The sequence below is a fragment of the Anthonomus grandis genome, chromosome 4 (assembly GCF_022605725.1).
Source record: "Anthonomus grandis grandis chromosome 4, icAntGran1.3, whole genome shotgun sequence".
NCBI classification, from domain to species: domain Eukaryota; kingdom Metazoa; phylum Arthropoda; class Insecta; order Coleoptera; family Curculionidae; genus Anthonomus; species Anthonomus grandis.
Genome location: NC_065549.1, coordinates 21571608 through 21643696, shown reverse-complemented (window position 1 = coordinate 21643696; position 72089 = coordinate 21571608). Strand labels below are relative to the sequence as shown.

At 31.4% G+C, this 72089-nt stretch overlaps 2 protein-coding genes and 1 pseudogene across 4 annotated transcripts in view; 2 read left to right on the top strand and 1 right to left on the bottom strand.

Annotated features, from left to right (window-relative positions):
• Positions 1 to 9908: 9908 nt before the first annotated feature.
• LOC126735252 (uncharacterized) lies at positions 9909 to 11313 on the top strand (annotated as a pseudogene).
• Positions 11314 to 39704: 28391 nt separating this feature from the next.
• On the top strand, positions 39705 to 57395 carry LOC126735491 (putative inorganic phosphate cotransporter). Of its 3 annotated transcripts, none has more exons than XM_050439496.1 (9): positions 39705 to 39851; positions 39910 to 40049; positions 48316 to 48410; positions 48543 to 48710; positions 48914 to 49128; positions 49183 to 49332; positions 49392 to 49524; positions 49585 to 49829; positions 57072 to 57395. In XM_050439496.1, exons 4-9 carry the CDS (start codon positions 48704 to 48706, stop codon positions 57225 to 57227), a joined length of 906 nt encoding a protein of 301 aa, XP_050295453.1. In that variant the 5' UTR covers positions 39705 to 39851; positions 39910 to 40049; positions 48316 to 48410; positions 48543 to 48703; the 3' UTR covers positions 57228 to 57395. The 3 variants fall into 3 exon arrangements, with proteins under 3 accessions (XP_050295453.1, XP_050295450.1, XP_050295452.1); XM_050439493.1 differs by having other exon boundaries at positions 48316 to 48463; XM_050439495.1 differs by having other exon boundaries at positions 39899 to 40049; positions 48316 to 48463.
• A 12372-nt stretch (positions 57396 to 69767) lies between these two features.
• Positions 69768 to 72089, bottom strand: part of LOC126735462 (putative inorganic phosphate cotransporter) — a 7839-nt gene continuing 5517 nt past the window's right edge. The window contains exons 5-9 of the mRNA XM_050439454.1: positions 71209 to 71429; positions 71003 to 71152; positions 70814 to 70946; positions 70488 to 70732; positions 69768 to 69924 (exon numbers count right to left, since the gene is read on the bottom strand). Coding sequence (XP_050295411.1) covers positions 69781 to 69924; positions 70488 to 70732; positions 70814 to 70946; positions 71003 to 71152; positions 71209 to 71429 — 893 coding nt within the window. The 3' untranslated portion in view covers positions 69768 to 69780. The remainder of the gene's footprint in view (positions 69925 to 70487; positions 70733 to 70813; positions 70947 to 71002; positions 71153 to 71208; positions 71430 to 72089) is intronic.

The window sequence follows — 72089 nt, the reverse complement described above, 5'->3', positions numbered from 1 at the left end:
AATTTAGAAGGTGTGAAATCTCTTTGTTCAAATTTTATATTTAATTTTTTTTACTTTCAAAATTCTCTCCTTTTAATAAATAGTTAGTAGTTTTATCAGAAATCAAATTTTAAAAGGTATATCCTACATATCCTCACTGCATACGCATGACTAGTTAAAATTTCAAAATATAATTTTTCAACCTAATTGCATCTTTTAAACTCATCTTCCAAATGTATACTTAAAAAGGTTTTTACTATTAAATACACTTTTGGAACTATTTCTTTTGCTTGGCGTTCAAATCTATCAAAACTAAATTACTGTAAGACCCTTATACTGTTACCACCCAGGAAGTGGACCTTAGGACCGCCAGGTCTTTATTTAAAATGGATCCCGCAAAAAGAGATATTTTAATATTTCATATGTCGTTTCCGTAAACATCTCTTTCTTTATGCCCACAGTTTTGTAAATTTCGACCATAAATACTGTTTGTGAGACAGGTAAAACTCCCACGCTGCGGGTTAGGTTTATATTACTCCGACCATAGGGTGACACTACTAACCCTTTTATTTTTTATGGTAAAAGGGTTGACAGTGTTCCGGTTTTGAATCTTCTATCATATAGAGATAAACCTTTAAAATAAGATTTAAAAAGAAAGTGAAAGTAAATTTTTTATTCCTCTTAAAAATAATGTATTCATAAAATAATAGTTGGAATCATTTACAACGGCTTGATAATTAATTTAAATCTACCGTGAGTGAGTACTTTCATTAATTTTTAAATGGGTGTATCAAATCGGTAAACGCGAACAGTGCTTTATGGCGATTTTCGAGTCGGACTTACTGAAGGTGCCGCTAAGATAATAGCGGCGAAAATTTGCCTCCGGACTGTTTTCTTGAGATTAACACCCACCCATGCTAATTCCCAGAAGGTTGTGGGAATTAAAATGCTGAAGCTAAGGTGTAGTTTTTGCATGAATGTGTTATACTTTATGTTATATATTATTTTATTAATCGCGTGATATGGAATTTGCAACTCTAGCATTTTTACATTTTTATATATTTGTATCTGAACAAAGGTTATTCCTTTCAAGTTTTTATCACTTTTCTTTCGGATTTTGCGAAAATAAATGCATCGAAATAGGAAAGAAATTGAATCTTAACTGATCATGACAGCTCTTGGTATAAACTTATAAAATAGAAAATAAAATGCATTGCATCAGTTGTGGCAATAATTTAATATTAGCATTTTGCAGCAAAATAATAAGACATCAAGATGCTGCCATTCCTAGAGATTTCATGACAAAAACTAAAAAAATTATTATCCGGACCAATAGGGTATACTATTAAACAATTTTTTTTTGTATTAATAAAAAATAATAAAAACTTTTTTATATGTTTACCCTTATAAGTCAAAAAAAAATTAAAATTATCTGCTTTGGACATTGCAATTTTAGTATCGGGAGAATTATTAATATAAATTAAAAGTTGGCTGAATATAAATAAAAATTCAAGTAACTATCAGTTATAAGTTTGGGTCAATGTAATTTACTACCTTCAAATCAAACAAACGTGTATGACTTTGTCGTCTAAGAAAATATTTTAACATAGAACAAAAATGTTTGTAAATATATCGATAAAAAAATGTATATTTGTGTGTAAATTTGTTTTCCTATATTTATAAAACAAGTACTTTTGTATAGTATAAAGGCGGAAATTTTTTTCTCAACTGATGATTTTAAAAAGCAAATGGTTGATATATGTATTTCTAAATCTTATATTTTTTTGCATACAAAACATTGATTAATATTATATGGTGCCTTTAACTATACATTTTAGTATTACATGCAATTAAGCCGGCCCCAGACGATGTGTGTATGTGGCGAACGTTCGGCATTCGCGGTATTTCGCGAAGCGTGTGGGAGGTCAAGTGCGTGTATCATTCGGCATTCGGCCGCTATCCGAACTGCTGTCGGTTTTAGGGCACGCATCAAAGGAGGTCGCGCTTATTCGCGTTAGCTCCCAGACGGTGTGCTTAGCTACGCACACTTATTTGCCTAATTTGTCTTCATTCAGAGGCTTTGTGGCGAACGTTTGCCAACAAAGATGCGATGTGGAATATATCCCGAATGCCGCAGCGTGTGGGAGGGTAGCCGAAGCCGCAGTACGAAGGTACATTCGCCGAATACACACATTGTCTGGGGCCGGCTTTAGATTGAACGCGAAAAATAACATTGACAGAGTTGCAGTTATGAGCCAATACAATAATATCTTTTGCATTTCAATATACAGTGTGTCAGCCAAAGGAATAAATTAGCTAATAAATAGATGGGAGCGTGTTGGAAAAAACGCTCGAACATGTCGATTGGTTTTTATAGTTGCGCATTTTTTTTCATAAAAACTTTTTATACAGGGTGTATCAGATAACGGTGGTCAATACCAACTTGCTTAGTTCAAACATAACACCCTGTATGTTAATTAATTTTTAGATTCCTCAGATCATTTTAGACATATTTTGTATACAATGTCCTATACCTATCTTTGACGGTTTCGGAAATATTAAGTAAAATTCAAAAAATGACATTTAGAAAAGAAAATTGTTTATTTTTCAAGATTTTCTACAACTCACTTAATACTTCTTGCCCATTTAGGTCTTGATAATGATAAAGCAAGCAAAAACTATTTCAGCTAAATGCCAGACTTAATGTTAACTCATGTTGCATGACAGAAGTAGTCGTCACTGCTATAGTCGTTTGAATTTCATTAACTACAAGCCAGGAAAATGGTTCATTTAACAGAAATGCACAAAATAACAATTCTACAGATGATTGGCTATGGAGTTAATACACGGACGCAAATAGAAGTAGCACGCTTATTTCACGAAAAATTTCCAAATTTGCCGCCTTTAACCCAAGGGACAATTAGTAAAATAGAAAAGCAATTCCGCGAGCTAGGCCATGTTGGCAGGTAAAAAAAGCAGCTGCCAATGCAATAACTGAGGATGCCAAATTGGCTGTTATGCTTGAGTTTAAGGAACACCCACATACATCTACTCGGAAGCAGCTCCAGTACTCGATATTAGCTATTCATAAGTTATTAGAATATTAAAAGAAAACAAAATACATCCCTATAAAATTATACCCACCCAGGAGCTCACGGAAGACGATTTTGACAGGAGATTGTATTTTTGTGACCAAATGATGGCAGTGTTAGACAGCAATGTGATCCAATTAGAACATGTTATGTTTTCTGATGAGTGCGCCTTTACTCTTCACGGTCATGCCAATCGTCAAAATTGCCGCTATTGGTCCAGGGAACATCCTCGCTGGACGAGAAAAGACAATACTCAATACCCTGAAAAGGTTAACGTGTGGGCAGGAATTATTGAAGATCAGATCATAGGTCCCTTTTTTATTGAGGGCAATTTGAATGGCGATAATTATTTAGAATTGCTTCAAAATAATGTAGTGCCAACGTTGGCCAACTTGTATCCTGATCCAGGAAACCCACAAGTTCCAGCGAATATGATATGGGTTCAACAAGGTGGAGCACCACCGCACTACCAAATAAATGTCCGGCAGTACTTCAACCAAATATTTCCAGATCGATGAATGGCCAGCAGAGTCTTCCGATCTGACGCCATTAGACTTTTTCTTCTGGAGATATGTGAAAACTATTGTATACAAAACTAAACCCACTGACTTAGCTGACTTACGAAGACGAATAACCCTGGCAATTAGATCGATCACACCTAAGATGTTGAGTAACGTTAGAAGAAATTTCTATTTACGGGTAGGGTGTTGCCAAGACGTTCGTGGCGAGCATTTTGAACATCTCCTACATCAACATTATTGTTTAGATTTGTATTATGTATAAGTTTTTAATTATGTTGTACCAATTTTCGGCAAATAAATAATTTTCTTTTTTAAATGTTATTTTTTGAATTTTACTTAATATTTCCGAAATATTCAAAGATAGGTATAGGATATTGTATACAAAATATGTCTAAAATGATCTGAGGAATCATAAAAAAAAATAAAAATTAATTAACATACAGGGTGTTATGTTTAAATTAAGCAAGTTGGTATTGGCCACCGTTATCTGATACTCCCTGTGTAAAAAATTTTCATGAAAAAAAATGCGCAACTATAAAAACCAACCGACGTGTTCGAGCGTTTTTTCCAAGACGCTCCCGTCTATTTATTAGCTAATTTATTCCATTTGGCTGACACACACTGTATACATCATATAGGCAATTTTATTCCTACCTAATAGTTCTATAGTTAGAACCTTTGGTCTCACACTCAAATTACAAAACAGTTTTACCAGTAACCAAAATTCTTTATTTTACTCTCGACACGTGTTTCGCTTACTATATTAGCATCTTCGGTTACAGTTAAAACTGGTTAAAAATGGTTAAGCTGCGAGCATCGTTAGCGAAACACGGTCGAAAGTAAAATAAAGAGTTTTGGTTAGTAGTAAAACATCTCGTAATTTATTCCTACCTATTGAATTTTACTAATTCGAATGTCGAAATCATTTGTTTATAGAGAGCCTAAGGCTTAATTAGTAACATTTCACTCAACCTCATTCAAATATATTTAAAAACCATATTCAGTTTAATATAAAGAAGTTTTATTTATAGTACTCAAATGCGTATTGCAGATGCCATTTATGATCTAGTTTATCTCAATTATAAAATGCAAGAAGAAATTTGTACAACGTATATATATTATTCTCCACTAATATTCCGACAAAGATACAAAAATTTTAGTCAATTTTAAGAGTAAAAGTTGTATGTGTTTGGATTTCTTGGATGACATAGAAATCAATAAAGAAATGTCCTCTGATGACAAGTGCTTAAATACACAAGCTGAGCTAAGAAGAAGTTTTGTCCCTCTATACAGGAGATTAAATACATTCACTTAAATCATGAAATTTGCACACCCACGGTGGCTCACCTCATATATTACTTTGTTTATTTACCATCAATTCCTATAGGTTAAGAAAAACAACAATTCCAAATAATGAAAATCTTTCATCAGACTGTCGTTTAAGATACATACACGACTCATCCTTATTACATTTTAAATACATAATTTTAATAACCGTTCCGCCTCTGTATATATAGTATTTTTAATGATGGTTATTGTCTTCTATCTACTGTATTGTCCTTATCTACTAATCCTTAACTTATCAACATAACATTGAATCATAAAAATTAAATAAATAAACGCTCGGAAGAATAAAAACATTTGTTTCTTGGCTTATTGTTGATTCTAGTTTGCCCACAATAACACCTACAATTTAACCCATGTCAAAAATAATTCTACGCTCCTATTATAAATGTGTTTTAATTATAACTTAAGAAACCTAGACTTAGGTAAGAGGTGTAATGTATAAAAAAAAAATTAAATTAATTTTATACTGTTTTTTTTTATAAAAATTTTTTTTAACGGATTGTACTTGAATGTAATTTGAACTGCGTCGTGGTTTTTGTTGTTTTAATTTTTGTAACTTAAACAACATTTTTTTAATAGTATTTTTTATGTACTTGAAATTACTTTGTTTTATCTCTGTAATTACTTGAATCCATTTCAGTGTCCTGAGGATGACTTAATATAAGTCGAAACATCGACATTTAGGTAAACAGGTTTCTGTTTTATTTCTGACCCCACCCAACAACCCTCCGCAATATTGAAGATATTGGGTCACAAACACGAAATTGAAAATTGTCTTCTATGTTTGAATTTGTATAAATTTTGTTAATTTTAAATTGCGACGTACATTTGTCTAAATTTGTTTGTAAAAAAGTTTTGTCATGATATTTTATGTTTTGACCCCTTTAGGGAAAGAGCTTTTTGGTAAATTTTGACCCGTGTGATTGAATGTAACGTGTGATTGAAAATGACGATGTGAAGTGTGATAATTCTAGTGAAGTTTTGAAGTTATATCCTTTACATCTTTTAGGTAGCACTGATAATGGCTATTTGTTAGCCGAAAGCGCTTTGCTATTAGTGGAGAAAAATATATATACGTTGTACAAATCGCTTCTTTTATTTTATTATTGTCTACTATTTATCTACGTGTACACAGTCACTGTTGCAAGTTATAATCTTATCCAAATCTCTATTCTTTTTTTTTCTTAGGAATAAAAATATTAGTTAAAATATACGGATAATTTTATATTTTTCTAACCCTATATCTTCCTTTATCTAGATTAGTTTTATATAAATAATTCTATACTTCTTGTCAGGCCTTATCAATTTTTGAATTTTGCTAGCTTACTAGCACTTTATATAATTTTGTAACCTGTACTTTAATTTTATTTGGATATTTTTATTTCAAATACCCTGATATTTAGTAAAATTGAGAGACAATCTCTTTTTGAAAAGCCTTTCTCTTTTGAGTTTATTTAATAGAAATTTTGAACCCTTTCTAAGGGTTACTTGCTATTACTATGTTTAAGAGCTAATATCCTCACAGTTAAAATTGTACCAGTTTTTTCAGGGTATCCATGAAAAAGGTTATCAACAGAACATAGGTACATGGAGATCGGATTAAATTTTTCTATTTACTTGTATGGTATATTTATTTGTCTTCAGTTTACTTATCTTGTATTAGCAAATATTTCTGCTTGTGATACCAATTTAAAAGAAGTATTGAGATATATAATGGGATTGAATATGCAATCATAAAAACTATCTATAGATTATATTTGAATTTATAAATAGTCTAAGGTAGTACTAGATAGAAAAATTAGGTATTAAATTAAACATAAAAATATAAACAGTTACCAAGTTTGCTTTGTTTTAAGTTGTCCTATAGAAATAGTTAGATAAGTAAAGTGTAGGTTCCTAGTAAGCTATGTAAGTGATACAATGAGGGAGAGGAGATATCAAAACCATACTTAACCGACGCAAAAAATGCCTGGAACATCTTATACTTTAAGCTAACAAAAGAAGTAGATGTGAAAATCTGGATTATTACCTGAAGTTAGGACGGGGATATAGTGTGGTATATAATGGTGAAAATTAGGTCTACGTGTAGCCAGGCTAGTCCCTGATAAAAGTGACGTGTGCTGCATTTAAAAGCCATTCAACACATATTGGATAATTATTTTTACAGTTAAGCTTACTAATGCAAACCAGTTTAAGTCCGAAACTTTATGCTTATGGAGAGCAAGACGATAGCAAGAGTGCCAGAAAGTGCAGACCAAAAAGTGCAGCTTATTATGGTAAATAGTATATTGAATCAATATCTACCACTATCCTAAAACCTTAAAGCCGCAGAGAGTCTGCCTTAGGGAGATATAAACTTCCACATCACAGTGTTCTGTCTCTAAGTAATAGGTTTTACAAAGTCTAGTAAATAAATTTTATCTTTTTTATGTGCTTTTCTTTTCATAGCAACCTAATTATTGTTACAAAAAAAAAGTTAAATAATCATTGTTAAACAATTGTAATTTGTTATTTTTCTATTAATATAGAAAATTAAAGAGGCTTTTAATTGTCTCCCCCCTTTTATCTTTTTAATGAGTTTATATAAAACTTTGAAATTTGGCACACATCATTAGCAACCTCAGTAATACTTTTTGGTGCCTAGCTTATTTTGAAAATTTTCACAAGGGCGGCCAGGTGCTATTTTTAAAAATTAAATATAATAGAAAGGCGGCCATGCGACATACTGTTTGAAAGCTTCACTAAATGCTTTATGGTCCTAGAATATTAAGTCACTACTTCTACTCATAGCAAGATGGCAGCCTTCCAGAATCTTATTTTAGCATTTTTATTTTCAGTTAAAATATTATAAAAGTGACACAGAAATGTAACTATTTCACTACGAAAGATTTTTGCATTTTGGACAATGGCAACATCGATATTGCGACACGCATTAATTATTCTTTGACGTAGCTCAAAGAGAGATTCTGGTTAGGTGACGTAGACTGTTTGTTTCAAGTAGCCCTATAAAAAAAAGTTTAGAGGTGTAAGATCTGGCGACCTAGCTGGCCACTTGGTAGGCCCTCGATAACCAATCCACCAATTAGGGTAAATATTAGACAAATATTGTCTTACATTTCTGCTAAAGTGAGGCGGTGCACTATCTTGTTGAAAAACTATTTCCAATTGGCTTCCCGCTGCCATTTTGAAGTTTTGTAAAATGAGGTAGGGACCAAAAAGTAGCATATAGGTTGCTTATGATGTGTGCCAAATTTCGAATTTTTGTATAAACGCATTTTAAGGATAAGAGGGAGAGGGGGCAATTAAAAGCTGCACTTTATAAAATCAAATATAGAGAACAAAACACTGCAGAGTCTTTTATCTTTTTGCGCAAACTATACTGTAGTATTGTACGCAGGTATATTTTATCAAATCTGCGTTTTGTAGCCGCTCTTAAGGAATAAATAAAAAAGATAATTTTTTATGATGAATTTATTTTTTATACATATTTAGCTCCATTGACGTTTTTATAACTGGCTAATAACTTAAGACACAATGATTTAAATATTAATAGGAAATTCAACGAGACTGGTAACCACTACTGAAATTCACCTGTCGTAGCCAATCGGTTAATGAACGCAAACGATATAGAAGTTAAAGATGCATTCATCCGCGGGTCGCCAAGGCCGCATTTGCTCACAGGATCATAAATCTAGGTATCTGGGTGTCCGTCGCGCGTCAGCACGAGCCATCACTATTAGCATCTTCGCGGGTATTCTTAGATGATGCGGGCGCCCTCACATACAAAACATATACGTTGGTGTTTACGTCCTATGCATTTTTAAATAGCTGGATTCAATTTTATTCTTTTTTTGATGATGTTGCTTGCTAATTTTATTGATGCCTTAAGTTGAGCGCCGGTTGGAATTTACACATGATTAATTTCACATCTATAAGTGGTGCAATTTAAATAATAATAAGGATTTCACCTTATGTAAAAAAAATTGTTAGCAACCGAGCAAACGGTAAATGGTGAAATAACTTTTTTGTTTAATATCAACAGGGCCATTGTTATCCTAAACCCTTTTCTGCTAAACTCATTTTAAGTCCTTTATTTCTAAAATGTCAAAACAATGATTAGTACCGGTACAAAACAAAAGTTCTTTTCTTAAGCCGATTTTCGCTCGTAACAAGAACTCGAAAACGTACTTAACTTGAAGTACCTACCGTTTAGTTTCGGCAGATTTCAAAGGCGCGACGGTACAAAGGAGTACTAAAGAACTTTGGCAAATTTCGTCTGGTAGATCTTATCAACCCAATTGAGCAAAATTAAGTGGACTTTAAGAAGGTTTTCGTTACAATTGTATCGAGTATTGATATAGGGATTTTTTCAGGAGGGTATTTATTTTGTTAATTTGTATCAAGTACCACACAAGAACATTTAAAGTAGATACAGTCTTAGAATAGGGATCAAGAATAGCTACTTGCAGATATTTACCATTTTTTATTAGAATTTTTTTTTCAAAATGTTTGTAGCCTTATTAGTTGTAAGTTAATTTGCTATTTTCACTGATGCATAAAAGACTTTTTACTGTAAAACAGATTATCAGCTAGTTATTTAATAGATCCTGTAATGTTTGTTCATTCAGTTAAGTATATAACTTAGACACATTTTTTCGATAATGAACTATCATTTTTAAAAAAACTTATTTTGTATCTTATATATTTCTTATTTAATTACATGTTTTAAATACTTTCAATATTTTATCGGTAAATTCATTAAATTTAGTTCATTTTTAACATTTAAATAATTTAAATTTTAAGCTTTTTTCAGATAATAGAAAGTTCTCGTGCTATTCAAATTTTGCACCCGGTAACGCTATTTGACAAGTATGACAGTTTTTACGGTACTAGGGTTAACGGAGTCCGTTATCTAAGGAAGGATAGCGGGATACTTACCGTAACGCTATTTAACGTCAAAGATGTCAAAAGTAGTTCTGTTACTTAAGTTTGTTTTGATCTGTGGTTTAGATTTTTGTTCAATAAGTAAATTGTTTGTTCGAGAATATATTTATCTAATAATTAATACAAATTCTAAAAAATATGAGTATTCCGAAGAAGAGGTTGAGATTTACTCAGGTTTATAAAACTATTTTACTAAGAGAAGTGCTCTGCATTTATCCTTTTGAGGACCCTAAACGATGGATCTTAATTCAGGAAATAATAAAAGAAAAAACTGGAAAACTTTTTAGTCTTAGAGCTCTCAAGGAACATCTAGAACTGCTGATGAAACAATTTATTGTTTGGGATGACCAAAATAAAAACAAGTATATATTACAATTAAGATATATTATGTAGTAATACATTTTTACAATAAATACCTATTTCTATACTATTTTCAGTTATAAGGTATATTGTAATTATTGTATTGTGGATTCTAGAACTGGGATTGAGGAACCTTATAATGAATATAATCATGTGCTACAGCAAATTAAAGATTTGGCAAGAGATTTTAAAACAGATAAAGTATTAACAGAACAAGGATCGTCAAAGTTATACATAAAAGACTCCATGGAAAAGGGAAAGCAACACAGATTGAATTGCTTGAATGAATTTAAAAAAACCCACACAGGTAGACTCCTCATTCTTTTTTTTAGGTTAGTTCGTTGAGATAAAATTACTCTATCACAATTTTTTTTCAATATTTAATTTTGTAGTTAATAAATTAAATAGATTTCTAGGTACACCTGAAACTGAACCCCTATTTCAACAAAAATAGGATATTCTTACAGAAGAATCTGAAGTAGTGACCATGGTACTAGAAGAGCAATAACAACCGCATCAATCCAAAGTTGTAATACCCCGAGCCGTAGCAACACAAAATGTATTAAGTAAGTAACTATATTATCAAGGTACTTTTTGAAAACAGAGTGATATACCTAAACTTACAATAAAATAGCACTTTTCGTGAAAAAAAAACGCTTTTGCCTATTACAGATAGAGAAATAAAATTTGACTTGTATTTTTTGCAGCACCAAGTCGTCAGAGGATGTCAAAAAGGCTAAAAAACTCTTTACTGAAATTTTTTAAGGTAAGGCAGGAAAAGGAACATGATATAAAATAAAGGAACTGAATCTGGAAGCGAGGAGATTAGATTTAAAAGAAAGAAAAATGACATTGTAGGAAAAAAAATTATCACATCAAATAGATATGGTTAAAAGAAGACTTGAATTAGAAGTCATAAAAGTTAAAATGAAACAAGAAGACAAAAGAAAATTGTATGAAATTACTGGAAATTAGCATAAATCTTTGATATTGTTTTATTATATTTAAATTTACAATGAAATTAAAATTAACAAAAAAATTAAAAAATATATTATATTAAGAATTTACAATACATTTTTTATACAAACATGTCAAACAATTTGACAGAAGCACACCAGTTTTGTATATTACACCAAGGTCTTGCAAAAGTAATTTTTGATTTTTCTTGAAATCCAAAAAGGCAGAGTCCTTATGACTTTAGCAAAACCCCACTCTACACACTGTCTGACAATGCTCATTCGATAGTTAAATCCTTGCTGCATCGTGCGCTCTTCCTCATCTTGTACATGATGGGTATTGGGAAATGGTGACAGCGACAATTCCCTTATACCATATGCAGAATCCCCATATATTACGTACGAATTTGCCTTAGGAAATCTTGCGCGCTGTTCCAGCTACTCGTAAAATTCAGATTCTCTCAGGATGGCAGCATCATGACGTCTCCCCTGATATGGCCCTTGCAGGTTTATGATAAGCCCATCAGGATAAAGTACAGACTGATACTTTAAAGCGTAGAATCTTTTATGGCCTGAATAGTAATCTTCTTGGTCAACACTGGGGCGACACATTGCTCTTGCCGTTACATCTATAAAGGTCCAACAGTTGTGGATAGGACCTCCTTTCTCAACAACAGCCTAAAAATTTATTTGCATGAAGTTATAAATCTATTCATGTACTCAGTACTCAGTTATTAGTTTGTAACTATTATAACATAATGGGATCCAGAGCAATAATTTATTATAGGAGATGATTGAATAATAATTAAACAAAACCAACCTGTGCATAAGAGATTCTATTCTCATCAAGCCATGTATTAGGGTAAGTCCGGGATAGATGCCTTACTTTTTTTGTTAAGTTAATACCTCAAAACTTTTTTTTTATTAAAGAAAAGTTATCTAATGTGTGAAGACTGTTATACTAATTAGATACCTTTTCCGAAATATAAAACTGAAGGAAACTTAAGATTTTTGACCGAAAATAACTAAAATATAAATACGGAATGCTGGCCATCTCTCCCGAGTATCCGGTGATTTTCAGCAGGCATACCGTCATGCTGACGGTTCTCTGCATTTTCATCAATCATGTACGCATAATCCGGTATGATATCGGGATCGTATGGGCATATGCCTGTACTTTTAAATGCGGATATTGCATTTGAGGTTGTTGCTGCTTTTGCCCAAGCCTCTGATATTAATGTACCAAATTGTAGCCTGCTAATTTTTCGTGAAGGATTTGATCTCATCCATTTATTGCACACGTTGTTCCACGGGAATTATGACTGGGTAAGCTTAGAATTATAACGTTATTCTCATCAGCATACTCAAGCGTTTCTCCAGAACTGTGTGTGATACGAGGCATGCCCATCTACTAAAAGAAGAACTTTTCCTGGAGGTTTTCTAGGTAAAAACTGCTCTGTTAGCCAGTCACGAAAAATGTCAGAGTTTATATAGGCTGATTTTGCAGACATGTAAATATAAGATCCTGGTGGCATACCATCTTCATATTCAGCTTTTTAATTTTTTCCTTTCATAATAAAAACTGGCGGTAAAAATGTTCCTTCGGCATTACAACATGCAATCACTGTAATAGTCTCACCCTTTTCACCCGAGGTTATAGAAGAGACCTGTTTGGATCCTTTAGTAGCAATAACTTGTGTTGCTTTATTGCAGAGCTGCAAACCAGATTCATCCATATTGTATATGTGTCCAGGTTTAGGCATGATATCATTTTCCTGTAAAATGGAAACCAAAAATTCAAAGTAATCCGTTACACGTGGTCTTGACATTCCCACTGCTCGAGCAACAGACACGCCTTCAGATTTTCGTACCAATAATAAACTATTTTGCCTCAAAAACGAATTGACCCAGTCATAACCCGCTCTCTCACTGTCTACGTTAAACCTTCAGATTTTCGTACCGATAATGAACTATTTCGCCTCAGAAACGAATTAAGCCAGTTATAACCCGCTCTCTCACTGTCTACGTTAAATCTATGGTCTATACCAAGGGCTGTGGCAAATTTGTAAGCAATATGTCTTACATCATCACGTGTAGGTGCAAAACCCCTTCACTGCATATTTTTAATATGCAATACCAACTTTTCCTCATTGTGCTTGCCTAGTATTGAAGATGGTCCTAGGCCTGTTTTTTCGGTATTATTATTTGCCCGTCGGCGGCGCAATGTTCTTGAGGGAATTCCAAAGTTTCGGGAGGCTTGATTGATACCCATTTCACCACTTTCAATAGCCTGTAAAGCCGCAACCAACTCCTCTTTGGTCCAACGAGCCGTTTCTGGGCATTTGCGCTTGTATCCGGTAGGCATTCTGCAAAAAAGGCATACAATGTTTAAAACATACTCTTTAAAAATTTCAATGGGGCATCTATCCCAAATGCATGGGAGAGATGCCCCACCCTATAGTTTGCGACTAAAGTATATTTAGTAAAACCTTAATAAGTTTAAATAGTCTCTTTGACATGCTATTATACAAATACCTTCTAAAATTTTGAAAACGCTTACAAAAAATAAATATTCACAAAATATTATACACTACAAAATAAATAATAACATACCTTAAAAAAATAAACGTAAACAATTTCGGCGATGTTATTACCGGCACTGACTTTCGACATCAACTACACGTGGAACCACGAGCCGTGGCCATCTCTCCCGATGGGGCGTCTCTCCCGGACTTACCATATATTCCAAATGACTTAAAAGGTCTCCTTTGTTATTAAAAATCATCTGCATTATCTGGTTTCCAATGGCAGACAAACTTTTACTTGACAGTCCAAACATTACTTCTAAGTCTGTCCATCTATTAGGGTATGCTAATCTTCGCAATAAAATGCAAAGGGCTTCTGTAGCTAAAACCCAAAAAACCTCTCTCTAAAGTACCTTCCTACATTATACAAATATTTACATTAAATAAACTGGATAATTTTTGAGACATCAAGTGTGTTGACAAATATTACAGAAAAAAATATTATGATGAATAGAGGTTATATCAAGCAGAAATAGCTGAAAATTATGAAATAATTATCAATATTTTCAGGTATGTTTAAACCTTCTATCAGTCTGGGTGCACCTTCTTTACTACATCTAAAATTAAGCAAACAATCTTCCTCGGACATCCTATTCAAATCAAAACGACCATGGTGTTCAGCTCGATTTCCCATGGTATCCACTCCAAAATATTTAATATTATGTAATATAGCATCTTCTAATTATGCGTCATTTAACCCATTAAAAACCGCAATTTCTAATAATTCTTCCATATTGAAATGGAAAACATAGGCTGCATGGAAATTAAATAAACAATGGAAAAAAAGCCAGGTTATATTACTGAAAAGTAAACAAAAATAACGGATAATGGATTTCACCTCGAGAACCCTAAATTAAATTTAAAATACCGTATTCATAGTGGTACCATATTAGCGTAGCGTAAAATGGCATGAGAATTTTCTGATGTAATAGCAACATTTCTATTTAACAGATCTACCTCGATCTCTCTTCTCTATGATCTTAAGGTCTATTTCGTTTGCTTCAATAAAAACATTTGTAAAAATACATATAACATTAAAAAAATATAAAAAAGCCGTCCTTTCTACTTAACCTAGATTTTGCTTAAGTTTAAATAATTCATAGTTCATCTTTGAGATTATAAAAGATGCATGAATAAGGTGCATATTTGGGTGTAAATGTTTCTATTTTTTTCATAAAATTTGGAAATTAACCTGAAAATGGCCTTGAATGTTAGAGTGGAAAGTTGACCATTGAACTCTTATGGTCACAGTTGCATTACATGCATAAAGATTTTCTTTAAAAACCGCCTTTTTTAGAAACACTTTAATCGAGAATATATTTAGCCGTCTCCTTTTTCACGTCTAGTATGTTCTTTAGTTAGCGATTGGCAATATTATATTTGGAATAATATTAAATTTATGACTTTAATTCTTGAGTCTAAGAAGATAATTCCTTTAAACGAAAACAAAAATATAAATTGAGAGTCGCAAAATCTTAACAACAGAACTGTACCTATTTTAACTTTAAAACATTTAGAAATTACCTTACAGAAATATCTTTCTCGACTTAATTACTTTCCACTATATTACATTGATGATGCTCCTAATTAAGCGAAACACGTGTAATCACGCAATTGAATTTTGCTTTCTCCAAAAATATTTGTTTGACCAAATCTAATGGATGAAATGTATTAAGTATTGTTTTAAAAAATTAAATGGGTAACTAATTCCATTTATCTATTTTAGACCCATTCTTATTAACTTAATAAAACGATTATTAATAGACAACAAATAAATAATAATCTAACCGAAATTTTGTGATACTACTTATTGTACTTTTCCAGTTTTTAAGTCTATTTTAGGTAATCAGCTAGTATATCTACTAATATTTGAAATAGCTCAATATCCTTTACACCAACATTTACACCCAAATAACTATCAAAACTGAATTCTAATTAATGTTTGTATTTTTTTATTTTTTTATACCTTCCTCGATATTTTCTGCTAATGTATACACTCCAGACTTTAGTACCTAATGTCTTAACAAATTGAATCTTTTAATTTAATTATTCATATTGAACAGTTAGATAAGATTTGAGTATAAAAATCACTGTACAAATTGTATTTACTTCTAATATTATATTTACTCTTTTATATAACTAAATATATACTTGCTTTAGTTTAGAGTAAAATAATCATGACACAATAATAAACATAATATAACAAGTAAATTTAACCTCCGACTTTTAAACCGACCATGTGCCCAAACCTAACCGACTTCACTTTTATTTATATCGTTTGTTTTTGTTCGTTTTGGGGTTACGAAGTATCAGAAGTGAAACTTACTGGTTGATGGCCTGGAGCTGATCCACCCTCGCTTTTCACCTGTTGGTGCTCATTTGAATTGCAAATGGCGCCGCTGTGCAGCAGCGGTGCAATGTGTTTTGCCGACGTGATCACGTTTGTTATTTTTATTTTTGAGTTCATTCTTGGCTTCTGGGCCTATTAAACTTATTCGGGGAACAATGTCTTTTGTACCAATAAAGTAAATATATAGAAAATTAGTGAGACATAGTAATTAGTATAATTATTTGTAGTATGTATGTCTTCTAGCTAAACATTATACTTAAATACATTTCCTAGAAAATGTATTCAAAATACCTTATGATGCAGAAATATAACTAAGAAAAGTAATTTAGAAAAACGGAAAACATATATCGATTGCCTGCTTCCTTCTGTTTAGTATACTTGTTTTTATGATTTTATGTTTTTTTTATTTTGCTGCACTTACTGGATCTACTTGACAATGTAATTTTCTGTATGTTTCATTAAAATAAAGAAATAAGCTATGTATACCTAATAATATAAAGTTGAAGTAGTCCATTCTTGCAGTGGAGTTAATAGGTCAATGGGTAACTAAATATACTTCGGTCATCCTCCACTAAATTTATTTAAAAAATAATAATCCGACATGTTTCGGACATATAACATGTCCATCATCTGGGATAAGAAATCATCATCAGGGGGTTTCGTCAATATATCTTATAGTTCTAGTGCCTTAGACATAGTTAAAAGGTTAAAAAAATTAGTTGACTGGAGTAAATTTGTAGAGTGGATAGATTTTTTTTAAAATCACCATTTTTTTTATGTTAAAGACAAATAAAGTATCAACCAGTTTAGTTTTTCAATGAAGTAAAAAATTTGGGTGTATTTTGTAGGTATATTTTATCTTACATTAAAAAACGTATGATAAGCGCTAATATTCAGTACAGTTTAAAAGATACTATGTATGGAACTTGTTTGACTTCTTTTAAGACTTTAAGAAAAATCCAAAGAATTCAAAACAATCGTTAAATATCAATGAAATAAGAATAGACACGGTGTCAGACAAATGTCTTCGGTTACAGAATGGATTAAAATGGAAAAAAGAGAAAACCTTCATATTTATACAACATACCACAAAATGAAAAGCCTACATACCCGTATGATAAAATCACATTTCAAACAGATGTTCATAACCTCAATATTAGATTAATTATAAAACAAACCGATGCCCTTTATTGAACAGGACTACCCAAATTAGATGTTTATTCTTATAATATTACGCGAAGTATGAAGTCACTCCTCTCATCTACATTAGGGTAAAGTACTAAAATGAGCATATTACATAACGTAGAAATCAGTTTATACAATAAAAGGTTTTTCAGATGCTACTTATTCTTATTATTATTAATTACATAAGATAAAATTAACTTTTATCTTTTATTGAGTAAAGTTGTTTAATATTATTATATATCAATCATATGCTTTATTGTCAAAAAATTACAAAATTTTGTAGACAAAGCTAATAAAAAAAACATATAAAAACAAAACACACAAAATAAAAATAAATATACAAACAAAATAAATACATGCAAAACTGTATAAAAACAATGTACCTGGTTAATATACATCATGATGTATAAAATGTCAATAAAAATAAACACAATAGTCAATGACAGTAAATTAATTAAATACAGAATTAAAGTGCAATTTATTTACTAAAAAAAACTAATTTATTCTCTATTTAAAGATATAAAAAGAACCAGTATATGTGTGATACCCAAAAAATTATCCTAGAAAAAAATCCTCCACTGCGTACAAGGCATTTTCCAGAAAGTACGCCTTCAAAGCATTATGAAATCGAGGAAAAGAAGTAATTGATTTCCAAAGACAAATGATTATGCATCTTTTTGGCTCTGTATAGAATAGAGCTTTTTACTAACTCGGACCGAGGGGTTTGCAGATAAAGATCATGCACTGCGTTGCGAAGTGAATAATTATTGTGAGACGGTCTACTTGGCATTTCTGACTTATATTTGCGTACTAAGCAAATAGATTCCAATATGAATAAAGAGGGAAGAGTAAGTATCTTATACTTTTTAAAGATTTCTTGACAGTGAGCTCTGCTATACTCCAAGCAGATACCGAACTGCTCTCTTTTGGACTTTAAAGATGCGCTCAAATTGAGTCACACCGCATGTGCCCCAGAATGAAAGGGCGTAACGTAGATATGACCGAAAAAGGGCATAATAAACTGTTTTTGATGTTTGAAAACTTAATTTTCTGGAAACTGTTCTTATGGCAAAACATGCTGAACTTAATTTTTTATATAAGGCATCAATATGCAAGTCAAATTTTAGGGAGTAGTCAATATTAAGTCCCAAGAACTTCACAGATTCAACGACGTCCAAACTGGTGTTGTTAAGTACAAAGGGTTGAATAGTAGTTTTATATGATAAGACTTTAGTTTTTGAGACATTTAGGCACAGAAGATTAGAATCGCACCACGGTTTAATGGTAATTAAGTCATTAGAAATAGTAGCATGTAGTGCCCTAGCATCCTGATTGCTTAATGTAAAGCTAGTATCGTTAGCAAAAAGACAGATTTTGCCACTGATGTTAAGATTGGCCATGTCATTTATAAAAATCAGAAACAAAATAGGGCCCAGGACTGAACCTTGAGGTACCCCACATTTTATTGGTTTGCAAGAAGACTTCGTCGTATCAACCTTTACAAGCTGATTTCTGTAACTGAGATACGATTTAAACCACTCAAGGAGCGTTCCTCTGAACCCATAGTGATTCAATTTGTTAATTAAAATGTTATGGTTTACACAATCAAAAACCTTGGAGAAATCACAAAAAATTGTTGCTGTTGAATGATTATTATTTATACTGATGCAAACACTATTAAAAAGAGAAAACATAGCATCATTTGTGCACTTGTTACTCAAGAATCCAAATTGGTGAGGAGTTATAATTTTATATTTAAACAGAAACGATAGAAGCCTTTTTTTAAACAATCGTTCAATGATCTTTGATAAAGTGGAAAGGAGTGCGATTGGGCGATAGTTTGAAGCTTGTTGTTCATCTTCTCCCTTATGCAAAGGAATAATTATTGCAGTCTTAAGGCAGGTAGGAAAGACTTCATTTTGGAATGACTTGTTAATTAAGTTTGTTAGATGGATAAAGGTGCAATTTGGCAGATTGGAAAACATTTTGAGAGTGAGCTCATCTGTACGAGATGATGATTTGTTTTTTATTTCATTTATTGTAGTTTGAAGCTCTGTTGATACAATGGGGGTAAAAAAGAAGCTGTGTAAATTTTCATTTGGGAGATATGAACGAGGATCGTGAGAAGGTGTTATGGTAGCCATTAGATTTTTAGCTGCATTAACAAAGTAGTGATTAAGGTCCTCAGGTGAAGTAGGGATAGTGCTAGATGAAGAAGTCTTATTTCTTAATTCATTTACAATAGACCATGTTTCTTTGTCAACATTACTTGATTCGATCATCCTTTTATTATAATAAATATCTTTTGCAGCTTTTATAGTCTTTTGGTACATTTTTCTATAAATTTGTAATTCTGTAAATTTTTTCAGGTGTGATAATGAGCGCATGTTTTTTGCAGAAACACGTAAGCCTTTAGTGGTTCATGCCTTACGATCTTTAATTTTGATAGGTCTAAGAGGAAACGACTAGACAGATTACATACCAAGCCTCATTACAATTCTACTTGAATTGGAGGGGCATTTGGAGGAGCACTGGTCCAGATATCCAAGATAAGAAAATATCCGTAATAAGAAAAGGCATTGACAAACCATGTTCCTAAGTTACCACAATCTGAATATGGAATTAAAGTTAAAAAAAAACTCAGAAAATCTGATCACATAATATTCTGGTGGCTACAATGACTAAGGCCCAATTAGGATTTAGAGCATAAGAAATATGGACTTATCAACAAGGACTCATCACCTCTTATTTGCCACTTAAGATAAAGTACCATTAAGTTCTTCTTAACGCCTTATATTAACTTTCCTAACTAGATAATTTTTATTTGTTCACCTTACTAAGAAAAGTATTTCAAATATATTGCCAGTACCAAACCTGGTGATGATGCTGTCTTATTACGCACAGGAGAAGAAACTCCACAGGTATTCTTGTAACAATTAACTTTTTAAATACTTACTGTGCATAATGTGCATATGTACTGTAGCTTAATATATTGTTTTGGTAATAATATGATATAAGCATAGTAATTTTTTTTTTAATTTGTTATCGTAGTTTGGCTTCAAGTATAAAATAAATATAATTTTTTTTATTTAATAAATTTTTTTACTCGTTTCTTTTTTAATGCACATAATTATCTGCCTATCTCGGATAATAGTGCGGAGTAAGATTATTTTAAATACAAAATGTGCAATTTTGTTTGAAATAAACTAAAAAATATTACATCCTAACCCTTAAAAGATGTTAACATTAAACATAGAAAGCAATATGTCAAAAATATTAAAAGTTTGGCCAAAGTCTCCCAATACCAATACCCGACTCTCTAAATCTTTCTAGCCGTAAATATTTAAATGCTAGTTAAAAATAATCTCTAAGCTTCTATAAATTATCATAAAAAACTAACCTAATTATCATATTATTATTGGAACCCTTAGGATGACTTCTATGTGACAAGTCACCCGAGCCGCTATCCCGCTGACAGGACAAAGACACCCTGCTTCTGTTTTTTAAGAAGATTAATTGTCTTAAAGGGTAGATCTTCTGTTATATAAATGTCAACGTGACGGCAGACAATTTAATTTAAAAAATTTAGATATTATAAAAGTAGCTAAAAATCTAAAGCCAGACAAGTTCAAAATGTAAAAAATCACTATAAAAATCCAATTTTACAATACAATGTTTATTCTTTTTTGAGTAATTCAGTTTACCATATTTAAAGCCCGCTAAACATTTTAGCACGTAAGGCGCCACAACTGTAAATGACTATAAAGAAGACAGAACAATAAAATACAAAAGCAAACAAAGTAGAACATCAAAAAGTTCTTAAACGCGTGCTTGGATGTTAAATGCAAAAATAAATATGCTAAAAAACGACCACACACCAATTTTATCTGGTAAATTAATTAGTGTTATTAGCACCTTGAAGTTTCAAGTGGTTTCCTTAGTCTTTATATAGATGTAAATTTGGCATTTTGCACCTTTGTATACTTTGTATATTTTATGGATGGAATGAACGGTCGATTCTAATTAAAACAAGAATTTTTGCTATTTTTACTTTTTTTTGTTAGGCAAATAATTTTTAATACCAAAAGGATACTTTTTAATGTATGCAATATTTCCAATAATGCAGACTGTCCACTTATTATTCTTTAACTTTGATGGACAAAATTAAATAATTCTGATCTTTAATTTTGCATTTAATATAATCCATATAACATCTATATATAAGAGGTATTAATATTACTATGAAAATGTAAATACCTTAAATTATTTTTATTATTTTTGCACTGTTTTGCTTGTATTATTTGATTCTCTTCGTTTTAATTTTTTAGATTTTGTATATTTGCTTGCTTTGACAGTCACTATTCCCTTTAAATTATTGGTCTCTATCTGTAAAAATAATATAGAAACTTCTAAGCATTTCTAAAATGTTTCATGGAATCTTTAAAAGAGACCGCATTTCATGATATTTTAATCAGTTTTGTTGTTTACCTTGGAAACAATTTAATAACAGTCAACGCAAATCAGGTAGAAGTTTTGACGTTGTCAGTAAAAAGAATGTGTTCCTGATATAAAAGTGCATTCTTGGAGTAAGTGTGTTGTTAAATTACGTTACAATATTAATACGTTATTTGCTTTGTCTAGTGTTTTCCTGTGTTCTAATAGAACAATATACAAATACTACTTAAGTAATGTGAACTCATATAATAACACACAGAACTTGATACACACTCTTAAATTCTCTTGAAATATCTCTGAATATTTGTGATTAATAAATATTAATAATTACTAAAAAAACTATTATCTAAAAAATACATATATTTTAATTTAAGGTGCTCTTAAACTTTTGTTTTACATTACATTTATTCCTTTAAAATAAGGAGCTACTATTAAGATCTATAGACCTGGCCACAAAATATTCTAAAATTATGCCTCATTTAATATCTACTCCCATAAGGGATGTTCATGTATAGCTATTTTTCGTTGGTTTAACCCGGCTCCTTAGCTTTTAGATATTAAATCAAAAAGCATCAGAATATTAGCATGGAAAATGTAATTAAGCAAAATTAATTGCAAAAAGTATTTAAAAAATATTTGAAATAAAATGCTTGTTTTTTTTCCAGCAATTAATTAATTAGAAAGGGGCAAAGCAATTTTGGTTTTTAGCCTACCTTTATTACCAATTTCACAGCCACATTTTGCTTGCAGAGGAACTATAATAAACAAAGATAGAAATTATGAAAATAAAGTAAAAATAAATTTTTATATAAGGTCATCACAAACATGACAATATTAAAGTGAGTTCTGTCACAAACATAAAAATATATTGAGTTAATATTCAAAAAAAAAATATTTGATTAAGTTAAGAAAAAGCAAGAATCCCTTTCTTAATTGACTCTGACTTATAGTGTCTACAAAGAATACTTATTCATGCAAAAAAAGCCTAGCAGTATATGAAATATTAACCAGGATGTAACAATAACTGTTTTCGTCTGATTATAATAACAGATAAAAAGTATATTTTTGTAACGAATGTATTCGTTTTTCAAGATTTATTTATTTATAAATACTTTAATCTAGATTCTAGACTTTCCGTAAACTTTAATACAAAGATTTTCTCAAAATTTAAAAAACATGCTTGTTTTTGATGAATCGAGTAATGAAATACTTACATAAGATATATATTAACTAATCAACATATAGTAAGTAAAATCACAACTACATCAATATAAGTGAGTGGCCTTAGGCAAGCTTCATTAAATCAAGCAAGTAGACGTCAACCTTGTTAGTATTTTTTTATACTAACAAGGTGTCTTTAATACGTAAAAGCTGCACAAAGGATTACCAGTATTGGCATTAATTTTAATTTTAATTATTGGTATAAATTTAATTTTATACCAATAGGTACATGATCATGTTAATTACAGATTATTTTTCTGTCCCTCGTGTAGTGTTGCTTGTTAGACTAATAACAATTTACTTAATAAATGTTTTACATCTTAAATTGGCTTAGATGCTTTGGTTGCTACGGGTAAAATTCACATGAATCGACAGGAAATATTATTGATATCCCTTTACTTACCCAAATCATTATAGGATACTTTTTTCTAAACCTACTATTAGTGCCAGCTAACAAAAGCTTAAACCACGACGAATTCTCAAAAGTGTCACTCCAACTTTTCAGTATTTCATCAAAAAATATGAAAGGGTTATTCAAAGCGCACATATTCTATTCAGTTACACTAGAGGTATTGTATATGTTCAGCCCGCTATAGATAGGCAAACAATATGTGAACTGATTTATTTTTACTAAAATCGGATAAAGTATAATCTTGGTATTAAGGTATTGAATTTTGGAGTGGTAAATATTTGCAGATAGAAATCTTTTGGCTTTTCAAAATATTTTCGTAAGAAATTTCGATTTTAGGGCTAGATATTGCTTGCTAAAACTTATAGGATGACATGCTAATAAACAATTTTCTCAAAAATTAATTGCCTTTCTTAGATTAGCTATGCATTTAAAATCATATCTAACCATTTAGTTCTTGTCCTTTATCAATTTCCAAAAAATTAGAAAAAGATTATTAAAACAAACATAATGATTTGGCATATTTTATAAGATTAATAGATTCTTGAGGGTCGACTTAGAATTTGGGAAGATTGAAAAACTTTTTGTTTTTATGTAGGATTAAAAAGCGCAAAATTGAAATATAGTAACAAGGTGGTTCTAATATTTCATGGATTAATGTAGCGTGTGATTAAAACTTTAAAAATATTTTAAATAAGATGACTATAATTTTTTTTTCATTATAAGAATTGCAATTTATTTATGCGATCTGTATTTAGATGGTATTTGATTTTGTGAGCTTCTTAAAAGGCAATAAAAGGCTTATATTCAGAAGTGGGTCAACGTTTTGACTTTATATTAAGACTTTCTTAAGGCTAAGAATATTGCAGATGTCTATATTATTTTAGTTAAGTTACGTCAAGTTTTTTTTCTTCTTTTGGCTTTGTCTTTGGCATATTAGTGATTTGTTTTAGAATAGGTTAGTATAGGCTAGAGAATATCAATAAAATATCTTTTATTAAGCCATTGTTTTTAAATTAAAGAGCATATACAGGGTGTCCGCTAATTAATGGTACATGGAAAAACCACAGACTCCTGATGTAAAAATATTACGATTTAACTATATTTACCTATATTCAAAAGTTAATATTAACTGAGATACAGGGTGTTAAACTTAAAACTTCTTTTTTTGTTTTTCCCCAATAACTTTAACAAAAGTTAACTTTTTTTCACAAAAATTTGTAGTTAGGGGTTTTTTAGGTCGAGAAATTAATTTTTTTAACAAATTGCGTGTATAATGTAGGGGGCGCTGTCTGCGACATCTTTTTCTCTTTCATAAGGTCAAAACTTTTTTGTGCTTAACTGTATTTAAGTTTTCAGTGAAAATAATACTTTTTTAATATTTTTTACGTAAAAAAGGTATACTACTTTTGGGTCGCTCAGAGTCGCCGTTTTCGAGATATCTGACTTCAAATTATTTAGTACAGCAGCTCAAGCAAGCAATAATGTCTTGTTACTCTTTACCAATCATTTTTTACATCATAAATAATGTTTTAGTATAAGTCATTGAGAATAATGTAGACAAAAATTGGATTATCATTTAATTACCTTTATTTAAAATAACTATGACACTAGAAAATCTATTAAAAAGAAAATAATATTAACGAAAACAAATTTAACTATGCGACTGATAACTTTTTCATTTTGAAACTGTGATGAGATTTAGTAAAAAAATAGATCTGCTTTTGACAAAAACTGTTCAAAATGTCTACCATTCACTTCAATACATTTAACAGTTCTTTTGCTGAAAGATCTCCTAATTTTAAAAAAATAATTGTTCGTTTCGTAGCTTTTGTGCAGCATATAAAATTCTCTGCCGTAGTTCTTCTCTGGAATTCACTATTTCTTTGTAAACGAGCGACTTCATATAGCCCCATACACAAAAATCCAGCGGGTTAGAATCGGGACTTCGCGCCGGCCATGGCCTCTGGCTCCCACGGACCTATCCAGCGATTAGGAAAACGGTTGTTCAGGTACTCTCTGACAGCTCTAGAGAAATGTGCTGGCGCTCCGTCTTGCATGAAATACATATGTTGCCTTATGTCTAGCGGAATATCATCGAGAAAATCTGGTAAATGTGTTTCTAGGAACTCAAGATAGAGTTCCCCGTTTAAATTGGGCAGTAATTTAAAAGGGCCCAATAAATGATTATCGATTATACCACACTATACATTAATTTTGAATTCATGTTGGAAATGACGTTCGTGTACTGAATGTGGATTTTGTAATGCCCATGTGTGTTTATTTCTAAAATTGAAAATGCCTCTACGTGTAAACATTGCTTCATCAGTAAATAGTATCTTATTCAGAAACATGGGGTCGGCATTTATTTGGGCACGGCAAAAATGGGCAAATTCTATCCTGGGCGCAAAATCATTTTCTAATAAATTTTGCACAGGAGTGAAATGATACGGATAAAGACCCTCTTCGTGAAATATTTTACAAATGGATGACTTGCCTACTCCAGTTGCCGCAGCAGCATGTCTTGCACTTATTTCCGGATTTTCAGCCACGCGGACCAGAATTTCTTCTTCTTGTTCTGGAGTTATAACCTTCGGGCGCCCTGCGGAATTTCGTTTAGGACGAAATGTACCTGTTTCTCCTAACGATCGTAAAGATTTTTAAAGATCTTGAAATCAGGTTGTCTTCGATTTGGATAGAGTTCTGAATATCGTCTATAGGCTTCGCGTCCATTAAAATTTGCCTGCGCATACACACAACATATCCCTCATTTCGGCATTTGAAAAAAGATTGTGCCTCGGCAATTTTTCTCAACTTACGAAAAATTTAAAAATTCAACAAAACAGTAAACTGGATGCAAAATCACAGAAAACACTAATTAGATATTTTCTGACAACTTTAAACTAATCAACAAACAACAACAACATGGCGGTTTCCTAACAACTGCTTCTCTAAAGTTCATTTGCTTTCTCATAGCCTACTTTAAAAAAGCGAATTATTTCCCGATTATATTAATTATTCAGCCGGGGTCGAGTGCATGGTGCACTAAATAATTTAAATACAAATATCTCCAAAACGGTAACTCTGAGCGACTTCAACTTAGTATACCTTTTTTACGTAAAAAATGTAAAAAAAGTATTATTTTTAATAAAAACTTAAATACAGTTAAGCACAAGTACATTGTACACTCAATTTGTTGTAAAAATGAATTTCTCGACCTAAAAAACCCCTAACTACAAATTTTTGTGAAAAAAAGTTAACTTTTGTTAAAGTTATTTGGGAAAAACAAAAAAAAAGTTTTAAGTTTAACACCCTGTATCTCAGTGAATATCAACTTTTAGATATAGGTAAATATAGTTAAATCGTAATATTTTTACATCAGGAGTCTGTGGTTTTTCCATGTACCATTAATTAGCGGACATCCTGTATATCATAAGAGGACTTATTAGGTATTTTCTTTTTTTTTCTCTAAGAATTTCGAAATTTTCTAATTAGATGGAGAATCAAACTAATCTTATATTAAAAATTAAATATATACTAATATTTTTAGGTTTTTTTATTAACCACTTTTTTAACAATACTCAGAAAACCTTACGTATGTAGATATTATGGTCTCCTTTGCACAATTTAATATAATTTTTTTTTCGTTTTTTGGCCTTGTGCTTGGCACATTTAGCCACGTGTTCCAATATAGGAACTCATTCATAATAGAACAGGTTGCTAATATAGTATTTAAAAAATTTATAATATTGGGTAGTATGACATTGTATTTAATTAAGAGTACAAAAAAAGGAATAGTGCAAGAAAGATTAATACTAGGGATCTTAGACAGGGTCACACGCTTCTCGTCCTGGAGCCAATGCAGGACATTTTTTAAAACAGAACATAGGGAGGCTCGGATAGGTAGGTAAACAATAGTGAAAAAACAAAGGGATCTCTAAGTAACTAAAATTATTAACTAGTGCAGATACGTTCAAGTTATATTTTCCTTCTGGACAATTTCAAAAATTTTATGAAAATAGACTCTATTCTATCGTCGGCAATTACGTTTGCCATAAGTGAAGTATGACGCATAGGAAGCAAGCCAAGCTCTTTCAATTTATTATGCAGAAACATCACTGCGTCCATATTATTTTTACATTCAAATAAAATATGATTCAAATCGTCAATTGACTGGTTGTCACAGTTACATATATATGAGTAATTTTTTCCTAATTTATGTAAATATTTATTAAAATTACCATGACCCACTAGAAATCTGAAGGAAGATGTCAAATATCTTTGAAAGTTACATTTGGTTACCATACTATAACAGCTAAGGGATGCTTTTTTAAAGTGTATGTATTTGAAGTATTTGCTAAATATGCAAGATATTTTCTTTTCCAAGTTTCTGAAGACCTCTTTCGGATAATTGGAACTATATCACTAAAGTGTACTTTGGAAAGAATCCCATCTGTCTTAATTGCTTCATTGGCCTCTTTATCTGCCAATTCATTTCCTAGCAATCCTGTGTGTCCTTTTAACCAAATGAATGCTACCTTAGTATTATGTTTATCAATTTATTTATTACTAATAGCCTCTCGAATCTTAAAAATAACTGGGTGTTTAAAATTATGTCCATTTTTTAGTGATTGCAAAACTGATTTTGAATCAGAAAGTATTAAAAAGTTTAAAATTATATTAGCATCACTAATAAATTCCAGGGCCTTTAATATTGCTAATGCCTCAGTAAAAATAGAAGCATAATCCTCACACTTGTATTTTCTTTTAATATTAATTTTCGGAATAATAAAGACACAACCTGTACTATCAGCAGTTTTTGATCCATCTGTGTATATTTCTAAGTAATTTTGAAATTTATTCAAAGTATCCTTAAGAATAGTTTAATTGGCTTTATGACAGTTCGTAAATGTATGAAATATTATTGTGGGGTCAAAAAAATAAAAATAAAACTCCAAAAGCTAATTCGTACATCCATGGTATATTTGTTTCATTAATGAATTGATGGAGGTATTTTGTTTCAGTATAAGCTTCAGCCAACGGAGGACTGTTTTTATTCAACCAATATTTATTAGTTAAATTAGACATACCTAGTTTGTGAATTTTAGCTATTAGTGGGTTATTCCGATATTGCACATTTTTAATCAAAAGTTTTTCTGCTAAAGTTTTTCGTCTTATCTCTAATGGTAGCTCATTAGTCTCTGCCAGTTATGCTTCAATCGGCGTGGATCTTAAGGCACCTGTGACTAATCTCAAAGCTCTATATTGTATACGATCAACCTTTAGTAGTCTCGTTTTAGTAGCAGAACCATAAAAAAATTGAGCCGTTATCCAGCAACGATCTAGTAAATGCTCGATAGAACATTAAAGATCTCTTAAGATCAGAGCCCCATTTTCGGGCAGTGACTGATTTTAAAATATTCAAGCTCTTTTCAGCTTTTTGTAAGATATAATTTATATGGGTATTTCATGTGAATTTTTGGTCTAAATATAAACCAAGGTATCTTAGTTCTTTTATCCATGGAAGAGTAGTATTACTTAAAATTATTTCATTTTTTATTTGTAGATTGTGTCGTGTGAGAATTACTAAGGCTGATGTTTTGCTAGAAATACTAAATCCATTTCTTGGAAAATATTTATTGCAAATATACATACCATTGTTAAGATTCTTTTTACAAGCTGGCATATCGTATGCTGTACAATAAATACAAAAATCGTCTGCAAATTTCAATATTTTAGATCTTATTTGCAGCTTGTGAAAATCAGCTGTATAAAGATTAAAAAGTAAGGGGCTCAAGACCGAACCTTGAGGTAGGCCTGCAGATGTTGTCCTATAATCTGTTGTATTATAACTAGTTTTTATGGTAATATTTCTGTTTGTAAATAAATTAATAAGATTATGAGCAAACCCTTCAGGAACACCTAAACCAATAAGCTTTTCTAAAAGGATATAAAGATTAACATTTTCATAAGCACTTTGAATATCAATGCTCCCAAATAACAATTTTCTGAGTATGTTGTATGTCTGAAATAAGATGTGCTAAGCAATCGCTAACACTCTTACCCCTACGAAAGCCAAACTGATAGGTCGGAAAGATGCATTTGGACTCACACCACCACTTCAGACGACTTTTTAAAATTCGCTCAAGCGTTTTATTAATACATGAGGACAAAGTTATTGGTCTGAATTCATCAGGTTTACCCGGCTTATTAATTAAAACTATTGCTGACTTGGAATTAATACTTTCTCCATCAATAATAACACTATTTAAGGCTTTAATTAACAATTGTTTGGCAGAATTAGGAAGATTTAACAACATGCTGTAAATTTAATATCATAAAATGTAAAGAGTAAATGTGCAAATAGTAAGCCAGCATTAAATAATTTAAAAAAAAAATCACTTTTCAAAATTATTAAGGGGTCCTTTATAACTTTATCCTTTGTAATTTTCCATGTAAGTAAAAAATAGTTTTTTGGAAAATTGTATAAGAATATTTGTTACTAATTAAAAAAATATAATAAGTAGGAAAATATAATTAAAAAAATTATTTTAAAAATATCTATTTTAGATTTCTGCAATAATTCTGCTATCATGAAATTAAAAAAAAACTACTTAGTTTATAGTTTTTATATATTTCATCTTATTCCCGGAGGATTATCTTATATATAACTTTATGATAACTTTTAGCTTTGAGTTAAATTATACTATAAATACACACAACTATACAATTTATACTATAAATTGTGTGTTTGCAAAAAAAAAATATTAAACTTAGTAAAGCATATCTAAAATTTAAGAATGAAAGCTAGCATAATAATAGGAAAGTTAAATAGCAAAAGAATAGGTTTGTCGGGATACTCCATAAGACGGGAATCAAAACCAGTAAAGATGGTACCTGCCGACACGAGTTTTTGCTTTTTGGCATACGACCTTAACCTGAGTCGATATAGTTTTAAAAAATAAAAGCTAGATGGCTTGTATAATTAACGTGTACAAACAAAGATTTTAGACGATAATTAATAAATTTAAATATTATTTGAATCTTAACTAAAGGTTACTACTCATTTTTCTACCTATCCAAATAAGGGAAAATTATACTGCTTCATAGAGGATATGCCCCTAGTAATTTAGGTACTAACTTACTGCTTACTTTAAAATCTCAGAATCCAAGTTTCTTAGTTTGTTTTTATGTCTTACCATAATCCTTGTACAGATATGTATATAGAATTTAATAAAAAGTTAGTATTAGAAAGTAGTTTCTTCTAAAAAAAGGTCGTAAATAAACGTTGCAGATTATAATTAAGTTAAGCTTAAATAAACCAAGGATATAATAATAATAATAATAATAATAATAATAATAATAATAATAATAATAAAAATAATAATAATAATAATAATAATAATAATAATAATAATAATAATAGATTTATGCAGTTTTTCTTATATTATATTATATGAAGACAGTTGTTTAAACAAAAACAAAAAAAAAATCTTAACTAGGCCACATTAGGCGGTTACAAAAATACATTATCAGTTTGTAATAACTTCAGAACAGGGCGCTTTAATTTTTTTAACTCACAGAGTATTCTATTGTATAACCTAAAGACATTAGAAGAAGTACAAGAATAGCAGAGTCTGAAAAGCTTAAATAGTGTAATTTGGAAAAAAAAGCAACTTGTGGTTAATTTTAAAGGCCTTTGAATATTCGAGCAAAATCAGGCATAATCAGGCCCCACTCACGTCAATATCCCTTAGAATATCATCCATCATATTAAGTATTGTCGTAGTACAACTGTATCCAGGACGAAATTCAGATTGCCATTATGGCAATATACCAAACTTATCCATATGATTCCTAATTCGCAAACACATACTTTTTTCTTATACCTTGAATAACGGAGGCGAAATAGCAATAGTGTCAGAATATGAACTACAGTTTTTTTTCTTTGGTAGAGGTAACATCTTAACATATTTTCATTTTTCATGAAAAACAGAGTTTAGTCAGCAAGTGTTTATGATATTTGCTAGATAGGGTAATATAAAAGGACAGCATAAGGCAAGCATTTCAACATTTAAATAATTTGGATCTATACCATTTGAGTTAATCTCTAAAAGATACCTAAATTTAGTTCTTTCATCAGTAAGTGAGAAGCTAAATAGTTAATTAAAATTTCTAAGAAAATTTGATGAATAAAAACGACTAAATCATCAGGTTTATTTAAGTTATCTGGTAATTGACAGTTATTTTCATTACATAATAGATTATTTCGCTTTTGCGACAGCTGTTTGTTATTTTGCTCATTGCGAATGGAATATTTTAAAAATCTCTGCTTTTCTGATTTAATAATTGTACTCGTATAGTATAATTTTCCCGGGGCATTATATACATATAGTAGGACACTTCAAGTGCCCCATACTGTTAAACTGCAGGTATCAAATACCTATGAGAAAAGTTCATGAATAAAATCCAAATTTGTTACGTGTTAAAGTTTTTTTAAGCGGCCTCACGTTGGTGTACAACTTTATTATTGCCATTAATAAATCCGTGTACGGTATGGTCGCGGATGATGAATGGTACTGGATCATGCTGAGTGCTACCAGTAAAACACTTTTATTATAGAGAAACCGGGTGACACCGTGTGAAACAATGTGTTTAACATGAGAACTCTTTTTGTGACAACTGTCGGAGAATAATATAACTTATTTTTCTTAAATGAGTTACTATTCATTTTAAAGCGCCAGGACTAATTTATTATATTTCGTAGAAAAATTACGCATAGTAATTATTAAATCTAATGCGTTAATAAATTGTTTGGGATAATTTATAGTAAAAATAAAATTATGAATATCACTATTTAAAAAAGACTAGATTTTGTGATGTCTCTATCAGCGATGAAATTAAAATTGAAAAGATGAAACAATTTAAATATCAAGTTAAGTTATCTTAACAGCATTTAAAAAATCTGCCAAAAAACTATTAGATATACAGTGCGAACGTAAAGGTTGGAATAAATTCATTTAAAATTCAGGGGTATGTTCAAAAAAAAAACGCTCGGACATGTCGATTTTTATTTTTAACTGCGGGTTTTCTTACTATAATTTTATGTATACAGGGTGGCCCAAAAATAAGTTACGGTCATCAACGTAATTTTTTTAAATGTAAACACCTATTTTTTATTTTAGATTTAGATTCTACATCAAATTCTAAGTACATTTCATGTACCATGTCTCATACCTAAACTCGACCGTTGACGATTGAACACAATAAAAGGCTATTTTTGGAAGAGTTATTTATATCAAGCAACCTATCAGTTATTGTTTGGTTATTTACATTTGTGGTTGGTGTTTTTGATTGTTAACTTGTCACAATTTGTTGACATCAAATAATTTTGAGTGAATTTAGTTTGATTTAGATGCCTAGGCAAAGTTTTGCTTGTGTTAAGTTTATCAAAAGATAAAATTAAAATTTCAAAAAATGGTACGTCTTAGTGAGCGAGAGCGAATAGAGATTTTGATGATGATTGGTTATGGAAACAGGATGCGCACTCAGATGGAAGTCTGTGAAATTTATCATGCCAAGTATCTTGATAGGCCACGTATATCTCAAAGTACTGTCAGTAAAATAGAACAGAAATATCGTGATTTGGGTCATGTCAGGGATAATTATACGAAAGGTCGGTCAAGTATATCAGAAGAGAAGCAACTAAATGTTTTGCTGGCAGTTGAAGAAGATTGCCATAAAACGACTCGCAATATTGCGTTAGAAAATTAGATATCTTAGACATCCGTCGTTAAGTATTTAGGTATAAATAAATGGCACCCTTACAAAGTTCAATTGGTTCATGAACTAAATGAAGATGACCCAGATAGGCGTTTAGAATTTTGTGAGAGACTTATAGACTTGTGCCATGCTAATCCACAATTTTAAAAAAAAATTGTATTTTCTGATGAGGCAACGTTTTGTCTTCATGGTAGTGTAAACCGGCAAAACTGCCGATATTGGGCTACTGAAAATCCGCACTGGATGGTGGAGTGCCACAGCCAAGTCCCTCAAAAAGTAAATGTTTGGGCGGGGGTGATTGAAAACAGGGTTATAGGGCCCTTTTTCTTTGAAGGATACTTGAATGGTGAGAGGTATTTAGAGTTTTTAGAAAATGACTTGGTTCCATGCCTTGCCACTTTATACCCCGATCCAGAGGACCCGGATATATTAGATAATTCCTTATGGTATCAGCAAGATGGAGCTCCAGTCCATTACACTCGTCCCGTGCGCCAGTACCTGGATACCGTTTTCCCTGGACGTTGGATTGGTCGGAGGGGTGCAATTGAATGGCCGGCCAGATCGCCGGATCTGACTCCTTTAGATTTCTTTTTGTGGGGGTATCCTAAGTCCAAAGTTTATGTTAATCGGCCAAACAATATTGAAGACTTAAAAATTAGAATAACGGAAGAAATAAGATTGATAGAACCTTCTGTTATCGATAACGTTTTACAAGAATTTCAGCATCGACTGGGATATTGCCAAGAGGTTCGTGGCAGCCATTTTCAACACTTAATAAATTAATTAAAATATTTTTATGTATTCTTGCTTGATATAAATAACTCTTCCAAAAATAGCCTTTTATTGTGTTCAATCGTCAACGGTCGAGTTTAGGTATAGGACATGGTACATGAAATGTACTTAGAATTTGATGTAGAACCTAAATCTAAAATAAAAAATAGGTGTTTACATTTAAAAAAATTACGTTGATGACCGTAACTTATTTTTAGGCTACCCTGTATACATAAAATTATAGTAAGAAAACCCGCAGTTAAAAATAAAAATCGACATGTCCGAGCGTTTTTTTTTTTGAACATACCCCTGAATTTTAAATGAATTTATTCCAACCTTTACGTTCGCACTGTATATACATTGACAGTGTAAATTTAAACAAAAATTTAATATAAAAATTGTAAATAAGTTTTTAATTATTATATATAATAAGCTTTTAATGTTTCTACATTTTAACGTTGATTTTTTAGTAACAGCTGCCAAAGATATAACGAATTTACTTTGCAGTAATAAATCATTTGAAATTATTCAATTCTCAGCAGTCAGATTGTTTTACCACAATTTATAAAAATGCAATTAAAGTGCGTCAATAAGTAGGAAAACAAAAAGTTTAATTGACGTATATAAATGTTTTACTCACTTACTATATAATGTTTTTTTTTTAACAAGAGCATTTATATGCATTAAAGTTTAAAGGATTCATTGATGTAAAATGAATTGTGTAGGTAATAAAATCTCTTATTGAAACATTTTTTATCAATTTTTTTATAATAAAAGTAAAATTAATATACTAAAAAATTAAGTCAATGTGATGTATCACTAATTCATAAATACTTACTTTATAAATTACAACTTAATAAATAGTAAAATAAATTAAGCAATAAACCTAAAAAAACCCGTTGGCCCAAAGGTAAATATACCTTTGGGCTTTGAAATTCGTTAATTATTTTTGCCACCTAGTACAATACTGAAGTGTCTAGTAATATGTACAGTGTGGCCCAAATTGGGTGTACATGTATGGGTATCTTGGAAACTATAAGAGATAGAGAATTAGTTAAATGGGGAAGGTTATGCGGCATTAAGTTACCAATTTAGTGACGCTTTCAGAACGATTTTATCTTTTTCCGATTTTGAAATATTTGGAAAAAATCGTCAAAAAATTAAATAGTTTTTTTGACTTTTATTGGCGTTTTGTTGTACACACAATTATTATTAACTTACTAACTTGCCAACTTACTTTTACATATTTTCTAAATAAAACAATTAACTACTTGTAACAATAATATTAAATTAAACTATTCAAAATGACGGCTATTTTTGTTAAAATTGTTCACATTTCTTTACAACACTTCTAGTTACCTTGCGCAGGGTGTTTCTATTTATATTATTTAAGACATTCCGAATCCTGTCCTCTAGTTATTTGAGAGTTGCAGGAGGTTCAAGTAAACTTCATTTTTAAGATAAAAATCCAGAGGTATAATACGTGGAGACCTAGCTGGCTAATTTACAGCAACGCGGTTCGTGATAGTTAGATGCTTGCGTTAACAAGTTTTGAACGTCCCAAGTATCATTTGCGGGACACCCGTCCTGTTGAAACCATACATCACTACGTATTTGTTCTTCAGTTAATATAGCTCTCATGGTTGGTAATATCTGCTCTTCCAAAGATTTAAATATATTCACATTCATAGGTCACTTATCAATGACCTGCAATGGGTAATTATTTTCCGTAGACACCACACTATACATTCAATTATTAAATCCAAATATTACTTGTAGCCTACGTTCAGCCACTTGACGATTATGCCTGTTGAATACTCTAAAAAACGTCTCGTTGGTCCAAATATTTTTCCTACTGAAACTAAGTATTTCTTGACATTGCCTTACAAACCAGTTTAAAAATTCTAATCATCTTGGATAGTCTGTATCCCTTAAATCTTGAACAATAGTAGGCTTATATGGACGCTATTTTTTTAAGGACTCTTTGAATGGTAGTGCTTGGTATATTAATATCAGTTGCAGCTTTTCGGGTCAATGTTTTTGGGTTCGCATTAAAATCATCTAAAATGTTTTCATCGAGCACTTCATTGTTCCTTTGATAGTTTCTGGCGTTGGTATTTCAAAACTTCCATGAGTTCTAAGATTCATGAGAAGCCTAGCGAATAGTCTTGGACCTGGCTGTTGTCTCTCAGGATACAGTTCTAAATATCTGGCAATTGCAAGATTTGGATTCCTATTACATGTAATATAACATTCCAATATGCCAAATTTTTCTGGTATATCGCAAAGACATTTTCGAAAATTTAAACAAAAAATACAAACGAAAACAACTAGATACGAAAAACTATTTAACACTAACAAGAACAAGAACAAGAATAAAAAATTAACAAGTTAAGAACATTTTAAAGGGAAAAAAGATCTTTTTAATTTAGCAAAAAAACAAAATAGCCGCCATAAGAAAAAAAGAAGTTGAGAATGGAATATCAGAACCAAAACGTCAGAAGCAAAAACTGAATTCAGGTATGCGTTGTCCTTAAAAAGTTATCCTAATAATGTTTTTACAGATTTTAAAAATACTATATGCCCTACAACTTTCCCTATTCAACCACTTTTCTATCTCGCATAGTTTCAAAGATACCCATACATGTACACCCAATTTAGGCCACACTGTATATAATTGGCTTAACACATTGAGCTCCGCGTGCCTACCGGTGGGCATTTGGAGTTTGCTTTCTGGGACCACATGCCCACCGGTGGGTATACCGCATCGCTTATTCAGGGACCGCGTGCTCACCCGTGAGCATGGATTACATTGATTCTGCCTATACCAAACGACGGTCTGGTCCCAAGATGAGCCAAAATATATATTGGGTTGGGCAGTTTGGATAGTTTAGGTATTTAGTTTATAAGAGTAGAAAAAAACAACAACTTTTTCTTAATTACTTCCTGAGGATTACCTTTGCGGTTTGCTCTAATTGTATCAACTAAGTGCGTTTTTCGGTCAATCAGTCTTTTGGATATCGATACGCTCGTGTACCAGTTGTCAGTGTAAAGTGTGCGGCCACTGTCCAAAAGACCTTCCATCAATTCCATGACTTAAGAAATTGCATTTTCAGAAACTGCAAATTCACTTGATTTTTCTCTGCCGGTATATACTTTGAAATCCCAGGTGTATCCTCCAGATACACACAACTTGAGAAGCTTTATACCGTAGCGGTGTCGCTTATTGGGTATATATTGTCTAAAATAAATGCGTCCTCGAAACGGGACGTTACTTTCGTCGATACAAATGTCTTTTTCGGGCATGCAGGAGGACTTAAATTTCTTTTGCAGCATGTCAAGAAATTCGGATATTTTGTAAAGTCGGTCATCAGAGGGTCTGTCCTTCTCATTATCACTTACATGGAACATGCCCAAAATACCTTCAAATCAGTTTTTTCTCATAATTGTGGGTATGCGATTTTGGTACAACGATTTGGTTGACCAACATTTCCATAACTGAGGCATTGGAAAAAGGCCCATCCATAATATAATGCCAAAAAATTTTCGCATTTCCACGGGATTGATATCCACCCATCGACACCTTGGCCTTCCGGTTTGGATCTGTTATTGTCGCAGCAATTCTCTGTGAAGCAAACCCATTGGTTTCAGTCACAAATAGATTAATCATCTCATCGTCGATAAAATAGTTAAAGAATTCAGTTGGTTCTTTCCCTGCAAAGTCTGCACTAACAGCTGGAACAACACCAACATTCTGAGGGCTTTCACAGAAAGACAATCGGTCTCCTTGAACGTGATCCCATTTTTGCTTAGTAGTTAAAGTCGCTAGGGGTACGTTATCATCTAAATCTTCGTCTTCGGATAATAATATGGCAGAATTATCTGAATTATTACCGGATGAATCATTATCGGATGACAGATCCCTTTCAACAGAAATAAAATCTTTATCTACGAGCGTCTTCTGTTATATCTCTTGACTCGTCGTCGGACAGATTCTCCAGCTCCTTTGCCAACTCCTGATCCGATAGATATTTCTTAGCCATATTTGCTTAACTCTGAAACAAAAAAGGCTAGTGTCTACGGGTGACCATTCGGTCCCAAAATGTAAAATAGCATTCTGGGACCACGTGCCCACCCGCGGGTCACCGCAAAAAAAATACAAAAACAGCCAAAAGTCGATAGAGTATTGATCCACAAACAACATAAACTGCACAAAAATAACTATTAACAAAAAATATCCAGAATGAAAATTTGGTCCCTGGAAGTTTGAATAAAATCCAAATGCCCACCGGTGGGCACGCGGGGCTCAACGTGTTAAAAATAATTCTTATAAGTAATAAAACGACTAGTAGTCTCCTTAAGCATATTAAAGTACAGATCACCTGCTAAATTTCCTTGAATAAGACCCAATGCAATAGTTTTATTTAAATACTAATCTAAAAACCAAAATCTCAATGCTGGTAAGTTTAATTACTTCACGAACTTTAAAAAGCATCTAATCTAAGTCTACTTTCTGGAGATCAAAGAAGTATACCTTTTTTGACCAGAAAATAATTCTGTTTTATTATATTCACTCGCAAATGTGCGTACAGGTAGGTCAAAAAAGTTATGACCATTTTTCTTTTTTCTCGCAAATAACGGTACACATTCTTTACTCAAAAAAATAAATAATTTGCTTGAACTAAATGTACTGTTTGTTACCACACATTTTAATTCTAAATTGCTTTTTTTTTTTGATAATCTATTATAAAAAATGTAAGAATTTTAAAATGATGTAGGTACCACACTAAAAGTATTCATTTAAAATACCAAAGTTTGGCGTAAATAAAATATTCATTATTTCTAGACATTTTCGCTAACTATTTGCTTACACATTTGCCGATTTCATTTTTTTTGCTTACTATGATGTATCACACGATGGGGGTTCCCATTTGACATATTAAAGTGAGGTTCTGGAGGTGAGGAGGTGATTGACAGAACTTCAGTAAATGCATAATTAAACGTCCCCCTGTATATCTAATTTGACGTGTTTTTTTTTTTTTTTTTTTTTTTTTTTTTTTTAAGAAAGTTTGTAAGGGTGGATCGTTTTGAAATGAAAGCACTGTATAAAAAAAAACTATTAAAAATAAAGTAAGACATTTAAGCCAAATTAGCTATTTACTCTCGAATTTAATGAATCCAGAAGGGAAATGTCATAATATTCATCAAGTGCCATTCCATCTTTTGAGCAGTAGTCGCTTTAACAAAAACATTGAATTGTTAAATAAATGTTCAAAACGAGAAATTTGAACTTAAAATAGATGATTGCTGTAAATAGAAAGTAAACTATTAATTTACCAAAGCTCTTATCATTTACTAAGGCGCAATATACTTAAATAAAAATTTAGTTATTATCAAACTCATATACACTTTTAAATTTATTCAGTCAGTTGCCTAAAATACTCCTTAATACCACGATTATATTATTTTAACCAAAAAATTGTATATTTTATAAATCGTAAAATCTTCTAGCTGATCCATTCCTCTATATATATTTGTTAATGATTAAGATGTCTACGTAACCGTCTAAGCAATATCTCGTAATATGATAAAGGTATTTAATATTTGTTTCAGTAAACCTTTGTTTATAAAAGCATATTACGAGTTTCATTTACTTTATGAAATAAAACAATTAAATTAGAGATTAACACTTTTAAGATAATAAAAGACCACATTCAATTAATTCATTAACCATTTTCCTGCTAAACATACAGTTGCTAAGACTTTAAGAAAAAAGTTAAAATTATTATTAATATAATGGCTAAAGAAAATTCTGCTGGCTTAGAATACGCGTATTCTAGTGTTAATCAAAAAATAGAAAGCAAAGATTTTCAAAATGATATTAAAGGCACAGGTACAATGAAAAAACCTTTTTGAACCTGTATTTACTTAAAAGTACAGTTGATTTTTAGGACCGACAATTGGAATTCGTCACTTGCAATGCTTACTATTATTCGCGCTTTCCTTTATCGCATTTGGTTTTCGAGTAAGTCTTTCTGTGGGAATAGTTGCCATGACTGATCCTTCGGTAAACAAAAACCCAGATATACCAGTAAGTGTACTATTTGTAATCTTACACATTTAAACTTTTGAAGATAATTGTCACCATAAAAAACTTCAAATATTAAAACTATCATATGACAAGATAGCACATTAAGCGTATATTGCAACTAACCTTTTTTGAAAAAAAAACGTAAAATTAAAGTGGCCAAAAGAAAATATATTTAATATCTGTAAATAATCATTAAGTTCCTTACCTGTCTCCGAGGAGGCATAATTCATATAAACAAGATATATTTTTTTTTAAAACATCTACATAAAAGTTACAAAAAAAATATCATAATTTCACTACAATTTTAATTTAACACTATTTTCTAAAAAATCTTAAATTGAGGTAGAACAAGAGAATTTATTAAAGATGGGGAAAGTCTGTTGATAAAAGAAAAGAAGGTTTTGTGAAAGTGTGAACATACTTTTCTCAGGCTTCTGAAATTTGATTTTAGTAAAAGTTTTTATTATAATTAAAAAATTTTTGAATTAAGATAAATTTTTTTAAATCATTGTATATATATATCATATAAAAGATTTATAAAGATATCAAGGTCATATAATGTATTAGTTTTCGGACATGATGTAAATAAATTATAATTTCCAGTTTAAAATATTATTTATTTATTTAGAGTTTGTTTCAAAAATTAATATTAGATTGTAATAACCACATTTACAATAAATTCTCAGGTTATCGATTAATACTGATTAATCTGATGTAATATTTTCTTATTTTGGGTAATTTTTATTTCTCTATTGATGATCATATTAGTGCATCTACATATATGTTATCACTCTAAAACTCGATTTCGCTTTTTAAAAAAGGTTTATTTAATAAGATAATTATTATTTAATTAAAATAATTATTAAAACTTCAAAATTCAAATGGACATAGATTAAATATACAACTTAAAATAAATCTTACAGAACTAACTTAAAATTATTATGTGTGCTATATTTATACAAAATAGTACAGCGGTGTCAGCGGTTCCCATGGTAGGTGCACCGGGCGTAGACAATGGTAGAGCTGCGTCGAAGGTTCCCATGGTAAAGGAATCAGGCCACCGGTTTGCTAATCGACGGAAACGGTAATGTTGCCAATTCCTAGAACTGCTGACTCTGGTTCGTTGCGAAATAACACACGTGTGTGGTTTTGTATTTCAACATATAACAGCTTCCTCATTTAGTTAAAAGCTGATGCCTTGCAGCAACTTTGTAGGGCGAGGTCAACTCTGTGGAGTCTTCGGGGGAGTCATCAGGATGAACGGCAGGTCTTCTTCTGGGGAGGATGCCGCTGAGTCTAAAGCTTTGGAGTTTGGCGTTGTGAATTCTCGAGGTTGATGGGAAGTCATTTTTGGCTAGGAGAACGCTAACTAGGCAGATTTATGGTAGTAGTTGACGTTCTGCTTCACAAATTGCATCTCTATCGATTGGATGAGGTAGTCTGTCCAGGAAGATTTTCTGGCTTCGTCCTAAGCTTTTACAGTGTTCCAAATTTTGCAAAAATACGTAAAGCATCGAATCATCATCTCGCGCAATATATTTCTGTGTTGTTGAAATGATGTGATGAAATCCAGTTCTATTATCTGATAGGTATAAGGTAAACATGATATAAGGTATAAGTTTCTAATTCTACAAGAGGAATTTCAAGAATGAAAACTGTTTTCAAGTCAGATTGATATGCTTCTAATTCAATTATGGTGAGATATTGAGCAATATTAGATGAATAGACTGATGAAGTATAGATTGTTTTTATTTATTGCTTGAGAGATTTCTGTGAGAGAGCTGCAAATCAATTGGTGTGATAATGGAACTATGTAGAATTTTTTAGTCGTGCAAAGGTGATGGCATCTAGAATATTATTTAAGGAGTCTTCAATAAAGGCATAGCTCTCAATAAGAGATTCACAGGTGTCAAGAACTCCTATTTTCGCAGCATAATAACACGTAGTATCAGTAAGATTCGCGATAGAATCTTTGATGGTTTTAGAATTTTTGTTGTTTATGGGGGGTAAGGAATGTTTGGGATAAGGACATTGCGAACAGGCCGCAGAATTTGAAAAGAAGAAAATTTATTTTTGAAGGTGGTAGACAATGGTACAGTGAAAACATCTTGTCGGACTTGCATTGTCTTATTTATTTATTGTAACACGACGTTTCGGTTGGTAAGTATCTCCAACCGTTATCGTGAAACGTCGTGTTACAATAAATAAATAAGACAATGCAAGTCCGACAAGATGTTTTCAAGAAAATTTATTCATAGTATGGCTTTAATTTGGCGAAATTAATTTTTGAAAATTGGTTTGTGTCGAGGTTTAATAGTTTTGCGGAGTTTTGGAAAATTTCAATTAATTCGAAAGGGCCATTAAAAAGGTTTTCATCTTTAGACTTAATTTGAGATTCTTTCACGTAAACCTTGTCACCGATTTTGAAATCATCGTTTTCTTTTGATACATGTTCATCGTGTCTTGCCTTCGCTTTTTCCTTTTTTGTTTTAGTTCTTTGGCGTGCTTGTTTATCGTAAAAGTCCATTCGATTATTAAGATCTCATAACATATTTAGATATTAGTTCTTTTTGATTGTATAAATTTTCAGGGGACAGACTTGAAGTATGTCCGAAAATGAGTTCATATGGAGTAAATCCATGCGTTTTATTGCGAGTATTATTGTAACAGATTACCGCATAGGGTAGTACTTGAAAAGGATGTTCATCGGGGTTATAAGGGTAATTAGCACGAATCATTTCGGAAACGGTTGCATGAAATCGTTTAATAGATCCGTTTGATTGGGGATGACTAACACTAGAGAATGTTAATTTGATGTCAAATAAGCGACAAAGATCTTTTAACAACGTGTTGTTAAATTCAGGTCCGTAATCGCAATGTATTCTCAAAGGTCTAGTGTTGAAAGAATACTAACAGCGTATTGACTATGGTCTTAGCCGTTTTATTTTTAAGAGGGTAGGCTTGTGTAAACTTGGTTAGTTCATCTCAAATTGTTAATGCGTCGTTTCTTGTTGGGTACTCGAAAACGTCGATGTTAATTCTTTCAAAAGGGGTCTTCGAGGTTTCTGTTATAACTAATGGTTCACTTAAGTTTTTCCGGCAAATTTTGGTCTTTTGGCAAGTTTCACAATTTTTCAGAAATTGCTCGACATCTTTAGAAAGATGGGACCAAGTGTATTTTTCTTTGATTCGTCTTTGGGTTTTGTTGATTCCTCGGTGGAGATTCGCTTTTCCGCGGTGATAATGATCTAGAATTTCTGGTATTTCATGTTTGTCTGGGGTTCGAACTAAATCTTGGCAAATTCTTATTTTAATTTCTTTGTCGGCAAATATAAAGCTAAATATTTCTAAAATGGGTAGTTCTAAATTATTTTCTATACATTAAGTTTCAGAGTCATCAAAATCGTGTCTATCTCTGTATAATGTATAAAATAGATGTGGAACTACTGTCTCCAGGTTATAAGGTAGTAGAACTATGAAGTATTTCCTATTCTTAACTGATTTGCTATGGACGATGTTAATACTAGAAGATCTGAAATCAAAGTGTTCTTCAAGTATATCTTCCATTATTTCATGATGTAAGTTTTGTAATTTATTTTGCCAAAAGAAGGAAATTATATTTTTATGGGATTTACGTAAGAGTTGGTTATTTGATATTTCTATTTTGGAATAATCTAGTAAAGATATCGTATTGTAAAATTTTGTAAATTTAATATATTCTTGTACCATATACTCATTCGGTTTCTTTGAAATCATCTGTAACAGGGAGACAGGGGCTTTCTCCTTCTTCTGTCTTTTCTTCTTTAGATGTATTTTCATTAGATGCAAAAACCTTTATTTTGGATTGCATTGAGGCACATTCTTCAAAACTATTAATTCTTATTCTGGAGAGTGCATCGGCATTCTTATTTATTTTTTCGGGTTTGTGTTCGATATGGTATGTGTGGTCCTCAAGTTTTAGACGCCATCTAACTAATCTGCTACCTGGATCTTTGATATAAGTTAGAGGTCGATGATCAGTTATTAAAGTGAATTTTCGGTCAAAGAGATAAGGGCCGAAGTGTTTGACAGCCCATACGATAGCAAGTAATTCTCTTTCGATGGTTAAGTACTTAGTTTCAGCGTTTCAGCGCTACAGAGGGTTCTCGAGGCAAATGCTATTGGAAGGTCTTTGCCAATGGGACCTTGGGAAAGGACAGCACCTATTGCAAATGCGCTTGCATCGGTACTAAGTAAGAAAGGTTCTTCGAAATTAGGATATATTAAGATGGGGTCTGAAATTAATGCTTATTTTAGTTCGTTAAAGGAGATTTTGCATTCTGAATCGAAGAGAAAATATGTATCTTTTTGTAACTTAATGACTGGTTTCGAGATCTTAGCAACGAGATCTTGGGTATGAAGCGACGATAATAACCGACGAGACCTAAGAAAGATTTTATCCCTTTTGGTGTTTTAGGTTCCGGGAAGTTTTGGATACAGTCGACTTTAGAAGAGTTAGGTTTAACACCATCTTTAGTGACTAGGTGTCCTAGGTATGCGACTTCTTTGTGGAGGAATTCGCATTTGTCCGGTTGAATTTTTAGGTTTGCTCGTCGAAGACGTTTAAATGCTTCTTTAAGACGTTCAAGATGTTCGTGAATGGTGGGAGAATAGATAATAATATCGTCCATGTAGACTAGACAACGTTCATTTTGGATGCCCAAAAGGATGTTATCCATGATACGTTGGAATGTAGACGGGGCATTTTTTAAGCCGAATGGCATACGAATGAATTTGTAATGGCCATTGTCTACTGAGAAAGCCGTTTTGAGAATATCTTTTGGATCTATCTCGATCTGATGGAAACCAGAAGCTCGACCTTGCTTAATGCTCGAGTTGCTCTAGTGGAGAAATATTGGCATTTTCCCAATTGATCCAATTGATCATTTATAGCCATAATATTTGCACAATCGCACGAACTAATAAAGGTGTTTAAAAAGATTTGATCACCTTCATACTCAGGAATAATTGAAAATATCTCCGAAAGTTTGTAGGGTTCAATTTCTGTTTCTTAGTTATCTATTTTAGCGGTTGTTGCCATACGAGTTTCTTTCGATGGCATTTTGGTAAATAGATCTTATTATATTAAAATATTAAAATATTTAAACGTAAATATATATAAAATTTTCAAATAAAAATGGGTAACCTATATCAGATTATCGAACAAATGGTATCAACAAATCGTTTATATATAAAAGAAGACAGGATGATTCGATAACTTACATTAAAGCTAGATGCATGGAGTTGTCTTGTTCTCTATTGGTCAAAACAAACAGAAGTTTTCCAACGATGTTTCACTGCCTGTGCCAATGAGTGAGGACGCCTTGTTTACTCTCTGGTCCTGATCCAGGGTGATCTGGTCCAGGTGAGTCCTGAAGATGGTCAGTTGTCCGTTTATGGGATTGGAATCCGCCGTTAAGAGTTAGAATTCTCTTGTTCTGTTGACGTTTTACTTTTTTCTTACAGAACTAACTTAATATTATTATGTGTGCTGTATTTATACAAAATAGTACAGCGGTGTCAGCGGTTCCCATGGTAGGTACATCGGGCGTAGCCAATGGTAGAGCTGCGTCAGCGGTTCCCATGGTAAAGGAATCAGGGCCACCGGTTTGCTAATCGACGGAAATTGTAATGTTGCCAATTCCTACAACTGCGAACTTTGGTTCGTTGCGAAATAACACACGTGTGTTGTTTTGTATTTCAACATATAACACATATGCAATTCATTTTAATTTAAAACAAAAATTATTGATTTAATTTTTCTTTGATACAATTTCTTTTACGTTTATTTTTCTATAATTCACAAAAAAAGTTATTAGATAATAGATATATGGAATCATTATTTATTTCCAGATATTGTCTTGATAATCTTACGCTCATCATTTTATAATTTACAACTTAACACATCTGCTTTTTAGGATCATTCACAAATAAGTCCAATCTAGGTGTTGGGATTAGTTTTATTTCATTCATAGAAAACAGCTACAAATATAAATAATATATCCTTATTAATTAAAAAATTGAAACAAAAATTTATTTAATAGCATCTAGAACCTAATAATATAACTATTATACATACATTAAAAAAAATATACGTTTTTCTCATATCAATGTCAAATTTGCAACTTAAAAAAAGCTTAATAGTGATTTAAAAAATATAGCTAGAATTTCTTACAACTAGTCAAGTAGGTTGCTTATAAGCATTTATCCATTAATATCTTCTGGTCTATAGATCATTGACAGAACCTACGATTTTTTGATCATTTATGAGCCGAAATACTAGTATACGTGATGATCCAGCTAACTTGAGGCTAATATCTGAAACAAAGATTATTTTAGAGATAATAAATTTGTTGATTGGATATGACAAGTTATAACTTACTACCAGAACCTAAGAATATATTTTGTGGCTCCCTTAAACGGTATTCAGAGCTGTTTATTGATAACTTTCTAAATAAACGCCAAAGGTATGACTTCTTCTTCATATATATATTTGACTTTCAATATATGCCCCTTATCCTTTCGAACTAAAGCTTGCACAATACTTCGCAGTTTCGGGTCCGCATACATGTTCGAAAGCCTTGAACTTCTCTTGGTAGCCTAAAGAGATTCTTTTGTGAGATTTACATTATTGTCACGTACTTGGTTAGCCTATATCGTCTGCTTTTCTAAAAGTTGCTTTAAAAGTGCGTCTTGAAATACCATAGAATAAATGAGAATGACAGCCTAAGAATATCCAGCTTGAACTTGCTCTGGTAAATCAAGTCGCTTTTTTGTTTATTGGTTTCTTCATTTTCTGGTATCCAGCTTTGGTTGACCGAGTTACAGTAGGGGCTACTAATTCGGAATTGACTTCATGAGAACTGATTGCATTTATTGCCACTTTTTTTATTTTAGGTATTCTTTTTAGTTATTTCTTGTATATTTTATATGGGAATTTATTAAATTAAATTCTCAAATAAACGTCGGCTTCAGCTTGACCCTTATTGGTCGGTGATCAAGGCGGGATCTAGCTCACCGACTAATAGTGAATATTTTAGATGACTAGTATTCTAGATAAACTATGCTTTTATTGAAAATTTCCATACACTCTTTTTATCTGGTATTATTACGGAGATGAAGTATTGAGATATCATTTTATTTAGTAGAATATACATGACTTAAGGTCTTGATATACTGTCCTATTTCCTCCAGGACCCAGCCTGCTCTTCTCTTTTTATAATAGTTCTATGGTTGGAACCTTTGATATGACACTCAAATTACAAAATACCAAAACTTTTTATTTATTCTCGATACGTGTATCTCTAATGATGTTAGTATGTTCGGGAGAAGATTAAAACTGAGAAAATATAAGTTCTGTTCCGCTGATCATAAAGCCCTTTTAATATTCCTATTTTTGATACGTTTGATGTGATACTCAAATCACCATTTTTCTTCACACATGTTTCGCTAAAGATAGCATTTAGCATTTTTGAGAGAAGATTAAAAATATTTTATGTGTTAAAAATAAAATAAAGAGTTTTAGTTAATGATAAGATGGTTTTGTGATGTGACAACTTCTATAAGACTTTAGCTTTATTTGAGCATATATTTGAATCATTTTTTTATTCAGCCTCAGTTTTCCCCTTATAACCTATATTTGCATCTACCCAGGGTAAATTTTACCTTCAAGTTTATTTTTCTGACATGTGATGATGTCCTATTCTGGTTAAGTATTAGTTCAAGATATTTAAATTATTTAAGGAATAATATTGATATTCAATTAAGCTTTGAGCTTTCGGTCCTTCAAGAAGTTTTCGTGAAAGGAATAATTAAAGTTATTTGGTGGTATATTAAAAAATAAATATTAAAAAAGTCTTTTTTAGATCTGACCAACTTCAAGAGTATTTAATTGATTCTCAGATCTATTTGATAGAAGCGATAGCAACATATGTTTTGTTTCGCAACTAAACTTATCTAATAAATGAAAAAAAAATGAAAGCGATTAAATACTAAAGAGAGAGAGTAGTAACTCTCACAAAAGTAGAATTATCTGTAGTGTCAAAGTAGTAAATTAACCATTATTTTTTGTATGTTATTATAAATAACTATTGCCATATTTTTTTTTTAATTCCATCGCCTCTCAGATTTGAGACTTTTTTGAATAAATAGAATACCCAGCATAAGGGAGGCATATTTTTTTCTTAATAATGATTTGGCAAAAATTCCTATTATTGTTGATTTTTAGAATTACCCCGGCTGGACAAAAATGAATTATATTCAATCAGCATTCTTCTGGGGCTATATGGTACCGCAACTCCTTGCGGCCTATGTAGCAAAGAGGTATGGACCAAAGTGGTTTTTAATTGGATGTGTACTAGTGCAATCATTATTAAGTAAGAAAAAGTTTTTACGAAATTAAAAACAAAATTAAAATTTCAGGACTTTATTTTCTTTACAAACTTTTCTTTTTAGGTTTTGCAACTCCAGTTACTGCTGCTTATTTCGGAGAAGTTGGAATGATGGCCAGCAGGGCGATTTAAGGTTTTTGTCAAGGTTTTATATTTCCCTCGTTGGCTCATTTATTGAGTCGTTGGGTTCCTCCACAGGAAAGATCAAAATTAGGATCTGCTGTTATGACAGGTACTTACTGTAGTAATTTAATTATTAATTATTTTATTTAATGGTAGTAATTTAATTTAATTATTACGTTAGATACAATTCTCATTCCATATATAGGGCTATTTTCTTTAATTAATTTCTTGAAAACCCTCAATATAAATTAAAGATTATAAATTAACATTATAAATTAAAGAAATTAGATAATACTTTGGAACCATTTTCAGCGGGAAAGGGAGGTACAGTATTCGCTATATTAGTGACAGGCTTTATTGCTGCAAGTGTTTATGGTTGGCCATGGGCTTTTTGCCTATTTGGCATCATTGGTATAATTTGGTGTATTTGTATGGTTTTTTTCGGATATGATGTACCCGCAAAAGATCCAAGAATTTCCTTGACTGAAAGAAAATATATTGAAGAAAGTACCGGAATAGCTGAACATGTAGGTTTAGTTGGCATTTAAATTTTTAGGAAAGTAAATATTATATTTTTGTAGCATGTAGAAACGCCGTGGAAAAAAATTATTAAATCTAAGCATGTTTGGGCTCTATTTGTGGCTCAAACAGGAAATAACTACTGTTTCTGGACCTTGCTTACTCAAATTCCGACATATATGAATTACGTCATGAATTTTGATATGAAACATGTAAAGATTTGAAGTCTATTTGTCGTTTATTGGAAAATAAATAATAATGTTTTTTACAGAATAGCATATTGTCAGCATTACCTTATTTGACTTTTTGGCTTTTGGGCTTTGTTTTTGGACCAATATCTGACATTCTAATAAATAAAGGAGTTGTTACAAGGGGTGGAGCTAGAAAAATATGTAACTCCATAGGTGAGAGAGAAACTCATAATAAAATATATAATTTTTTGAAAATTTCAATACTAATTCTAGGCCTAATGGTTCCGGCAGCAGCCTTAATAGCACTAGGTTTTACAAGTCAGGATCGGCAAGTGCAAGGTGTTATTCTTCTTATAATAGCAGTGGGTTTCAATGCTGCCTGTTTTTCTGGATTTGCTGTAAACCATATGGATCTTTCTCCCAATCACGCCGGGATTCTTATGGGCTTATGTAATGGATGTTCTCAAATTACAGGTGTATTGGCACCAATTATTGTGCAGTTGTTTGTTCCTAATCTTGTAAGTATAAAGTCAAAAACTAATAGTTCCAAAAGAATTGGTAAGTACTATATATTTAAAACAAAATAAAAGCATACATAGGCTGCTCAAAAAATAATGCTGGCGCGAAATTTAGTAGCAAGAAAATAATATTTTGAACAAGTGATAAGTTCTTAATCCTTCAATATAGTTTTCCAAAATAATTGGAAAATTCATAAATTGTGATCTTAGTATTTTAATATTACTGATCCCATAATAGTGTATAATTAAAAGTCGTATAATTAATACAATACAACGTAACTTGAATAACTAATGAAACGGGGTAAATTGAGGAATTTTTAATAAAATTTTGAGCTTTATCTTTTTATTTAACGCACTTTTCTACTTTAAACTATACCCAGCCTGCAGTTGGTAAATTACAGAGCTTAGACTATTATTAAAGCCAAAGTCAAAATACGTTTTGAAATTGTGAAAAAACTACTTAAAAGGAAGATAGTTAATTTCTTGGAAAGAAAATAAATTCTAAGCCAGTCTCAATTTAGATTCCAACTATACAAAAAAATCGGTGACGCTATTTTCCATATGCTTGAAAAACTTGATCTGGTCATTTGTACCGAAGAAGTCGCTGCGGCAGTATCTTATAACCTGACCAAAACATTTGATTATATATCTTCTGATATTTCCTTTGTTCTTGATCCTCTCTTATTTTTCATTTACAATAATTTTTGCTATGTATTATCAGGCATGGCCAGTGCACTTTATTTACTAATGATGCTACTCTTCTTTGACATAGCAAAGATACTACTATTCTTGAGGAAATGGTTAACCAATTAGCAAATGTTGATAAATGTCGCGACTGTAATTTATTACCATTTAATATTTTAAAGGCCAATATTTTAAATTGTAGATGTTCTTAAGATAATGTCTACTTACACACAGTCTTTGCCTGTAACAGATTCAAATATACAGGGGTCGGCATAAGTCAGTTAACGCTGTCCTGCGCTATTCAAAAATAGTGCGAACGCGGCAACGGTGCTTGCCTTACCGAATTTGTGCGATTAGAGGTGGGGAGTATGGTACTTGTCACTACTTAATGTTAGTTTACGATTGTGGGTCACCGTATTTCGCTATTTTTAACAAGACGGCGCTCCGTCGCACTTCGAACTTGAAGTTCGCAAATACCTGAATGCCGATTGCTGCAAAAGCGTAAATAAGCGGTGTCATATCTGCATTAAGGAAGGCGGTCTGCAATTTGAATACAAAATGTAATTTTTAAATCATAATTACTTTTGTATAGAAATAGTCAAAGCAATAAACTATTTTTCTGTATCGTTTTTTTTTCTTTTTGTTTGGTATGCAAATTGGTTAACTGACTTATGCCGACCTCTGTACTTTTGGGATTGGTTACCGATGGAAGGTTGATGTTCGACAAACATATTAAGCAGTTGTGCTCTGGCCTGTCTTTAGATTGTTTTGCATTCAAAGTGATTAAAAACAGCTTAAATATAACAGTAGTCAAGGATGCTTATTATGCTTTGGTTGACTGATACCTACGTGTTTGCTGTTGGGAAAACTCTTCGGCCCACTTATTCAACTCAGTATTTGTACTGTGAAGGCACGCTATAAGATATTTGTTGTTTACTAAGCATAGAGAATCTTGTAAGCTATATTCTACCAGCTTACAAATGTTAACGGTCTTGTCAATTTTTATATTTGAGACTGCTTACTTAATGCGTAAAAAGTATTATTTAAAAATGCCCGTTCATCATTTACTATAAAATTGTCAATATCCACAATGTCTTTAACCCAAAACCATATCATGTACTACAGTAAGAAGATTTTTAACAATCTTCTACTGTTGCTTAGAAAGACTACGCCTGATAAATTATTAGGATAGTAGTTAAGAAAGTTAAGAAACTGGTGTTAGAAAAAGCTTACTCCAGCACTGATGAATACTAATGCAATAACCAAATCTTGTTATTTGATTATTGCATAAGTTAAGTTTTATATAATACTTTTTTACTGGAGATCTGGATGTTAGTATATTAAAAAATTTGTTTGAAATCCCAAGAATTTTTTTTTAATATATTTTTTTTTGTTTTCTTTTACATGATAATTCAATATTTTTATAATAGCTTTGTTAAAAACATCTTGTGTTTCTAAATACTAAAACTTATTTTGACTTTGACTTGCTTCTACATAGTTCGACTGAAACCAAGGCAATTTACTCGTCTTAGAACATAAAATGAATCATAAATACACATTATAGAATAAACATTAGCTACTTTAGATTGAGTGCAAAATCTACACAGGGGGCAAAGGACATATTTTGTTGATAAACATGCTTAGTATTTCATGTTGCCAGTAATTACTCAATTTTAATAGAAAAAAATAAAGTGATATAATAAATTATTATAATTAGCAAAACTAGTTGCATTCTTTATTATAAAGCAAAAGAAAGAGTGAAACTCGTTTAATAACCAAAACTATTTTATACTATATTTACACTAAATACTAAAAATAATAATTATTTTTAATTTGGATTTTTCAAATCACCAAATTTCCCAACACAGCGGCAACGCTGTAGATTTTACCCAGAAATATTCTGGCGATAAAGGCATTTTGCAACGGCGCTCGTTGTTTACTTTTGGATGGTGCAGTTTTCGTACAGTATTAATATTAAAAGGATGTTTTGAGTGGATTCAGTGCGTTTTTTTTATTAATATTAAGACTAAAAACCTTTTTGCTGAAAAATAATAAAGAAGTCTGAAGTGGGTCACATATATTGGAAAAAAGAAAATTGAAATCGTTCCTTTCACAGGCAAGTTAGGTGCCAATGCAATGGTGTCATCCTTCTAGGGTATAATATTATAGAGTACGGCATATTTATATAGTATCTATTAAGTATTGGATACCAAAATATTAATAAAAATGTGTAATTAAGTATATTATTATAATCTAGCAAATTTATTGCTTATTCGAACTCAAAATGCCGAAAACTTAATGTGTAAAGTGTGCCAAAATGGAGGTAGTATCTGGTCGATATCCAGAAACCAAAATCAAGAACGCAGCATATGTCGCTTGCCAGCATTATGTTTATAGTCGGCGCCCATTATTATTTAATCAATATAATGCCCGTATCTCCTGGAGTTCCAAAGATATAAACAATGGATAACTTAATCGGTTTAAAGGGGGTATAAATTCCGACAAACTAAGGTTTTTTTGGAAAAATTTATTGAAAGGTTAATTTCCAAAGGATCTGTATCAAACTTTTTTCTGTGATATATAATAAATATCTAAACAGATTGAAAAAATATCTAGAAAAACAACACAAAGTGGCAACTTCGGATACGTGCATTATAAACATAGAGGTATTCTACGTTGCTAAGTTGCTTTTTTTTTCAATAACTTTTTTGTCAGAAATCTTTTTTTATACTAAAAAATTTGTTGATTACTCTCAAAGTATATTTTATTAGTCAGCAAATAAACTAAACTTAAAGAGTACACTTTTTATCTGTTACAAAATACAACACATTAAAAAAATATGTAGGGTAGGCTGGCCTAAAATGACATAGTAGGGTAAAACAACATAGATACAAAATCTCGAACTTGGCAACACTATTTTTCGGAATAACTTTATGTCAACAGTGTCTCGGCATGTCTTTATATTACGCGTATTAAAAATATCGAGATTAGTTTGGCGTTAACGTTCATAGGACGTGCTTTGTATTTTTTCAAGTCTACAAAATGTTTGTGTTTTAAAACAGAACATTTAACTAAAGTATTTAAAGTTTAATTTTTTACGATCTAACCTAATTACAGGTATGTATTAATCTTATTTATTGGTAAAATAACAACATTTTAACATTTTTTTTGATAAATAAACATGTGTTTATGGTGCAAGTTGGGTAAAATGACATAGGATCTATATGGCTAGAATGACATAGTATGCCATTTTGCCCTTATTTTTTTACAGTTTCTCAAAATGAATTGTTTCTTCTTATTTTTTTTAGAATGGTTGGAAATTACTCAAGAAAAACCACGCGTCAGTCTTGGGATCCGTTACAGATGCAAAAAGCTATTGCGGCAGTACAAAATGGAGAAATGGGCTGGCTCAAAGCTTCAAAAACATTTGGCGTACCCCAGGCTACGCTAAGAAGACGAGGATAGAACAAAAATAAAAGAGTCAAAGCTACTGATAAGGGTCTAGGCCGATACGAAACCACCTTTTTTGTAGAGTTGGAGAGGGACCTAGTTCAACATATCAAATTATTGGAATCTTGTTTATTTGGTTTATCATGCGATGAAGTTCGTTCCTTGGCGTATCAACTGGCAGAAAGAAATGGAATTGCACACAGGTTTAACTCAACTACTAAAATGGCTGGTTGGGATTGGCTACGTGGATTTAGGTCCAGAAACCCCGATATATCTCTTAGAAAGCCTGAAGCTACTTCGGCCGCTAGAGCACAATCCTTCAATAAGCCGCAAATTGCTAATTTTTTTAGAACTTTTCAAGAGACAATTGAAAAAGAGCATATCAACTCCACGCGCATTTGAAATATAGATGAATCTGGCCTGTCTACTGTCCAAAAACTTAGCCGAGTACAGCTAAAGGTCGAAAACAAGTTGGCTTAATTTCAAGTGCTGAAAGGGGGCAGCATATTACAGCTGTGGTTTGCATGAGCGGAGCAGGAGCCTATATTCCCCCATCATTAATTTTTCCCAGAAAAAAACTGGAAAAAGGAACTGACCGACGAGGTACATTGGGAATAGCTCAGGAGACAGGCTGGATGACGGGCGAGATTTTTCTAATCCTTCAAAGGCAAATAAAGTGTTACTTCTGGTTGATGGTCATGCTAGCCATAAAACTCTAGGTGTTACAAGATTTGCTAAAGAAAATGGAATAGAAATGATGTTTCCCACCTCATTGCACCCACCAGCTGCAACCTTTAGATGTGTGCTTTTTTGGGCCATTAAAAACATTTTATGATCAAGAAGTTACAAAATGGCTAAAATGTCATCCAGGCAGAACTGTTTCTTCATATCAGATTGGCGGGTTATTTGCTGCAGCATATGGAAAAGCAGCTACAAATCAAAATGCTGTAAGTGGGTTTATGAAAATAGGAATATGGCCGCTAAACCCAGATATATTTCCTGATTATCTGTTTAACCCTGCAATGGTCACAGATAGATATCAAGATGGTGATACTCAAGTGGCTAACCATTCATTGAATATAAACAATATTTCAGTTATTCGCCCACAAGGCATTTCCCCTCTTCCAAGTTTATCCGGGATACAAGCAAACCCAAGAAAGCGGAAGGCAGAAGGAACCAAAGTGCTTACGAGTAGCCCAATATTAAAGAACTTAAAGCTAGAGAAGCGGAAAAACAAGCTGCTGAATTTCGCAAAGCCGCGAAACGAACCAAAAAAAATGTAACTCATTTAGTTGAAAGCCCTGAAAGTTTAAAAGAAGTTATTCAAATCAAAGAAGGTGCCAAAGAAAGTAAAAACCGCATAACACGTAAGGCTGCCATAGTAGCATCTGAACACTTTGTGCCAATGGACGAAAACTCTGATAATGAAGAGCCGTTTCAAGATGAAGACGACGAAGATGATCCACCCTGCCTATATTGTAACAGTTTGTACTCTATGTCCAAGTCCAAGGAAACATGGGTTAGATGTCAATCGTACTCGAAATGGGCACATTGTGAGTGTGCTGGTATTTCTAAAAGCAGCAAACAATATGTATGTGTTAGTTTTAACTTGTAATGACCTTATCTACCTACGTAAGTTTCCTATGTCATTTTACCCAAGTATGCTCGGGTAAAATGAAACATTTACATATTTCTTTTTATATTTTTTTCACCAGGATTATTTATTTATTTTAAAAAAATTAGGTTATATTCTTATTATAAACCTTTAGTATTATAAATTACTAATGATTTTGTATGTTTACATTATAAGAATAAAAAAATAATAAGCAAAAATAAAGTGGTATGTCATTTTAGGCCAGTCTCCCCTAGTGGATTAACAAAATTATATATTAAATGAAAATTTGAAAAGTTGATTTGACATCATTGTCTGAGAGATGGTGAACTCAAACCTCGCCTATAGTTTGCACCTAGGCTTATTCTAGGCGATCATTCAATGTTCTAAGGTAGTCGTAGTATAAGCTTTCTCGACTATTAGCTATTATTTGAATACCAGTGGTAGTAATCCTTTACTACTTCACTTACTTAATATTCTTCATTTGTGAAAACAAGACTGACAATGCTTTATGCAAACTTATGTCACACTAACATAACTACACTATTAAAATGATAAATATTAAGTTTTTCATGCCATTAACTCTATCCCATTAACTTTACTAAATAACAAAAACAAATGTTGATATTGACTTTCAAGGACACATAGAGAAATTTTCTTTGAGGTAAATTTATTTAAATATAAATAAGATCTTGTAAAAACTTTCGGAAAATAGTCAGAGCCTCTTTAAAAAATTAACATTTATTCTATAAAAAGAGAAGTCCTGCTTTATGAGACGGTGAATTGTCTTGATAAAAAGGATTTGTTTTGCAAATGTGGCGTTTTTTTGACGTCAGCTTATAGGCAAAATATGCTCCTCTAAGGTCTCATTCTATTTAGAGATAATCTATTAATTTTCATGACTACCTCAAAATAACAGTGGCCATTACTTTTCCAATCTTTGCTGTTTCTAAAGCCGATTTTGTTTTAGATGTATGGTATATACATCCGACGTCATTATTTGAACAAATTTTTAATATTTATAAGAATAGAATAAGGGTAGAAAGGTTTCAAATTGAATAAGATTTTGCCTATTTTACTAACCTAAGTATACTTTCCACAAAGTTAGAAGTGGTTTGTAAAAATAGCATTCCCTCCTTTTAATACCTACTTCATTGCAAATTTTTTCCCCAAATTAATTTAAAGTTTTAGTTTAGTTAATTTAAATTATGAGCTCTTAGCAGGATCAAGGATCTAACATAACAAAAAAAAATGTACGCTTGCTTCTGCTACGCATTTTCTTTTTATCATTTAGCATATTTGTAGCAATTTATATAAATAGTTACGCTATAAATAAATAATTATGGTTATTTACACAAGTGATTGTCAAAATTTAAAGCATTGTTCGCTTGACATCATATTAAATTAGTTAAACAATTACCTTGGTTCTATAACCTTGATTATCTTATTTGGTATTATTGAGGTACTAAAAGAAATTAAAAATATTATATTTTCAGCGAGACCACCTTCAGTGGAGAAACGTATTTTTTCTAGCAGCATCTATAAACGTTTCGACAGCAGTGATTTTCATTCTATTTGGAAGCGGTGAAGTCCAACCCTGGGATATTGAAGATGCCGAAGAAAACAAAGAAGACAAAAAATGTCAACTTTAAAGTAGAAAGAGAAGAATCTTTTAAGAAAAATTTCTTAAAAAGTTTAGTATGCCAATTGCCAATTTTTATCCAGATTTTATGGAAAAATTGCAACCAATATTATGTTCCTAACTTATATGTTTGTAGTGTTCATAAATATTTTTTATAAATATATTGTTTTTTCTTTTATGTCAATTAGTCTTACGATCTGTTGAGCAATGTTTCCTAACTTGATTAAAATTTGATCCCCTTTTATCGATCGACCCATATACCCAGCTTAAGATCTTTAAGTTATCTGAAATTCATCAATCCGGATACACTTTGAAATGCCATTAAACCTCACCCAAAATTTGCGTAATCTTCTTTAAAATAGATCCTTTAAATTCTTCCTGTTCTCTAACTTTAAGTCTCAAAGGTTATTCAGAGGCAAAGCAAATCTTATTGACTAACAATACGTACCCAAAAATGCGGTTAACCTAAAATCTTAGTTGTCTGTCGGCTTAAGCTTTTAAGTAAATACAAAAACTTGGTGGGTGCCTGTGAGCTTTTTTCGAAATAATTACGTATATGGCGTGGTATTTTGTTTAGAAAATGAGTCGCTTTATACTTGAAAACGCATTTTTTTTATAGTCGGTAGTTTTAAAAGGTAGCCGACCATTGTCGGGACAATGACTTAAATATGTTTTGGTTGGTGCCTAGAAGTCAGATAAAATTAAATCAAAATAGATAGTTTTGAATTTTTAAATTTGCGGAGGTGTAGACAGAAAGAAAAAGGTCGGAGTTAAGATCCCTCTATGAATGAAAGTCAGTCTTAGTCTGTTTTTTTTAAATTAAATATTAAGTTAAATAATAAGATAGTATACAATTCTGTTTAAGCTAATCATATTCATAAATATATTTCTGCTTAACTGACAGGGATATATTTATCTAAATTTAAAGAAAATATTTTAAAATAAGCTGTTATTTATGCACTTATTAGTTGTTGAATATAATATTTTTACCAATAAATATGTGACAAAAATATATTAACGCGTAGGGCGTTAATTATTAAAATTAAAAAAAAATCAAAAACAGGTTTTCTATATAGCTTAAATAAAGCAAGTTTTTTATACAGGGTAAATAGAATTCATTTGAAGTGATTATAAACGGTGATTAATCTTACCGATTTATTTATATTTAAAACATATAATATAAAATTATATTATCTAAAGTTATTATTAGATAACAAACCGAAATATCATAATATACATTTAGTTGAATGTTGGTATATAGTTGAACCAAATCGATATCTAATGACATTCTACCCGTAAATCAATTCAAATTTAGAGCTCTAGATGGCTGCTCAATAGCTTTGCTATCAGTCACGGATGACGTAATCTTAGCTAATGAAAAAGAAAATCTAACTGTATTGGTTTTTCTTGACTACACAAAAGCAGTTTCAAGCGAAAATTATTTACAATTTATTTATTCCAACTTTAAAATATATTAGGTATAAAATATATTGTGTTATTGTAGAACTGGATATTTCAGGGTCAGGTTACTTAGTCCTCTGATGTTCTCTGTATATCTCATATCATTCGGTAGTTGCTTGGATCATTGTAAAACAAATTTTTATGCCGATAACACTTAGCTTCAGCTCCTGTGAACTTCAAAAATTATTTTTATTATCTGAAAAATACTATCTGTCATTGAATCCCACCAAGTCCAGGGTCATGCATTTCGGGAAAAAACAAGCAAGAGCGCGGGTAAAAACTTTAATAAATTCAAACATTAGATTGAACAATTAAGCTCTTTTGCTGAGAGATATTACTTGAAGAGCACACGGGAAATACGATGAAGTCCATTTTTTTACAAATTGATTTTTATACATCAAATGTTTCCTTTTAAAGTGATGCATCTTTTGGTACCTAAATAAACGGGAATATCAATGCCAGTCATATAGAAACGTGCATTTAAATATATCGCATACTCGGGAAAAACGATGAAAGTCCATGCGTAATTTGAAATAATGATGAAAGTCCACTATATAATAGTCCACAAATATCAGCCGTTAGAAACAACGGACTTCCGTCAGTTCTGAATCAGCTGTTACATAGACGTGTTGTTTCTTGTGTGAATAAATTAGTGTAGTTAGGTGTGCTAAATAATTAATAAGGATTCCTGTTCCTGTGCTATGGATACACAAACGAAAAAACGTAAAAGACATGGAAGAATGGTGGATGTTGCAAAGAAATTAAGGGTGTATAGCCATGAAACTGGACCTGAATGTCAGTGCAAACGTTACAAGTGTTTTTCAACGATTAGTGATAGTAATAGAACAGAAATTCTTTAAATAATAACTTTTTTTTAATAACTTTGAAACCTTCGACGAACAGAACTCCTATTTAGCTTGTCTAATAACAGTCGTGCCTGTCCAACTGTCCAAAGGCGAAGATCCAGACTTGCTGACGCTCAAGTACCCAAGTTTAATGACGCTTCATATACTTACAGAATAAGATGTAATTTAGAGGAGAATGAGAATAAGATTGACATTGAGGTATGTTATAAGGCATTAATCTCGTTGCACGGAATCACTCCCCGCAGAATACAAACAATTCAGACTAATTTGAAATATGGTGTGGGAGCCCCCAAGGATGCCAGGGCAAGTCATGAAAACAGATCACATAAACTGTGAGAGGCTACGATTACTAAGGTATGTGAGCATATTTTATCATTTAAAGGCCGATCTAGCCATTACAGCAATAGCTAAAACCCAAAAGACATACCTTTTTGAGGAACTTAATGTTTCTAAAATGTATGACCTATTTAAAACTAAGTATCCATAGGTCAAAATATCCTACAATCGCTATAGAGAAATTTTCAACGAAAAATTTAATATTAGCTTCGATTACCCAGGCTCGGACCCTTGCTCTCAGTGTGATGAAATAACTGTGAAAATAAAAAATCTAGAATCAAAGTTGTCTAAGGCAAACGAAAACGACAAAATTGGTTTTGAGTGAACTGAAAAAACTTGAAACAGAAAAAAAATACACCTTGCTAGAGCTACCACAGAATAAAAATTATTCTGTTTTTCGATTTTTGAAGTCACTTGAATTTTCACTATGAAAGAAGGTTGGAAGAGGTTCAGATGACGTTTCCGATACAGATTTATGGGAATCAGCTGATATTGTTGGAAAACTTTTCACATCAAATCAAAGTGGTGAATTTAGACTTCCAAATCATCTATATCAAGATAGAAAATTTTTAAAGGTAAACCAATATTATAGAAAAATGTTTATTCCTCTTTTAGATTTATTGCCGTTGCCATTGCCTAAAGAAAAATATGCAGTAATTACAAAGTTATCGAAATACTGTAGCGAAAAGTCGCAGGAATTCCTATTAAATTTACTCCATAAATGATTTATTTTGGACTTAGGAGGCGAATTTAGGCTCCCAGATTAATTAATCAAGGTATGACTTAAAAAAAAAAGAAAGATTAAAATAAAATTTAATTTTGCATTATTTTTAGGTTCAGCAAGTACCTTGTCTATGGGAAAATTACATTAAAATATCACCCAGTTCAATAAGTACAAAATTTACCGCTTCAATAAAAACATTAATATAAGTTAGAATAAGTTATCACAAAAATGTATCTATGTTGCCATTAAATTTAATAGAGAAAAACCGGACAAGATCTTAAGGTTTAAAAACTATGTTTACATGAATAATAGAATATAAAGTTAGGTTAATATGTTTACTATTTGGTAAAAATACATAACAGACTTGCTAATAATGCGAATTTTGATTAACGAACGCTTTTCTGGACATTTTTTATTTTTGGACATTCATCGTTTTTCCCGTGTGCTCTTTTTTGGTAATATCGCAGTTTGCTTGAATATTATTTTAAGATTTGAGAGACTTTTTCTAGTGTAGTACCTAAATTATTTTTGAATATAAATTATTGTATATTAACAAAACCACATTTAGCAAAAGAACGAAAACAATTTTATGTGAAATATTAATTATGCTTTACATGACAGTGCTACAAAATTTTTGTTTTTTAACTTAAATTACAGCAACAAACACGTTTCTTCTTACACACATTTTCAAAATTTTAAGTAGCTTAAGCGTTCCAATATGCTCTCTTTATTATATAATATGTATAGTGATTATCTTTTACGACATACAGGTATGAATTGCATTTTACATTTGTATTAATTATTAAAGGTGCTCCATTTAATTGTTTAATTATATTTTGAAGGGGCTAAATGGCAGACTAAACATATTAAATGGATCATTCTAGCACTACAATAAGGTCCTTTTTCACTACAAGTATAATAAAGAATTTTCGATTTTAAATAGGTAAGCAAATATACCTATTTGATGAAATAATTAAATATATTTTTTTGCATTTTGAAACTTTTACAAACAAATAAATACTTTTTGTTTCCAGTATTTTTTTCCTTCATACCATTTTAGAGATATTTTCTAGTTGTCTTAAGATACTCTTTTAAAAAAATATTATATAAAAATATAATTGAATATATTTACGGTCAATCGTTCGTATCGGTATAAATAAGGTGTTTTTTTTTATTCATTATTAATGAAATTTGAAATAATTATTTCTGTAGTTCTAACCTGTAAGAGATAAAAAACGTTTATTGGTATTATTGTATTGTATTATCAATAGGGATCTTCAAATTTATAAATTAGAAGTAAGAGATTATAAGGCAGTTGATTTGATGGCAGTTGATCAGATATTATAGTTGCAGCAAAACATATTTATAACCATGTTCTTGATACGCCCAATAAAGTTTAGATACTTATTCCTATAATATCATTCAATAATAATTTAATTACTTTCGGTTTTATCGGAAAAGATCATAACTTTCAATTCTTAAGTAAAACTTGTATATTTAATATTGGTTCGATAAAAATTGACAAATTCCTTTTTGAGATTAATGGCTTTAACAAAAATGATATTTGATTAATGAATTACCTGTATGGCATTAAATACGGTCTTTTAAAAATGTTAGTTGCTCATTAAAAGCATTAAAAATATTAATCTCTAAATGCAATTATATGACTTTATTGACTTTTTTAGTATGCGAAACAAGAGTTTGTAATTCCCTGACAGATTCCCTAATAGACATCTATCTAATTTAAAGACTTTCTAACGTATCGATCAGCAGTCACGAGAAACTGGTATGAAATGAATATAGTCTTATTTTGAGTCAAGTTTTAAGTAGTAAAAGCGATTTGGACTTTAGGTAGTTGTTCTCAAAATATGTGCCGACGTAGTGGAGCTTCGAATACTGTACTTACAGCTAAAGTTGAAAAAAATGTTTTAGATGATGTTACTGAAAATCTTACAGTTGGGATCTGTCATGTAGCTCGAGAATTTTAAGTTTCTAAATGTACAGTAAATACAATTTTTTAAGAACAACTGCTCAACTTTAACAACGACAAAGGATTTAATTTGTTAATATTATTTTCGGACATAGCAGGATTTCGAAAAGATGGACCGATTAACTTACATATCTTCATATCTATGCAAACGAAAATCCCCATGCAATAAGATAAACCCACCACCAAGAACAATTTCAAATTAACTTATGAACAGGAATAATTGGACGATATTTAATAGGATTCGTTACGTTACCACCTAGACTAAATGGCCACACGTATTTACAATTTCTTGAAGAAGAATTGCCCATTCTGCTGGAAGATCTTTCATTACAAACACGCATGAATATATGGTTTATGTATGGCGACGCTCTACCTCATTTTAGTTTATTAGTTAGAGAGCATCTAAATAGAGTTCATCCAGACTAGTAGATAGATCGATCAGAACCTGTATCGTGGCCGGCTAGATCACCAGGTTTAAGTCATATGTATTACTTTTTCTGAGGTAATTTAGAACAACTCGTTTACGATATGCCAGTGGAAACTGAAGGTGATCTTCGATATAGAATCTTCCACCATAGCCAGGAAATAAAAAAAAACATCCAAGTCCTTTGGAGAGATTAGTTTGTCCAGCTCGAGAGTGTAACAGGCAACGTGGTGCTCACGTTGAGCAATTTTTGTAGTAAGTATTTTCTTTTAATAGTTTTATTATCATCCTCATTTATTATTATTAGAAGCCATAGTAACATTACTCATATATTATCCAAAGCAAGTAAATTATTATTTTAAACATATGTTTTATCATAATTGTACAAATAATGCATTGGAAATTTTTTATTGTAAAAATTACGAGAGATATAATAAGATAATAAATCTCGTAAGATATATAAGATTTTTCGATCAATTGTTGTATACAGGGTATCACAAAAAAGTTAAGTGGTGTAATCTAAAAGTTTGGCCATGAGAAGTAGCAAAGCCTTGTTTCTCATAGAAGAAAACCTTTTTATACCAAGCTTTATGCCAAAATCTTAAACGTTTCTTAAGCCATAAGTAACAGTTAAAAATAAAATTGTAACTTTGACACCTTGTGTCTCGCAAACTATCAACTTTTGGGCAAAGGTATGTTTGAGTTAATTAACATCAGTTTTGAGCTTTTCTAATCTTTTGTAGACTTTCTGTATATAGGGTGGATGGAGAGGAATGCATCAAGCTCCAGACGAGTATTATAGACGTGAAAATAGTTTTTAAAAACTCATATCGTCTTATCTGATAAATTATAGCATAATTAAAGTGTTTTACATAGTTTACCGCTTTCTATCACAAATGCTGTAGGTACCGATTGTTTGGTCCTTTTTAATGTTTTGACATGTTGTATTGTCAGTGTCAGTGTATTTAATGCGTTTATTTTCGAGTTTGTACGATTAAAGTCGTATAAAATATCATACATCTATTCAAATTTAGAATATACAAATATGGGTTTTGTTTGCGATTTCCACACCCAAGAAATCTGGACAGAAATGTATTTATCAGCGTTTTTAACAAAGTTTGCAAGACCGGAACTTTGCTCAGTACTACATTCGAACGAGCCACTCGACAAGTATTAGAAGAAGTGGAAAAAATTATGAATTTGGTAGAAGATACAACGATCAGCTCACGAAGAATTGCTACGCAATTGGTCATCACAAAAAAGAAGTCAACACGCTCCATGAGCAAGGCCTATATCTCATATACCATGTACAGCGTCTCCAATACCTACCACCGGAGTATTAAGTTAGGCGTATCCAATTTCGTAGTTGGATATAATAATAATCGTCATGTTGTATCGCGCAAACTCTTTATCGATGAAGCAACATTCATCTATGCTGACATTAATAATACACACAACTTTCATATATGATCAGACAAAAATCCACACGCAACAGTCGAAACTTATTTTCAGCACAAGTTTTCGGTAAACGTGTGGTGTCGTATGGTCAACAGTTATTTAATTGGCCCACACAGGAAGTTCCTCGAAATAACAGAATACAAATTAATTATCAGCACGATGAAGCTCCCGCACATTTCGTTCGTCAGATCAAGCAATATTTGGACGAAGAGTTCCAGGACTATGGATTGGTCGCGGACCAGACGTTACACCAATGGACTATTGTATACAAGACTACTTTAAAAATGAGGTGTACAAATTAAAAGTCGACACTCGAGATGTCCTAATTCGACGAATTAGAAATACGGCAGTATTTGTGAAAGAAAGACATTTTTTAAGATTGTTAACTAGAGATAAATTTGAAAAATCTTGGTAAACGAGCCTTAGTTAATGCCATTAAAGAAGATAATCATTAATATCTAGAAGATATAGTTTTTCATATGAAAGATTTCGCGTTTCCTTTATAGTCCCTTTTAAATAAAGATTTTTCAAGTAGTTGTATTAGGAGAAAAGGTTAAAATAATTAATGGCCTCCAAGATACGATCTATTTTCTTTAAAGTTCTTATAGACTCATTTAAATTCTAAGATTTACGTAACGTAACGTAAGGACTCTAAAAGCGGCAAAAGACATTTACTATAACAGGAGACTGGCAAAGTCTGGTAATGTCGCTAAAGAATCATTGTTATCGTATCGTCGGTCGATTGTGAATAATCTGAGAAATAAACCCTCTAAGTCCAATACTATATCTACCTCTCCTGAGAACCTCAACAATTATTTTGTAAATGTAGCGAAGAATCTAATGAGTACCATAGCTCCTACCCACGATCCACTTTCTTATCTTTCTAGTGCAAATGAGAATTTACACACTTTTGCCTTTACGCCAATAGTATTACCTGAGCTTCGCAGTACGATTAGGGAAATCAAAAATAAGAGCTCTTCTGGAACCGATGGACTCACGTTGAATATGTTTCTAAACCTGCCATGTGCCCTGCGAGTGTACATTAAACCATCTTACAAATTTAAACAACCTGTCTTTTCAAAAAGGAGATTTTTCCCAACTGCCTTAAGAAGGCAATATTAATCTTTCTACATAAAGGAGGAGATAAAGATCAGTCTTCCAACTATCGCCCAATTGCTCTTCTTCCCACACTATCAAAAATTATTGAAAGATTAGTGAAAAAAAGGCTTCTATCATTTCTACTGAAATCTAAAATACTCATTCCTCAACAATTTGGATTTTTAAATAACAAATACACCAATGATGCTATGTTTTCCCTTTTTAATAATGTATACTGTAGCTTAAACAACCAACATCCTACGGCAACAATCTTCTGTGATTTTTCTAAAGCTTTTGATTGCGTATACAATGATATCTTAATAAAAAAGTTGCAACACTACGGGTTTAGAGGTATGCCCCTCGAATGGTTTAAGTCATATTTCAATAACAGGAGTCAGTTTGTGAGGATTGATACTACGATGTCTTCCTGCAAGCCAATAGAATGTGGAGGGTCTCAAGGTTCAGTGCTTCACCCTATTTTGTTTCTCATATTTATCAATGATATCGCTAGTCTCAATATTAAAGGAAGAACTTGCCTATTCCCGGATGATACTAGTTTTACCTGGAGCAATCCGGATATTGCCGAACTTCATAAAATCATATCAAGTGACTTAACTTCTATCAAAGCATGGTGCGACTCTAATCTTCTTTGCCTTAACCTCTCCAATACTAAATTTTTGTCCTATAAAAATAATTTGCAATCTTTTGTACTGAATAACGCAACCATTGACGAAGCCGACTCAGTGAAATTTTTGGGGCTTACTGTTGACAAGTCGTTAAAATGGGACATGCATATTAACCATTTAACAAGAAAATTAAGCTCCGCTTGTTTTGCGCTAAGATCAATTTCCAAGGAGCTTAGCCTCTCAACCTCTATAACAGTGTATTTTTTCCTCTTTGAGTCACACCTTCGTTACGCCCTTCCTTTTTGGGGTGTGTGTAGTGTCACTCAATTTGACAAAATTTTCAGACTTCAAAAGAGAGCTTTGCGTTATACACTTAGACTTAATTATAGAGCTCATTGCCAGGATTTCTTTAAAAAATTTAATATCCTAACTTTGCCGTCACTACTTATATATGAGTCCGTTTGTCTAATTCGCAAGCACGTTTTATTAAATTCAGATAGGCCATCCCAAAATTATCATTTCAGAAACGCGGAGTATGATTTATATATGCCTACTCCACATTCAGAATTGGTAAACAACTCTATATTGTACAAAGCAAAAAAATGCACAATCATTTTCCATTGAACATCAAGTCCATCACATCTTTTCCTACTTTCCGTAAGCCATTAAAATCATTCCTACTGGAGAGAGTCTTTTACTCGGTAAACGATTTTTTTAATACCTAATTTTAACTTCACACACACAGACTGATTTATTGATTTATTGTTTTTATATGTACTGTTTTACGTAGCTAGTAGCTATGTAGTGTTTTGTTTATTTATTCATACTTTTGACCACATACAATTATTGATTTGTATATTTGTTTTATTAGTTTTATTTTATTTTTGTGTGTTTTGTTTGTTTTTATATTTAACTTTAGTTATCAGCTTTGTCTACAAATTGTAAAATTTTTTGACAATAAAGCGATGATTCATTCATTCATTCATTCATTCAATTCTTAGTTGATCAAAATTCCTGAAATGTCACAAAATTATTTCGGGAATGAATTTATTAGATACCTGTGAAAATTATTTTAAAAGGCTTAAACTTTTACCAATATCAGGTTTCTAAATTTCTTTTTACTAAGAGTAATAATACTTAATATATAAATTACATTTTGGCAGTGGGCAGCCGAAACTGCTGTTGCACATATCGGTCTCCTAAGAAACCCGTCGTGTCCCATCAAAGGTGACCAGGCCAATAGCCTTGAAGAACTGAATGACGTACTCCGGTCTGATGAATTTCATGCTGGTGGGCAAACTATAGGTATTTTTCAGATACTTTAACCTAGTACGCGTGAATTCTGGACAGTCCCCAATGACGTGATATACAGTTTGCTTCTTCGCCCATCTTAACAGCAGTCTACAATAATACAAATAGGGAGATGTTACCAGTGTCCGGTTAAAAGACCCGTCACTAGCTGAATTTTGCATCTCCTTAAACTGCTTTTAGTTGTAGAGACCGGCAGGAAGCCCATCCATGTGTGCCTTAGTCCGTCTCGTATAAAGGGCTTCTGTCCATTGCTGAAGGGTCCTTTTATCAAGCAGCTTCTTCATTAATGCGACAGCTGACATTTTGCTATGCCGATTATAGGTTTAGGGCCTACTAGCAGTTTTTGGGATCTCAGTCTAAAAACAGAGTCCACGTTCTCGTAACCAGCATTACCTGAGTAACCAGGCAAGGTGAACCCGGCAGCTCAATATATATTATTATATGTTATTGCCAAATAGATTTTTTTTTATTTATAAGAACAATGTGCTCAGGCTTATAGGCTTTTAACTCTTTTAAAATACTTACCTTCTTTATTTAACTTTTTCCTTTGTTTTTTCTATTATTATTTTTTCTATTGTTATTAAACTTTAATATTATTATTGTTTTTTGAAATAAACTTTACTTACTGTATTTCTATACTTTAATTTATGCTCACCTTTTATTTTTTAAATTTTGAAGGTACTTTATATCCGAATACGTTCTTCACTTTTATAAAGTTAACAATGATATCTTTTGCATCCTATATTATTAAAACTGTGTAAAAAACATCTGCCTGTAACCCACATTTTATTAAAGTCGAACGAACGCATCGGGTGTCATTAAATAAGTATTGCATTTTCTTGCACCACCTGTTTTTTTCTGAACTTCATCCTTTTATAGTTTCTAAAAGTGCGCCAAGCACGCGTCTATAGCAGCTTTTTGTCTGAATTTTTGTTTTGCCGTCAGATATCGTATAGATTGTCTAATATAAAAGGTACTAGGTTAGAGAAATAAGGGTTAGATTTGGCATGTGGCAACAGGCTCCCTGTTTGACCCAATTTTTGGATAACGGGTCTATTTTATAAAGGGAATAAAAAAATCAACAGTTGGATGCATAGTTACTGGGTTTTATTTGAATTTGATATTGGGGCGTTACATTTTTTTTTAAATTTTATATTCACAATGATATATGAGATATATTATTAATCACGTTTTCAGCAGTTTTTCTTACCAATATAAATCACTACGCTAATTAGTTAACTATTTAAGTACTAATTAAATGTGGCTTAAATAAGATTTTATATTGGTATATTAATACGGGTTTTTTAGGATTCATAAATCTTATTTATTTCTGTTTCACCATTCCTACTGAACTTTCTTTTTTTTTCTTCTCCTTTCCTTTTTTTATAAGATCCTCGCTTTTCCGATCCTAGATGTGGCTCATCAGATACTTAGAAATGATCATTTTCATAGCTAATTCTAATTTGCATTTTATGATCATATTACATATGGATGACTCAAACCCTAAAAACCTAAAAATGTTAGCAATCCTGGATGAAGTCAAACAGTTTAAACTTTTTAATTGACTGGACCTTCAGACTCAATACACTATGTTGTAAGTAGTAGTTTTGGATTGTATTGTCCCTCCCCAGAGAATCTATCTTTATTGTTCTTATTTTATTTATTTAATGCTCTCTCTACGTTTGAAACTTAAACTGAACATCGGTATTCTCTGATATTTTATCATCGTACGTTTTATAAGTAAGGAAGAACAAAAGCACGAAAAACAAATAAAAACTAGAAAACAGAAAGTAATAATAGAAAATTAACAATTATGACATTATATATTTTAAAAAATCAAGTCGACTTTTAAGTAAATTTGACTTAAACCTAGACATCATGAAGCTTATATCACATTTTTATGTTTTATTTCATATACTTAAATTCGCATAACAGTTCTGACAGAAAACAGAAAATAAATGCTTATTTTTACCAAGAGTATGTAGCAACATAATATAGCCAATCTGTGTGAGATAGTAGCTAAATGTAACTTTTTCAAACCACTGCATTAAGATATATTTCTAATTTAAGTGACACCTAGTTAAATAGTTCAAACAAAAATTATATTATACATGTCTTTTTCTTCCATTTTTATTTGATCATTATTTATTACTTTCATATTACATATTATTGTCATAGTTTTTTTTATATTTCGTTTTGTCACTTATATTATTGTATTAATTTATTTGGCATCCGCCATACAAAAACACAAAACAATTTAAAAACAATTTTATATTTTTTCCTCGTCAACATGCTTTTCTGGCTCATTCCAAGGCTGCACTTTTGCAGAACCAAAAATAATAAACGCTATTGCTGAGGATGTGCTAATGGCTGCAGCAATAAAAAAGACGATTCTCCATTGAAGAGGATCACTCTAAAAATAAATATACAATTTAAAACTTAACAAAACAAACAAATGCTGAAGGTAACAAAATTAAATTCACCTTAGATAATAATTTCTATAATATAAAAAGAGTATTAAGGGTATCATTCCGGATATCTAATAAAAATTGTTTAAGGAAAAACTTATAGTGTAAATTTTATCATTGCCAACGAAATGTAATTTGAACTAAATTAATTTTATAATCGACAAATTAGACTAAAGTGGGGAAATGCAGATGCAGTAAAAGATAAGGTTCAAAAACATCGTATAGTCATAATTAACAATGTTCTAATTGAAGAAGCACTATCTGGTAACAATGAGGTACAGGCTGTAAAATCTGTTTTAAAAGCATGCGAAATAAATCATCATTTTCATAACCAAATTTTTGAATTTTCCATTTTAATTCATCTAAAATAGAAAACTATGTAACTTGAGCAATACCCTTTTTGGGAAAACTATGTTAGTGTTACAGAAAGAATGCATTTACTTATAATATTAGAATACATATTACGATTTAATTAGAAGCAAACCTTAACTTGACTGTGTTTACTTACTGAATTCGTAACCACGCACTGTACAACCAGTGGCGCAACTATACCAGTTATTTGAGAAAATCCATTACATAATCCTATAATCAATGCAGAATGGTTAGGGCTGAGATCTAAATAATTTACACTAAAGCCGCAAAAATGGAAAGCATTAGTTCCCACAGCGGTTATAAGTAAGATAACTGCTACGATAGGCTGATCTGGTCTAATAAATCCAAGAACTACAAGAGCTATTGAAGGAAGAAATTGACCTGAAAATATAGGAATAATTAAAAGATATACAAGATTGAATTATTCTTTAAAAACTTATAGAAAATATGATTTAAACTTACCCAAAGAATTAAAGGTTTTTCTTGAGGCAGTTCTAGATAAAATTCCTTTATTTATTACAAAATCTGAAGTAAAACCGATTCCCCAACTCAATATCCACAAAACAATGTATGGTAAAGAAGAGAGCAAACCATTCTGAAAAAGAATCAAATAAGTTAAGAAATATTTATGTATATGGTGGTAATACGTACATCCTTCATATTAAAATGCATGACATAGTTCATGTAGCTAGGTATTTGTGAAAATAATGTCCAAAAGGCATAATTATTGCCAGTCTGGGTAATAAATAAAGCCCACACCGGCTTTGATGTTAAAATTGCTTTCCATGGTGTTGGGTGTTTCTAGAAAAAATTCCTGGTATAAAATACAATAGTCTAAAAAATCTATTATGTCTTACAATTTTTCCATCAGTGTGCCCTAAATTACTTTCGATATAATATTTTTCTGCTTTGCTAATATAAGGATTTTCAGAAGGACTATTATATCCAAAAATTATCATGAGAAAACACCAAATTATACCAATGATTCCATAAGAATAAAATGCCCATGGCCATCCGTAGGAACTTGATGATATCATGCCTGTTAGAAACATGCCTAGAATAGTACCACTAGGACCGGCTAAAAAATATTTTAAAGATAAATTTCTTACTTGTTGCAATTTATTTTATTATATGACTCTTTATTTAAAATCAAAAGTTTGTTGAGTATTTGTTTAATATTTTATTTTTTTTGAGTCTAAAATAATAAATTATTCTAACCCAGAGGTGAAAACTCCAACCGATACAATTTTTAATTGGCCATCGTATCCATACTACAAATAGATACTTGAGCATCCAGTATTTTAGCACGCGATCTATATAAATAAGAATTTTTTTTACCATATTGAATATCTATATAAAAACCGTTGAGATCGCAGATATCTATTTTTGTTTTTATTGGACTTTCTAATACTTATAGTCATTTATTACAATATCATTTTAAATTGTATGTACATATTAAAAGCCATTAGATAATATTGTATCTTAAGATACAATGAAACTAGTTTTTAGCAAGATTATGTGAATATTAAAGATTGTTTTTGGCAAGATTAATTAACTATTGAGAGAGTATAAATCAATTGTCAATTGGCTAAACTTGAGATAATTGTGGTAAAAAACTTTAGTAGCAGGATAAATACGTTTATATTATAAAGGAATCTACACAAATTCGACATGCGTAGCAAGTTTAAATACTTCTCTTGGAAGGTAAATATGGAAGTAGTAAGTGCTCACAAAGAAA

Excerpts from the sequence above, each read along its gene's own strand:
- LOC126735491 (XM_050439496.1), top strand. Across the intron at positions 49,129-49,182 it reads GTACCGGAATAGCTGAACAT|CATGTAGAAACGCCGTGGAA; the intron begins GTAGGTTTAGTT and ends ATATTTTTGTAG. Across the intron at positions 49,830-57,071 it reads AGTTGTTTGTTCCTAATCTT|CGAGACCACCTTCAGTGGAG; the intron begins GTAAGTATAAAG and ends TTATATTTTCAG.